The sequence below is a fragment of the Dermochelys coriacea genome, chromosome 19 (assembly GCF_009764565.3).
Source record: "Dermochelys coriacea isolate rDerCor1 chromosome 19, rDerCor1.pri.v4, whole genome shotgun sequence".
In the NCBI taxonomy this organism is placed as follows: Eukaryota; Metazoa; Chordata; order Testudines; family Dermochelyidae; genus Dermochelys; species Dermochelys coriacea.
In genome coordinates, this window is record NC_050086.2 from 12,073,630 (window position 1) to 12,140,313 (window position 66,684).

The window sequence follows — 66,684 nt, forward strand, 5'->3', positions numbered from 1 at the left end:
CTTAAGGTGAAAGCATGACCAAGAAAACATATTAAAACCAAGAGAAGTTCCTACACGCGCACCAGATGTCACCTGCCAGTCTTATGGGACCCCATTAGGCCCAAGTCCTTCCAACCTTTCCCAGGGAATATTTGGGCCCCCCTTGGACAGAAGGTCCTGTCTGGTTGCTGGATCAGAAAGAAGGCATTTATCCAGAAGTCCCTTCTTTGTGTATTGGTATCCGGAGAATCCAGTTTGAATCAGTACATGCAGCCTGTCCAGGTAGTGGTACCTCTCTGGAGCAGTTACAACTTGAGTGAGTGAATTTGCCTAATCCCCCTCCTTCTTAGTTCATGAGGGGCTGTGGTAACCCTCCCGCCATGGAATTATATACGACCCCTGACCCCCAATGGTAGATCAACTGAATAAAAGTGAGATCTCCCAAAGATATTGCAGGAAATTGCCCTGTCTGTCACAGCTGTGTCTACACTGAGGGTGTTGTTGGCACAGCTCTGTTGGTCAGGGATGTGCAAAATACACCTGGGATTCACTGATTTGGTGGCACAAGTGTGAGCTGCTTTGAAGGAAAGCGGTATCAAACCAAACCTTCTCTCCAAACCCAAACAGACAGACCTAAGGCATCCAGAGAAGCAGCCAGACATTTTTGGGCAAGTCCATGACCCGAGCTAAATGGCGTGTCTGTCTCTACTCACCAAACAACCCGTTTGGAATCAAAGCTGCCATGTAGAAATGGAGGGTCATGCAGCCAGGGCTGCCGTCTATCCAGCCCCCTTCCTGTAAGCCCCTTAACCCATCCTGAGCTGCGAGATTGAAAAGGCATCTCTGATGACATGCAGCGTAATGGTAGTTCTGCTGTGGCCATTCGTCCCATCTTCATCTCCCCATGTCCTTTCCATTCATGGGTATTTAAAAGTGCAGCGATCCAGCCAGGTTGGAGCGTGGAGACTCATAGCTTTGCATGATGCCTTCCAAAGATGAGCCCGCATGCAGGTTTTGGTGCCTGGAGCACTCTACGCCCCATCTGGTTACACGGCATTTGGATAGGACGTCTCTGAGGAAAGCACATGCTGAGCCAGAAGTGGCGTCAGCAATTCAGAAGTCGAAAGCCAGGAGTGGACAATGCCCCAGCCGGATGCTAGATGGCACGGTTCTGAGGAAGGTGACTGCAGCTCATGGTGCACAGAGACACGTCACAGCGTGGCCGACTTGTAACTGGGTACACTCGCCGCTGAGGCGCCTCCTTGCAGCTGGGTCTTGGGATTCGCTCTGTCTCGGTCTGGCAGCTGTTTTCCTGGGCACCTTCCCACCTCACTTCTCCCTCTCCTGGCTCATCTCTGGATTTACCAGCCTAAGCTTCCTCTGCTCCCAGGGGCTACTTCACCCATCTCAGCTTCTCACTAGTCTCTAGTCCAGGGCGAGATCCCAGGACTTACTTCCCCTAGAACCCCACCTTGTCCCTAGCCAACTCCCTGTGTCTCTAGGGAGTGTTGGGATAGCCCCTCCCTCTACCCTCCTCTTCCTCTTCCTCTCAATGTCCTGGCTTGATACAAATCCCAGCCTGCCCTTGCCCAGCTGGGCTTCATCATCAATTAGATTTAATCAGACCCTGGCTCTCCCCCAGGGGCAGCCTACCAGGTTAATTGGCCCTTTTTAACCTGCTCAGGCCGTGTGTGTGCGGGGCACATCCCATCATCCAGCTCTTGCAATTGTATTGCAAGTCTTGTGCTACTTGGAGTTTCTCTTAAAGACCCAGCTCCTGGAGTCACATGATTATGTGAGAATCCCAGCTTCCAGTCAAAAAACAGAGGCTTCTAGCTTTGTGTTTTCAAGCTTTTCTCTACCAACACGAAACCCCCCCAAGGCCAATAAATTATTACATTTATTAGTCTATGACACTCTCATGATTTCTAAGCCAAGCTCTTTTTTCTTTTTCTTTTGCAGCCTGACTCATTACTTTTGAATGCTTGGGGCCAGCAATCCTGGATTTACCCAACCATTTGGGGCAGGAGGCAAAGAAAACTGCCACCAATTGAAGTTTTAGCAGGAATTTTGGGTGGGCGGAAGATATGTTACTCAAAGGGGAAATTAGCACTGGGGTTAACAGTCTTACTATTGCAAAAGGCAGCAAGGGAGCTGGCTACCTGCGTGCAAGCCCACCCGAGAGCCTGGGCACTTCCTGGGATGCAAGTCCACGCTGCAGCTTGGACTGCCCCAGCATCACTGCTATTGGTACCCACGTCAGCTAGGTTCAAACTAGTTCGGGTTTGTCTGTGCCTGCAGCAATCACACCCCGGACTGCAGTGTAGACAGACCCTAAGACGCGAGGGTTCTGGCTGCACTAGCGCCCTCCAGGATCACTTTTAAAACTGAAACGTAGCCTCTGTCAACCGTGGTGGCCAAACCATTTTTAATTCCAGATGCCTATTGTCTGCCATGGGTCATCTCCCAGTGTAGACAGGGTTATCTGGATCCTTGGTGGCTTTGTGAACCCCCAGAGTCACATAACTAGTCTTGAGTCCTTTAACCTTTCATTTCTAATGTACAGGGCCAGATTCAGCTCTGAGTCACAGGGGTGTATGGCTGATTGCCCTGAAGCCAAGAGCAATCTCCACCCGATGGGGTGAGCCAGCTGCAAGGCTGGTTTGCACTGCAGGCATGCGAGCACGTGATGCTTCAGTGAGTAGTTTGTGGGGGAGGGCTCCTCCTGCTTTTCCTGGAGAGGGTTGGTTCTTTGACTCCAGTCTGGAGCTGCCAGTCGGGATTGTGCTGTTTGGCCATGTGCCCCATGAAGGTTCCCCTAGGACTGGCAGCTGGGAGGGAGCCAGAGCCCCTCCCCAGGCCTGAGGGGCAGGTGTCACCTCCCAGTGCCGAGCTAGTGGGAGGGATGGGCTCTGTGCCTGGGGAGCCGGGAGGACCTGGGTGGCCAGAGGATCACTGGTTCACACTCCTGCCAGGCAAGGGCAGCATCAGCCAGGCACCAGCCTGCCACAGCACCAAGGTCAGGATTTGGCCCACAGTGACCAGAGTGGGGTGGGGGGGATCCTAGGGAATCAGGCTCCTCAGCGGTTGCTAGTGGAATATGGAGCCACCTATGCACACTCAGCTCACGCTGGGGGAACAACTCTCTGCTGGCAGCTTGGTGGCCTTAGGATTCAATGAACTGGGCAGACTCCAGGCAGCATCTTTGGAGTAGACAGGTGTGAACGTTTAAAAAAAGAAAAAAACATGTGGCATTAATGGGCCCCCTGGTTAGTTACTTTAGCGTGCAGGGTGATCTAGTGGAGGGGGCAGTGGGCTGGGCACCCGGAGACCAAAGCTTTATTCCCAGCTCTGCCAGGGGCTTTGGGCAACTCATTTCCTGTCCCATGGAAGCTCTTTGGGGCAGGGGCTGGCTCTCACTGCGTGTCTGTGCAGCACCTCGGGCACTGGGGCCCTGATCTCTCGGCACCGCTGGAATAGAAATAATAATACAGAGAGGCCAGGGAGCAAAATGGGCCCCAGTGTGACAGTGCTCCTGTAACAATGATCCTTTTGAGGCACTTGGCAGGGCAGCCCGGAAGCAGCTTGCCCTGGCATTGCCCACGCTTATTGCAACGTGGCAGCTCCTCTTTGGAGACAGGCCCCAGCAGCATCTTCTCGGCACCCGCCCGGCAGCTTTTGGGTTCCTTTATCAGATTGGATCCCTGCACAGCTGGGGAGCAGAGCGCCTGTGAGCAAGCGCTGTCTGTCTCCTCAGGTTTCTCCACGCACAGAGCTGGGGGTTGGTGGTGATGCAATATGCTGCAATGCTGGAGGAGGGCTAGGAAGGGGCTGAGAGCCGAGAGCAGCTGAAATCACCAGGGTTATGCGATGGCGTCACAGCAGGGGAGAACACGGCCCTGCTCTTCACCAATGCCTTGTTCCAGCTGCAATAGCCGCACATGCCCTCTCGGTCCCAGAGAGTCATTGGGCACAGGTTGCCTTATGTGGTGATCTATGCACGGTGAACTGGCCCCGGCCTCATCTTCTAACCTCTCCCGACGGGGGGTAGCTGGGAACAAGGCTGGCCTGGGAGACCCTCGACACCAGGGCACGGCTGCAGCTTCCACTGCTCCTTGCCCCCCTGAGTGCTGGTGCCAGGCAGCCTGCAGCAGCAGTGTTTGCATTGGAGGAGAACCCGGCCACCTCTCCGTGGGCAGCCCCCCTCTGCCTGGGAAGGGGAGACAAAGGGAAATTCAGGCAGGAAGTGCATGGGGCGTGGGGCATGGCAGCACAGTTCTCCCTTTGCTCCATGCTGTAGGCAGGTGCCTTGCCCATCTCTCCTCTCGCAGGTGGGTAAGTTTTCCCATGGAAGCATGGCCTGCTGGTCAAACTGTAGGGCTGCCAATCAAGAGATCTGTGTCCTGCGTGTGACTCACCTTGCAATCCTGGGGGAGTCTTGTCACCACTCTGTGCCTCAGTTTCCCCATCTGGAGGTGACAGTTATCTGCCCCAGGTGGGTGCTGGGAGGATGACTGTGTTAGTGCCAGTGAAGCACAGGAGGGGAGGCCCACAAAGCCTCTTCTGTAGAGCATTTTGCTCTGCTACTATGGATCAAACCCTCCCCCACCACACAGCTGAGCTTTTTCTTTTTAAAATGTACCCTAATTAACCCTGTGCTGGTGGTAAGGGGCAGAGCTGACACTGGAGAGTGAGGGTCACTCCCGCCATAACAAGTGCGGCTCTGGGGAGAAGCTTCTCTCACCTGGACCCTATCACTGTGCCTCCCCGGGTGACCAGGAGGGGAGAAGCCAGTCTGTGTGATCCCTGTAGGGCTGGGTGGCCCCCCAAAGGGACGCCGTGCAAAAGGACCCCACATAGTCACCCCTCCACAAAAACGTAAGGAGGGGGAATGCTGCAAAAGAACTCGGATCAGGGAATTACTGGGGCAAAGAATGCAAAAAACAGGCCGGGACAGGGCTGCTGGAACAATTTGTACAGTGGGGGTGCTGAGAGCCATTGAACCAAAGTGTAAACCCTGGATATGATGGAAACCACTTCAAGCCAGGGGGTGCCGCACCCCTAGTTCCAGCACCTGTGAGGAGGGGAGGTCAGAGGAGAACAACGAGGGCACGAGGTGGGGACACTGAGCAGAATCCTGCCCTCTGGCCGCTGCTCCAAGACAGAATCCGGCAATCGGCGGCTGTGCTGCCCAAAGTGGGGGGCAGCGGGGCGTTCAGTCCCCCATTGCCCACACTCGTTCCTTGACCTCTATGCTAATGGCAGGGTGCCGATGAGCACCAATCGGCGGTGGAATTTGTGACGTGAACACCCATCCTCCAGCAACTGATTTGAGCCGCCACCAGCCTCCTCCCCGCCAGGTCCCCAGTCGGTCACAAGCCGGGGAAAAGCCCTGACAGGGCTGGAGTTGAACCTCAAGGAGAACAAACTCGGTGCTCAGTTAGGAATCCCCTTTGGTTCTGCCCTGCCCTGAATGCCAATTTAAAGGGGCAGCGTCACACACGGTCTTTGGCATGGGCGTCGACTGGCCAAGCCCCGCGTGGGAGGAAGGCCCTGGCCGCTTTGCTCAGACCACGAGCGCGCCAAGGTGGGCCTCCGAGTTCACGTCGGAATTGCACCGGCTTGAGAGCAGGTCGCACTGAAACAAGAAGCGCGTCAGGAAGGGGCGGGGGGGGTGCCGCTGTGCCGGCTCCACACAGGACGTGAGTGGGCGTCAGCGAGGCGCTGCCGCTAGCCCAGCGCTCGCCGGAGCCCCGGCAGCTGCTTTCCTGGTAACTGCGGCAGCTGTGAGAGGGCACGTGGGGGGCCGTGGCGCGCCGGGGAGGGGAAGGGCGTGCGTGGGCGGGAGGGGAGGGTGTGGGTCGCGGCTGGTCCAGCGGCAGGTGAGTGGGAGTGGAGGAACGGGGCTCAGAGGAGCAAACAGGACGCCGCAGAGATCAGATTACTCACCTCCAGCTGCAAAGCGCAGCAGCTAATAAAAGACTGAAGCTTCCTGTTGTTTCCTCATTAACACCCTCCCCCAACCCCCCCCCCCCCCAAGCCCCAATGTACAACGCCAGCTGCAGTGAGAGAGACATGAGCGACAGACACACAGCCCAGGGACAGCATGTGCTGAGAAAGGCCTGGCCTTGATGCCCACTTCCCCGAGCGGGGCCAAGGGGCATTGGCAGAGGACTCCGAGAGCCTGGCACTAGGAAGCAGGGGGTCTGGGGTGCTCAGACCAAGGGGTATGCCCGGGATTGGCCCAGAAGTGCCTGCTGCACGCTGGTCAAGCTGCGATGGGAGGGCTGCGACTCAGAAGGATCAAGCCACATTGGTAGAGATTGAGCCGCATCTGCCAGGCCTGGCCATTGCTATGGGTCTATCATCTTCCTCCAGGGCTTTAAACATAACTGCCCCCCCCGCACCCCGACAACCTCCAAAGGGATCAGAGTTCCTGTTGCAGACTCAGATTAAAGCAAGAGTTTAAACCGTGAAATTCTGGCTGCAGCACGAGCGGGAGCCCCAGGTCTCCCTGCAGACCCAACACCTGCCTCAACTTGCCTGGCCTGCGGCAGCTCCAGAGGTGCCTTCGATGGCTGGAATATGGTCACCGTGTCAAAGAGTCCCCCCCCCCCCCGCAGCATAGCCAGGCCTGACGTAGTGGGGGCCATTCCTGGGTCAGTTGGCCTTTGGGGGCGGCCAGGTGTGGGAAGAGAGGCCAGGCCAATGAGCCAGCCACAGCTGCCTTGCCATCCTAGAAGGCTACAATCAAACAATACAGCTATGGAGGGAGGATGGACAGACAGTTTTCAAAGGAGCTTCCTTGTAAGCCAGGATCAGACACTAGCTCCATCTCCACCTCCCATGCAGGCAAAATCCTCGTTGCCCTTCCATCTCAGCAGCTGGGCTGGGAGGGCCGGGTCCATCAGCTTCCTGAGGCTTTCCTGGGAGAGACACAACCACACCTTGAATCGAAGTGGATGAGGGGCCCCTCCAGACTTAGTTCCAATGCTGGCCTCATTGGACCCTCCCTCATTAATTTGGCAACAACCAGAGTTTCCAACCCATTGCTGTACAGACACATGCTCCCTCCCCCAAAGAGCTCACACGCCATCAACAAGACAGGCAGAGGGTGAAATAAGGTGTACATTTTAACAGTGTGGAGTAAGTCACCACTGGAACAACTGACTGCAGGTTGTGGTGATTTCTCCTTTCACAATCAAGATTGGAGGTTTAGCTGTGCTAGATATTATTTTGGGGTCATTCTCTGGCCTGTGTAAGGCTGGCTGGTCCCTTCTTGTCTTTGAATCTATTGACCCAACAGAGGGAGGAGGTGACGTTTTCCAAGGTCAGAGAACAGAACCCAGGCCTCCTGACTCTCAGGCCTGTACTCCTTCCACTAGGCTATACTGTCTCTCTAGGCAGCCACCCACTGCTAGCACCTCAGCTGTCCTCAGGGGAAAGTTTGGAGCCAGATCTGTGCAGCTCCTCCCTACACACAGTGAAACAGCCCAGGTGCTCTACCCACCCCTTGAGAGAGCTACATGCCAGCAGATCTTCCCATTGCTCCTCCTCGCCGCAGGCACTGACTCACCCTCCTCCCATCTCTCGTGCACCTGTCTCTCCCACACACACACTTCCTGTTGTGAATCACCTGGAGTTTCCAACCATCATGGGGTGTTTTAGCTTCTAACCTCAATTGACAGGCTGTTTTCCTGGGGCGGGCACGTGCTCTTTTCTTCTTTAATTTAAAGGACACCCGTCAGCAATTGTTCTGAACTGGTGGCTGGTGCAGAGACACAAGAGGAGAGAGACCCAAATGGGGCAAGGACAAATTCGGAAGCCAAAGCAACCATGGAGTCTTTTTTAAATGACCCTTTCCAGATTCTGAAGGGAATTGCCTGGTGCCAGACACCTGCCGCACTGACAGGGCAAATTGAGGATGGGCAACTGCGCCCGTGAGCCATAAAGCAAGTATAAGTGGGGGAATAGTCCCGCTGTTGTGGGGAACTTTCCTGGCTTCTGCACTACCCCGGTGAAGTGGGCTAGCGAAAGGATCTGAGTCCTTGCTCCCACTTCCTTTACCCAGTGGCCTCCCTGCCCTTGAGGGCTCCCCTTCCACTCTCCTGTCTGGCAGAGTCCTCATAACCCCAACAAGGCTGAGGCCAGGATTCCTGGGGGGCTTGACCCTGCTGTGGTCACTTAGGACAGGGGCTAGGGTGTCCCCACTCTGGGGTACTCTCTCTGCACTGGGCACTTCTCTGACCCACTGACCATTACATACAAGTTAAAGCAAATGCAAGTTATTTAATCAACAATTAATTTGAAAAAAAATAAGGGAAAATGGGAAAAGTTAAAGGAAACAAGTCAACCCGCTCTGTGGCAGGGAACTTCACAAACAGCCTCTCTGGAACGTCAGGGCAGTTCACAGTCTGTTCCTTGTAAGTCCCAGGCCTTCTTCTCAGGCTCTGGCTGGGCTGCAGGGATGCTGTGGGTTGGACACTTGCTCTGGTGGTGGCCACACGCTCTCAGGCTCTAAGTGGCAGGACCCTTCTGCCCAGTGTCGCCCCTGCCCTGTCGGGGTTACGATCCAAGCCTGGCCTGCAGAGCCTCCCCCACTTACACTTGCTTTATGGCTCACGGGCGCAGCTGCCCATCCTCAATGGGGAGTCACGAGCTGGCAGCCTCCACCCCAAACCCTGCTTCGTTCCAGCATTTATAATAGTGTTAAATATAAAAAAAAAGTATATTTAATTTATAAGCAGGGTCGCACTCAGAGGCTTGCTGTGTGAAAGGGGTCACTAGTACAAAAGTTTGAGACCCAGTGCACTAGTGAGACAGTCCCTAATCACAAAACCCTCTTTTCCATGGCCTCCCATCTCCCCAATACCCCAAATCGTACCAAACCCCCCAACCCCATTTTACAGGCCATCCGAACACCCAGCTGGGGGAGCGCGCCTGGCCCCCGTTACCCTACGCAGCTGAGCATCTCCAAGCCTTTACTGTCTTCATCACCCCAGCGTCCCCTCTGTAAGCTGGCTCCTAACTTCTAGTAAAAGCCACACGCAGGGAGGCTGTGGCCAAGCAGAGAATTGAACCCAGGCCTCCTGCGTTGTGCCCTAGCCACTGGGCCACCCTTATGTAAGGGGACTGTTGCCCCCTTACTAACATTCAGTGGGGGTGTTTTAGTTGCTAGCTCCCAGTACTAAAAACGGGGAAGGGTCGATGGGGAATCAGGACCCTGAGACTGACAGCCCCCAGGATCAATGGGGAGAGGCCAATGCTCCAGGCTAATTGGAGTCAGGAGGCCAGGGAGGTCCCGTCCTCCATGTGAGCTGGATTTGCTTGGGTCAGACAGACAGAGCGGGGCCCAAGCTGAGCTGGGGAGCAGTCCTCCACTTCCTTTGTGAGTGCTTTGAGATCCAGCCATAAGGGGCCGTCAGAAGGGGGCTAAGCCAGTGTGTGTGTGGGGGGAAGGGGGGGTGGCTGGGGAGGCCCAGCTGATTTACAAGGCCTGGCCCTGAGCAGGGAAATGAAGTGACGCTGCGATCAAGGCTGGGGCCTCACCGCCCAGCTAGCAAGCTTCAGAGCAAGAATTGGGCAACTGCAGGTGGGGATGAGGGAGGAAATCGAGAGCTGCCTTTGACTGCACTGATGGTAGGACTTCAGCACCCAAGGGTGACAGTCAGGCCGGGGCAGAGAGGGGAGTGGCAAGGGTGCTAGGGCAGAAAGAGCTGAATTCCAGCAAGTGCAGGGAAAGGCCCCAGCCCCACAGCAGTGTGAGCACCACGTCCTGCCTCCCGGGCTCAGGGACACTGTGGCACATGGGGCAGGTGCTGCCGGATGCAGCAGGAGGTTGGATGTCAGATGAGTCAATGGCCACCCATTCCCTGCTCCCTCGAGGACTGGAGGGGTGGGTCAGGCAGCAGCCATCCTTGGCGCAGCCAGCGCTCCCACCTGTTCCAAGAGGCAGGCAGTGGCCCCAAGGGAGCTGGCCGGGAGTCAAAACACAGGCTCGAATGGCACCGCGTTGGCATGTGCCGGACAGCTGGGTGGGGGGGTGGGCCTACCCCAAGGACATGAAAGCAGGGAGCAGGGGTCAGCCGGGCACAGAGAAGCCCACGCTGCTATGGACATGTAGGAGAAGCCTACATGCCAAGTTTACCCCTGCTGTAAGTTCGCTGACTTCAGTGGAGGTGGCATTTGGTTCACTGGTTAAATGCGACAATGGTCCTCATCAGACAATTAAACTAAAGTCCTGGGAAACATCCTCCTGGGGCTTTCCCATCTCTAAGGGCAATACTCTTCCCCCCTCTGCCCCATGGCTCCTCAGGCAGGAACAGAGTCTGGGATCTTTATCTCTGACAGCTTAAGCCTCTGGTGCTGGAGCTGAGGGAGAAATTCTACTAGCTGCTCACTGTAGTAGGCTCTTATCCTCTTAGGTGACTAGCCATTAGAGAGGGACATGAAGCACCTAGTAAGCCACACGCCAATCATATGATGGAAATTACAGGCCCCTGAGGCCCTGGTCTATGCCGGCATAGTTAGGTCAAGGTGGCATATTCGCCAGTGCTTTGGCCAATCCATTGTTCAGTGTCCCAAGCCACAGCATGGCTGCTGAGATGCTGCATCTTTGGTCCCACTCAGTCTGGACATTCAGCCCCAATGTCCCCTTTCTAAATCTCTTCTCTTTAGTGATACTTGGTCCCCGTCCTAAATTGAGCATCGAGCTGGGAGTCAGGACGCCTGGGTTCTAGTCGCCATCACATCGCTGCGTGACTCCAGGCAAGTCACAGTCTCTCTTTGTGCCTCAGTTCCCCCTCCCTGTAAAATGGGGATAATGATGGAAACCAATCAGAAATGGACAGCTCCCAATGCAATGTGTTACTATGGGAGCTATAGCCCCTCAGATACGGAGTTCAGCAGTATTGGTTCACATATATCTTTTCCCACACACAGTCTGCTTTGGATGGACACCCTGGAAATACTTAAGCTCAGATAGTCACGCAGGTAGGGTGGCGGGTGGGGATAGAGCAGGGCGTGTGGAAGGAGAAAGTAAAATCAACAGCCAAGATTATCTGTGGCAGTTTTTACTATACCTATTATTATGATAGAATATCAGGGTTGGAAGGGGCCTCAGGAGGTCATCTAGTCTAACCCCCTGCTCAAAGCAGGACTAATCCCCATTTTTTTCCCCAGGTCCCTAAATGGTCCTTTCAAGGATTGAACTCACAACCCTGGGTTTAGCAGGCCAATGCTCAAACCACTGAACTATCCCCCCCCCCTGTAATTATGTGTATTATGGTAGCAGTGAGAGACTGAGCTGAGGTCAGGGTCCCGCTGTGCTAGGTGGTGCACAGACACATAGTCAGAGACAGTCCCCACCCCAAAGAGCTAGCGTCTAAATCACCAAGGCAGACAACGAAGGTGGGAGGGGGAATTATTAGGCCCATTTTACAGATGGGGAACTGAGATGCAGAGGATGGCCAACCTAGTGACGTCCACGGGGACTAGTGCACACGGACCAGCAGAAGGCAAGTGCATGGCAGTCCTGCATGCAGGGCCGGCTCTAGGTTTTTTGCTGCCCCAAGCAAAACAAAAAACAAACAAAAAAAACCCTCCGAAAGCACAACTGCCGAAGCAAAAAAAACAAAAACAAAAAAAACCAACCACCCAGAATGCCGCCCCTGGAATTGTGCTGCCCTAAGTACATGCTTGGGTTGCTGGTGTCTAGAGCCGGTCCTGCCTGCACGGGATCCTCAGCCCTTGCCCTCGTCCCTGGTTGGCGGTGACAGAGCCAAAGAGAACATGAAGGTAAGTAGCCTGGACGATACTCAGCATAGTAGGGTCTATAGACTCTGATTGTGCCCCAGAGGGAAAGCAAAGATGCCATAGGAGGTGGTACAGGAGGCTGCATGGCCTAGTGCAGTGGCTCTCAACCAGGGGTCTGGCACCCCCTCGGGAGCCACGATCAGGTTTCAGGGGGGCCACCAAGCAGGGCCAGCGTTAGACTCGCTGGGGCCCAGGGTAGAAAGCTGAAGCCCTGCTGCATGGGGCTGTAGCCCGGCGCCCCGAGCCCCACCATCTGGGGCTGAAGCTGAAGCCTGAGCAATTTAGCTTTGTGGGGCCCAGACACTTGTCTGGCTTGCTACCCACTAATGCCAGCTCTGGCTTTGATATGCAGAAAACCAGTTATTGTGGCACAGGTGGGCAGTGGAGTTTTTATAGCAGGGGTATGTGCGTCAGAAACAAAAAGGTTGAGAACCCCTGGCTAGTGGATAAAGCGCTGGACTGGCACTCAGGAGACCTGGGTTCTGTTCCTAGCTCTGCTGCTGGCTAAGCTTAGGCAAGTCACTTCCCTCCCTGTGCCTCAGTTTCTCCATCTGCAAAGTACTTTGAGAGCCGCTCTAGATGAGCTAGGTATTGTCTTGTAGTGCAGCAGCTGCTAGAGCTAGGGAAAGCACACAGGCAAGTGTTGTGCAAGTTTCCGTCCTCCGGCAGAGCCAACACACCTCCCTGCTGCCCTGGTCCAACCCTGCCCTTGGTGCCCAGAGCCCTTGGGGAGCAGAAACACTCCATTGTGCAGGAGCCTCTCGAGAGGAGGACCGCTGGTGGTGGGAAGCCAGGCTGAAACCCACCCAACTCCCTGCATTGATGACCCACCCTGTGAGTCACAGCCACAGCTGTGACATGCACCAGCACTGATGCAAACCAGCCCACACACCCTGAGCGTCTACTCCACGGGGACTGCTGCACCTGCTGAAAGATAAATAACCTGATTAACCCTTTGGAGGCTACAGGGCCGGAGATACCTGTCCTCCCAGCCTACAAAATAGAAGCATTAAGAGCTCTTGGGGGCAGGGGGGGACCACGAGAGCTTTTAGAAACAGAGAGTAGTTGAGATTGTGCCCCGTATTAAAGTCAGTTGTAGATGGAAGAGGGAAACCCCTCCCTCCAGACACATGGCCGAACAATGTGAGTCAATATCATTTTTATGGCAGACATAAAACCTAGGCCTGGATTCTCGGGCCCGCTGCTCAAGGATTCCAGGGGCACCTTCCCAGTCAAAGCCAGGCACCCGGCAAGCTTTAATGCAGATGAGTTCTGAGCCAGTGGCTTCTGGGCCTATCTCCCACTCCCGCCCCAAATCAAAGCAAAACCCACTCCCATGCTTATCAGAATTCAGCTAAGAGGCCTCTATTAAAAGCCCCTGGCTCTTAGCCATTTTGTCACCTCCACAGCCTGATTCACGAGCAGGGAGAGATCTCTGAAAACATCCATGTTTTATTTTTAAAGCCCTTCAATAAATCCCATCGCCTACAAATGTTTAGGAGGGTCGGCTTATTCTAAGCGGGGAGTTGCGTGATTTGCTAGCCGTTGCTGCACTGAGCAGAGTGGCTAGTGTAACGGCACCACCTGCTGGCAGTGTGCCGACATCACCGCCATGGGGGACCCAACGCTGGAGCCCAAATGAAGGCGAATTCCAGGGCAATGAACGGTTCAATCAGTTGCCCTGATTCAAGAGGGACAGGCTTTATTTTAAAACCTGCTGTGGCCATATTCCTCCCTCTCCAACTAATCCATCCTCACCCCTACTTCTCTCCCCAAGCACTATCCCCATTAGCAACCTTTGCACATGAGACTGGAGCCATATGACACTCCTGTGCAGACATGACCTTGGGATTTCTGCTGCACGGTCACAGACGGGCGGACCTCAAGCAGAGGGGAAGATACTGGGGCAGGCAAAGAGGATGAGATCAACGCTGAGGTGCTGAGGAAAGAGGCTGGCCTCTGGAATAGTTTTGGGGGAGGGGGTTGGCCTATAAGTCCCCCATTCTCCTGGAGACTGGGCTCTAAGTCTAGTGGCAGCTGCACTGCAGTGGGGCTGGACGGCTGTAAATTACTAAGTGTCCTCCTGAGATGAAACGTAAGCCAAGGTGAGTCCCCTTTGCTGGGCCCCAGCCAAGGTAAATTCCACGGAGACTCAGGGCAGACAGGCTCCGCCAGACTTTCGAGGGAGCGTTGGTGGGTGGTCGGTCAGGTTTATGGCTCTTTTCCTCCTCCCACACACCAGTTCGGCCTCCCGGCCAAGAATCACAGCTCCTTGCTGCTGAAAGGAAGAGCCACACAGGAGCAGTCACTGTGCACGGACTGTACTGGGGAGTATTGCCCTCTGCTGGACAGAATCAGAACTTCCCCCGGGGCATCATAGATTCTATACTGCTAATGGGGATTCCCCTCTGGCTCTAGTGGCAGGAGTCCGTGCTCTCAGGGCAGGAGGAACTCTACTGGGAAATTGCTAGTGGCTAAGGGGTGCAGATATCAAGAGCTATCAAGGATTTGCTACATCTGAAGCCCAGTTAACTCCCCATTTCTCTACCCAAGCATGAAAGCCATGGACACTTTACACTCATGTGCTGAATGGGCAACGGCTTGTAACTGCAACACCAGGTACAGGAGCTGTGAGCAAGCCAGCGCCTATGGCTTCTGGCAGTTGCTATGCATTACCCCTTTTACCTGTTATCTTGTGCCTAGTTATCTTCCGGATGGTGGGTTTGGGCATGTGCAGGGGGCAGGGCAACATGTGATGGGAGCTCAGGGGCAGGGCAGCCTGTCAGAGAGTGCTGGCTCGGTTAGAAAGACCAGGGAGGACACAGGGCCAGGTAGAAATAGGGAAGATGACCTCCCGCGCAGCTAGAGGGTGGGACCGTGATAGAGACCACTGCAGTGAAGGGCAGGAGCAAACTCTTCAGAGGGCACCAGCAGGCCCTGAGGAAGCAATAGACATGTACATGGGTGGGGGAACGGCAGGTTCCTGGGGAACCATCGGTGAAATAAGTGGCTGGGAATCCCCAAGCAGGGGTAGGACCCCTAGGACCATACGAGTTAGTGCAGACCCAGCAGGGAGTGCGGGAACAGCCCTAGGCTAGCATCACTCCCCTTTGGCCAGCGGGGGCTTGGAGCAAGTGACTCCCCAGTGCCCCTGCCCTCAGCAGGTAGCGGGAGAGCAGAGAGTAAAGGACAGGGTGCCCTCTGCAGCCGAGCAAACAGCAGCCTACGAGAGGTGTCTCCTCCCCAGACGTGAGGGGTGAGGCTCCAGCTGGCAGCAGGGGAGGGCTGCAGCCTTCCCAACGTTGTCTAGTAAAGCCAGATGGAGAGAGCAGAGTGTTTGCTGGGCACCTCTGTCCAGACCCTCCCAAATCCAGCAGCAAAGGAAAACTCTTGGCCTTGCCTTGCGTTGTGGCACTGAGGTTGCCCCGTCCCCCGGCCAGTCCCGCTGGCCCATGTCTGACAGATGCCGCGGTGGTCATGGCAATGGAGCGAGGAAATTCTCCAGGTGGTTAGCAAGCAAGTTACCCCCTCTCCTATGCTCCAGCCTCCCAGTGAATCGAGGTGACCCCAGAGGATGCTCTGGAGGGAAGGGGGGCATAGGTGCAAGCAGATCAGGGCGAGGAGCCAGCAGCAGCTGGTGGTTGTGCAGGATCAGCTTCGGGAGGCTTCCTCTTCAATCAGGGCCAACGAGACCAGGGCTAGACCCCCCCGCCCCAGCCTGGAGGCAATGGCAAAGCGACCAGGACCGAGGCGTGATCTCTGAACCCTGGTGCCTTGCCGGGGATCAGACCCAGAGCAAACCCTTGGACATCCCCAGCGCTATGCTAACCTCCCAGAAACGCAGGGCAGGAAGGGAATCAAGGGGCAGTTGGCCCGGTGCAGAACCTGTCACATCTGGGAATCAGGCTGTCCAGCTGGGTCCAGAGGTGGCCGGGAAAAGAAAAGCCACCTGCGCTCCCAATGGTCGCTTAAAATGAGGTGCTAGGCTGCTTCCGTTCCCATGGCAACTGCTCGTGGGTGTTGATCGCCATGGCTGCCAGACATACTCCCTTCATGACTCTTCTGCTGCTGCGGGGCGGATGGGACAGGCCACGCCGGTCCCCTTTTGGCCGCAGTATCCCTTGGGGGTCTTGTGTAGGTACTGCTGGTGGTAATCCTCTGCGTAATAGAACTCCCCGGCCGCCTGGATTTCAGTGGTGATGGGCCCCAGCTGCCGTTTGGCCAGCTCCTAAGGAGAGGAGACAGGAGGAAAGGATGTCAAGCTTAGTGCTCCTGGAAAGGGAGCAAGCGGCATCACCAGCTGGAACCAAGCGTACAGGTTGACAGGCATTGGGGGGGGAAGCTTACACGCTTCCCCACGGGTCCAGTATGGGAGCTCGGGGCAGAGGCTGTGATGTGATCTGGGGAGAGGAACCACAGCAGGGACACCACCACCAAAAATCCAGGGGCAGCTAGCGGGAGAGAGAAATTAAAGCAGCTATTGCTTCCCCCGACACCAGAACCACTTCCCAGAGCAGGGGCAGAGGGCGTGGAGACTGGTGCTGGGCATACACAGCAGTAGGCAGGGAATCTGATTGGGGGGGAGGGGCAGTAAGCATCTTCTATTCACTTCCATTCAGGGACACTCTTGGCCAACAAGTCCCAAGAGCTCCAGCCACGGGCAGCAGTTAAACCCTGCAGTACCCCTGGGAGGCAGGCAGCAGGTGTGAACCCTGGTTTACATTGGTCTATGGCCTTGGATAAGTCAGTTGAAGGGCTGGGAATAGAATCCAGGAGTCCTGACTCCCAGGCCCCTGCTCTGACTGCTAGGCAAGTCCCCCAAAAGGAAGCCACCTTAAAAATAGGAGCAGGAACTTGAAGGAGTTGGTGAGGAACAGACCTGCCAGCAACTGCTAGTCTCACTGGGAGACAAGAGGTGTTTGTATCAAACTAGCTCTTTAGCCAACACAAACCCTACCCATCTAGAGCTCACACAGACCCTTCTCAGCACCGGCCCTGCCCACCCAGCCCAGACACCTCAACAATGGGGCCACCCTGAACATGTGTCAGAATAATAGAACCAGAGCTGATGAGCACCATCCAGGCTGCCAGAGAAGAAATTTGGGACTAGGGCTGCACCCCGCACCCTCTTTCCTTAGACAGCCACTGTCATCGCCGAGCTAACGGACAAGAACCGTGTTTTTGAGGGGATCCTCCAGCCTCTGCTAGGACCACCCTGGATACCAATAGGAACTGTGCAGGGGTTGCAGTACACCAGACTGGCCACAAGGGGGCTGTAAGATACCCATTTCCCTAACGGGTTCTAAGCCTGGCTTGGCGGCTACCCGGCTAACACCCCCAAATAGAGGCATTATGTGAGCAAAGCCCCTGGTGCAGATCCGTTGCTCCAGTGTGTGTGTGTGTGTGTGTGTGTGTGTGTGTGTGAGGGGGGAGGCTGGGCTCATGGGATCCCAGCAGGAAAGGAAAGAGAAGGGGAAGGGCAGGGCAGGCTGTGGGGTGAAAAGGGAGCAGTTCACCCCCACCACCAACCCCCTCTGCAGAGTCTAACCTCAGACTAAGCCAGGCCCCTCCATTCACGCTCTGCAAAACACAAGGTGCGCTGAGCAGAGAAAGCCACCTAGACAAGGCAAGAGAGGGGGTCACTGGGGCACCCCCTCCACCCTGCCGGGAACTAACCCCTCTGCGTCTCAGACAGCACCTCACCGAACGCCTGCTCCACCACATGAGCCAGGCCCCTGCTGGCAGGAGCAGCTCAGCCAACAGATGCACAGCTTGAAACGGACAGAAGCGAGGAGCGCACCAGGGCGGAAATGCCACTGCTGAAAAGGGGGAGGCTAAAAATGAATCTGCACCTGTCCGGGGAAGGACTAGTTCTCACACACCACAAACTAATTCTTACAGTGGCTCCAGGTTCCGAGGCACTAAGGCCCCTGGGATATGCCCCCTGAAATCCTAGCACTCTACACGGTCCGCTGGGCAAGCCGTAGGCGCGACTCTGTACATTCGGCTCTGTGTGAAAGCCAGGAGAGGGGTATAGCCTCAGAGTTGGATACGCTCATGGAGGCAGGTCCCTTACCGCGATTGCAGGGGTGAATGTGCACATCAGAACTGTCCCTCCACGTCACTGCCTGGGGACCCGGCTTCTCCTCCAGAGCCTGCCCTTTGGTGACCATGGGCAGGGGCTCCCAAGGCTGTGACTGGACCCTTGCTATACTTAATTTCTGCTCCTCCGCTTTCCATGCATGATGGTGGGTGACTGGGGATTTCACAGTTTACATGCAACACCACCAGTCTCTCGTAATCCACCGTACACTAATGTTGGACTCTGTCTCCCTCTAGTGGCTGGCCCACGTAAGATGTTTATGAGTCTATGATCGCAGCTGCCCTTCTGGCACAAGGGGCCTAGCCTTTAGTGAACGCAAGAACGACTCATGTTTTTAAATCCAGAGGTCTTTGGTTCAAGCCCTGCTCTAAGAACCCAAGTGCCCCCACACTCACTGGGAAGAGCTCAGTTCTCCAACAAAGGCTTATGTGGGGCAAGGGATGGAGGGGAAAAAAAGATCATGAGAACCACTATTCTTCCCTTAAGGGAGAAGCATGTCCTAGATCCATAGGGGAGTGTTTCCACATTAGATCCCCAATATTCCAGCTGGCTTCCATGGAACCAGTAACCGTGCAAGGGCCACCGTCCTGGCTGTTTTCAGAGTAGCAGCCGTGTTAGTCTGTATTCGCAAAAAGAAAAGCAGTACTTGTGGCACCTTAGAGACTAACAAATTTATTAGAGCATAAGCTTTCGTGAGCTACAGCTCAGAAGTGAGCTGTAGCTCACGAAAGCTTATGCTCTAATAAATTTGTTAGTCTCTAAGGTGCCACAAGTACTGCTTTTCTTTTTGCGTCCTGGCTGTGCAGGTCTTCATCATGAACAATTTGCTCTTTGAGCAACCAAAGACTTCATCCAAGGACTTCAAAGGCCTTTACTAAAAGGTCTTCCAAGCATTCTCTCTCTCTCTCTAGGCCACATCACAGCAACATCTGAGCCATCCCTGGGTGGGAGCTAAGGATTGTTAGTTTCATTTTACAGAGAGGGAAACTGACTTGCCCAAGGTCAGGCAGCGACAGAGTCAGGAATAGGACCCAGGAGTTCCAATCCTCAGCACCTGCGCTCTGGTCAAACTCCCTCGCTAGCGCTCAGAGGTCTTAGCTTTGCAGTCTGCTGCTGTAACCACTAGATCACAGAGCCTTCCTGCCAGAGTGCTGGGGAGTCTGTTCTACTGCAGCAAAGACATACAAGTTACAAAACCAGAAGAGAATTAGACAAATCAAAGCAGCATCATTGAGGAGGCAGGAGGGGCCAGGAGTCTAACCTGCGGACCTCTTAATTTGTACCAAATCCTCTTATAGAGCGTGGATACCTCTAGGGGCAGCTCTGCTCCCTCTGAACTTTCCTGTTGCTTGTCTCCATAGGATATATCTACACTGCACACGAAGCCTGGGTTCTCACTCACTTTGAGCCCAAGCCCCACTTCAATCCACACACAGATGTGTCTGACTTGGCTCAGCAAGCACTCAGGACCCAGGTTGTAGGATCCCGCTATGGGGTGGAGAAGAGCCCAAATCCCACTCTTGACTCGGGCCTCAGCCCTGTCATTTTGCAGTGTGGACACAGGGCAAGCCGCAGACCCAAGTCACAAGGTCTGCAAAGCGCAGTGCGGACGTGTTAGCATGACAGAGCACTGAGGTCGGCCATTGTAAACCCAGGTTTCCAATGCAGTGTGGACACTCCAGTGTGGGCCTGGAAACACCGAGTTTACAAGCCCTGGCTTACTGCGCATGTAGACATAGTCTTAGATTGCAAGCCCTTTGGGGCAGGGTCCGTATCGAACTATGTCCATACCGGACCTGGTACAATAGGGCACCCAGTCCTATTGGCTATTTGTGAAGGCTCCCTGGTACCATTATCCCCATTTGGCAGATGAGGGGAAACGGAGGCAGAGATGCCCCGGAGTCAGTTTATGGCAGAGACAGAATAGAACCCAGATCTCCAGCCGCCCAGCCCTGTGTTCTAGCCCCTGGACACAGCTATCTCTGAAAGGGCTGAACTGGCTGCTCCAAGAAAAGGAGAAACGCCACTTGTCAGGGCCGTTCTCAATCACTCACTGAGCCAAGCCGTGATGGGCGGAGGTGCTGAGAAGGGGTTTTTTTGTCAGGGCACAGGTATCTACTAGGAGGAGGATACTGGGGAAGGGGAGGGGCTCACTTAGAGGCGAGTGGGGTTTGTCTCCAGTTGGGGAAAAGCCTCTTGTGGCTCCCATCAGTGCTCGCCTGTCAGCCAGCTCTTTGATGTGGGGCGCATCATTAATTGCATTAAAGGAGTCGGTGGCTCTGGAGACTTTCCAGCGGATGGAGGAGATGGAAGGGGGAGACTTGCGTTTCTCCAGGGCCCAGAACAATGCAGCTTATCGGCGGGCAGAGTTAATTCACATGTTGGGGGGAGGTGGGGGGAGACGCCGGGTGCGGGAGCCGATAAGCAGGCCCAGTTAATTAACTGGAACCCAGCAGGGCCTGAAGTTGGGGGAGGAGCCGTGGTGGCAACCGAGCAAGCAGCAGCCCCAAGCTACAGGCCACTGCAAATGAAGGGAGGGGGATTCGAACCCCCTGCTGGTGACAGCCCATGCAGAGATGAGATGGGGGCCCTGAAGAACAGGGTCCCTCACCCCCATGCCTCAGCCCTGCCCTCTAGAGCAGCACATGGCCATGGGATCAGTGTCCCTTTCCTGCCCAGATCACGTCTGACCCCTGCTCCTCCCTGCCTGGTTAAGCTTCCCCCTGCCCAAGGGCAGAGGCCAGCACCTCTCTGCCTAGGGATTGATGGGGACTTTGGGGATTGTTGCAGAGGAAATGCAGGACAGGGAAGAGGGCTGAGTTTAGTGGCTGGCTAAGGGGCCAGGTAAGCTCTTATTTAGTGCTTTTCATCCACAGAGCTCAGAGGAGAATGACAGAGGTGGTCAGGGGCATTACCCCATTTTACAGATGGGGAAACTGAGGCACAGAGCAGATTTGACCCAGGTCACAGAGCCAGGAACAGAACCCAGGACTGGGGAAGGCCATCAGCAGCACACCTGTCCCCACGGCAGCTGAGGAAAATGCCACACAGCTGTCCAGGGAGAGACGGACAGCACTGCGCTGGGTGCTATTCTCATTCCAGTGGAGGTGGAAGCTGGGTGGGGAGAGGAGAGCGCACTATGGAGACAAGATCCCAGGAGGCGCTTGCCAACCACGCTGCTCGGCTCCCTCAGTCCCATTAATAAATGCAAAGTTGTTGCCGTCACTGAGTCCCAGCCCAGGCTGAGCCTCGGGAGTGGGGCGATGGAATATTTTCCCCCCCTGCCCGGGAATATCTTTGCATGGCTAATAGGCTGCGGGAAGCCGAGCTGTTGGCACAGAGCCTCGTTACATGTCACCGGGGATTCCCAAGACGTGGATGGATTCTGATCTCCGTCACGCTTCTGGAAATCCACCGTAACCCCCTGGAGATGGAGTGACTCTGGATCCGTGCCAGAACGGCAGCTCAGAGCTGGAACCACTGTCACCGTGGAAACGGCAGGATTCAGCCCATCACCACTCAGGAAGCCGGTAACTGTATGGGTTGGATTTTCATGAGCACTGATGCTACGCGGAGCAGCCACCCTGAGTTTCTGGCGCTCTGCACCTCTGAGAATCAGGTCCTACATGGATCTAATTTATGGCAAGTGTCTATGTGGCTTAGCCATTAAGGGACCGATGGACAATTCTCCAAGGAGATTCCCCCGTGTGTCCGTGCTATGGAGAAGAGCCAGGACTAGGCTGTACAATAAAACAGGGGATTCTTTCGTGGGGGCGCTGGCAGAACCTGCAGTTCCCTGACTAACACCAGCCGGAGTCAGCCCAAGTCCTGGCCTGGATGAAGCAGTCATAGACAGCTGATGGGGACAACACAAACAGAGTGCACTCGCTCTCAGAGGTGCAGGGAGATGGCACCCATGTTTGGTAGCACCTGCAAATGGGAAACACCAGATCACCTTTGCTTGGAAGGATGAGCCCTCCCCCGCCCCCCGCCCCAGGGAGATGTCATGTGCTAGAGCAGTGCTAAGGCTCACTCGGGCTGGGGAGGGGGTAAAATCCCTCGCCTTGCTCTTTCCATCAGTGGATCCTGACATATTTTAGAGATGGGGAAACTGAGGCACAAATATGCAGTGCCTTTGGCCTTGTCTATGCTTAGATTTTAGGCCCTCGTGTAGCTGCACCGGTGCAGGCCCCTAGTGTGGACAGGATTTACATAGGTACAGCACTATCTATACCAGTGTGGCTTTCCCCAGAATCAGTCCAAGGTGAGCTGCAGCCATGGCAATCGTGCCTGTAACTTTGTGCCAGTGGCTAAAATACTGGTCCAGACAAGGCCTGGCCCATGGTCCCCCAGGAGGTCCATGGCACCTCCAGGTCTAGAACTTGGCTCCCCTGGCTTCCAGCCCGGTGCCCTGTCACCACAGGATTTGCTCGACCCACAAGAGTCTGCGGCACAGCTGCGCTCAGCAGCGATCGCAGGGGCCGCTCTTGCAAACACAGCCCCTTGATCTTGCAACGGCCTAGCCCAAGGCTAGTGCAGCCCACCAGAGACTCGCTCCACCAGCCTTGTCCGCAACCCGTCATGATCCCCCGCACCCCACCCAGACACACACACACACACACACACGCCGTGTCTGCCCAGCACGTGCAGGATTTAAACAGGCCGTCTTTAATTGTCCCAGCAACGGTGGCTGGGGGCAAATAGCTTAAGGCCGTGAATCATTTTCAGGGGATGCTGCACCTGTCTCAGTCAATGGCCTTCACCCCCCGCAGCCCCCCCAGCCCCAGCTGCCAGTTGCCGTGGCGGCAGGTTGCCAAGGAAACTGGTATATCCCCCAGCCCCCTTCCTCATCAGAAAGGCACGAAGGGCCTTACCGGGGTAATTAACTAACTAGGCCTTGCCTCCCTTTTGTCTTCCCTCCCTCCCCACCACAGGACACAGCTCAGAGGGCAGAACCTAGCCGCAGCAGGGAGGGGGAGCAGCTGGGAATGCACCAACACAGCAGAAGCCAGGGTAACAGCTCCCCACCCTCTCCACCAAGGGAGGCTCCCCAGCATTTGTTGCACTCACAGAGCCAGGTCCAAGGCAGCCCTGGCGAAAGAAGCCTCCTTCGGCACTACAGCAATGGCCCCAGAAGCAGATGCCAGGGCAGGTGGTCAATACAGCCAGCAACGCCGCTCCAGATGGGTTCTGCAGAACGGGAGCTCCCAGGGCTTTAACCAATGACATTTCTAGGCCCAACAGCTGCAAACAAAGCTTTTCCAGCCCTTTGGCAGGCAGCCTGAAGCAGCCGCTCAGAGGTACAAACAGCTTCCTAGACACATGGTGTTAACTCTGGAGCCTACTGATGATGATATACATGGCAACATGGTTCACAATTTCACCGCCCATTTTAGCAGAAACATCTGGATACTCTGGGATGCTGAGCAGAGTTTGGGATCAAGGTCAGAGTTTGGATGAAACACCCCCCCCCCCCACACTGATTTCCCACTCTGGCCCCCTGCCTTACTGTGAGCTGTAGATCTTTGGGGACAGTAAGTCTGTGAGAAGAGCATCCCCTTACACCTGCAGGAGAGTGGAATGCAGGGAGCAGCTACCTGCCGTTGCTCACTGAGGGACGAGATAACACATAAGAGATGCTAAGCAGCCTGGTTCACCCCACAGGAACAGCCTCTGCTCCAAACCTGCCTGTTGATACATCGCCTTTGACTTCAGGACAGCATCCCTCTGCTGGGCTCCGAACGTGTGGATGACTGAGCGATACTGTGTGCCGACATCCTCCTCTTGCTGCATGCCTGAAAGACAGCAAGCCGCATGTTAGGAGACAAAGGGTGTCCTGTGTCCAGGCACACCGGGATCGCCAAAGAAAGGCACCCAAGCTTAATCTTCAGCCCCCAAAAGAGCATTCACACTGAACTCAAGGGCTAACCTCATCCCTGCTGGCACAGGCTGTCGGATTCATTTGGCTCAGGGCAGGCCGCTGATTTTCAATGGCAGCCTTCTGCTCCACCATTCAAACAAACCATGACCCTGTCTCAGCAGCCAGTGGGAGCTTCCGTTATTATGGCAGCGCCGAGATCAGGGACCCAACTGCGCTAGGCACTGTACAGATACATAATGAGACAGTCCCTGCCCCAAGAGCTTGCAACTAGACAAGACAAAAGAAGGATCATTATCCCCATTTTACAGATTGGCAACTGAGGTCCAGAGAGATTTGACTTGCCCACAGGAAGTCTGTGGCAGAACTAGGAATTAAACCCAGATCCCCTAAGTCCCAGTCTAGTACCTTAACCACTGCGCCTTGCGCGAACGCTCCTCCAGAGATACAGCAGCAGAGGTTAGCGTGACTAGAGCACTGTTGAGTGATGCTAGGTTGGCACCCCTGCCAGCTGCCTCCTATCCATAGAAAAGGGACATGGGCAGAGCCCCCATGAGCCCCCCCACCCCCACATCCTTAACCTGGAGGGGCCGGCCAAATAGACCAGCCATTGGTCTACCCTCATAGCATGTCCCAGCTCATCAACTGAAGAGCCAATCAGGAGACAGAATGGAGAGGTGGGCGGGGCACCGCTCAAGTGCTTAACTGATCACTGGGTAGGTCAGCATGGTCCTTGTGAGGGGGAGACTGAGGCACAGGGTGGGGAAGCGGCTTCCCTGAAGGTGTCGATAGATGAGGCAGGATTGTAAGCAGGGAGTTCCCAGCGCTCAGTCCCACTAGGGCCTGCCTCTCTGCAGGGGGAGGGGACACCCAAGCCAGTCTTGCCATGCTCTGAACCTCCCTTTCCCTCACCCCCACCCCAAATGGATGCATCCCTCACAATGCTAGCGAAAGGGGGATGGAGTCAGGCTAAACAGGACCCAGGGCCACCACGAGCATTTCCTCCCAACCCAGCCCCTAGCCTCTCTCTCCCCAAGATGGATTCTCCATCTCAGCCCTCCTCACCCTCTTCTTCCTCTCAGGTCCCAGCAGAGTATCAGCCATCAGCTCCGCTGCCCCAACCTCCAGTACTGGGAGGGGCCCCAGGTGTTCGGACGATCCTGCCATAACCCACTTCAGGGGAGGGGAAATAGCATTATCCTGGGGCAGAGCTTCACCGGAGTCGGTGGGGCCAGATGCCCAGCTGGCGAGAACCAGCAGAGCCCCACCAGAGTCGGTCCAGACAGACGCCCAGCCGGCGGGAACCTGGCCAGAGCTCCCCTGGACTCAGTGACCAGGAATTCCCAAAGGGAGCGATCAGACCAGGCCAGGAAGTCAATTTAGTGGCCTGGCTGCCCACGCCCCCCTGCCCCCCGACACAGCCGTTCCAATTACTATTTCCATCAAGGGATGGGCTGTTAATCACAGCTGTACACAAGTCTAAGGCACCCTCTGAGCTCCTTGTCAGCCCAGTGGCTGCTGCCGGTGATTAATCTGCATAAATTACGGTGCTCAGGTTTGCCTCTCACTGGGGATGGTGCTCAATGCAGTAATGGGATGCACTAGAGGGGGGCTGGAGTTATTGGGGCAGAGGAGGGATTGGAGGCCCCAGGGGCATCCTCTCAGCCAGATGCTCCAGAGGGGAGGGGCTGGACTGGCTGTAGGGGCCCTCAAGCTGCCTGGAGGGGCCTAGGGAAGGCAGTACCAGGCCATGCTCAGGCTCTGTTACCAGGCAGCATGGGGTGGAGGGAGATCTGAAAGTGGAGCTGTTCCTGCCCCTGCTAGTCCAGCTGCCCCAGAGAGAGACCAGAGCCCCCGAGTTGCACGGGGAAGGGAGTCAGAGTGGGGGGGTGAGCAGGAGGGGCTGACAGTCAGGCTGGTGGTAGCTGGAAGGCTCCTGGCATCACACACCAAGAGGGATGTTCTGAGCCACGTGTGGGTATTAAACTCTCCCAGTGCTGGCGTGTCAATATCCTGTCTCAATGGCGTGGCTGGGGGTTATCTGGTTAAACAAGGAAAGTCCAGTTCATCTAGGGGGAACCTTCCCTGCAGAGGGAGAGTGTGTCCGTCCCCCCCCCAGACACGGAAAGGGGGGTGTTTAGGAGCAGCCAGCCCAGGGCTGCCCGTCCCTCTTCACCTCTCTCTTTCTGGGAGGAATCAGCTTCCTTTGGACCCACGGTGGGTGCTCCTGGCACAGGCTGCAGGGAGGGGGCAGCGGAGGCAAGAGCCAGGGGTCATGGCACAGGGAGCACCTCAGACCCAGGTGTTGCTGGACAAATCTAGAAGCACCACAGGTCCAATCAGGTAGAGTTGGGAATTGTACCATGCATGTCCTTGGGCAAGAAACTGCACCCCTTTGTGCCTCAGTTTCCCCATCTATGAAACTGAGGCATGTGCACTTAGCACCATGGATGAGCCATGCTATAGCGAGTGGGGACACGGGCCAGGACAGGCTGCGTTAGGCTAGACATGTCACCCCACACATCCCTTCCCCTGCAGCCCTTTGAGGCCAATTGCATCTTGTCCAAGGGCTTGTAAATCCAGCCCGGGGCCCGAGTGTTCCTTCAGAGCGTTAACCAATCTCCTCTACCCCTCCACCCCAATGGCTTCAGGGCCCGACTCCACAGAGTCGGTGGCAGAATACAGGAGCTGGTCTGGGGGACAAGCGCTGAGCTGCGAGGTGCTATCCCAGGGGCAGCAGTCCACCCAGAGGGCACTGGGCCTGCAGCCAGCAGGGAGGGATGCTCATACAAAACCATATGGGAAACACCCTGAGCTAACCAAGGAGCCAGGCCAAGGGAGTGCAGAGGCCAAGGTAGCTGTTCGGGGCCAGAGGCCCATGGGAGCAACTGTTCAGCGCCTCCCAACTCTGGGGGAACATGGGGCCCTGTCTGGGTAACTTGGGCATCCAACGGGGATGTCTCAGCCCAGAGCTGGCTTGACAGGGGGAAAGCAACCTCAGCCCCTGGAGGCACCCAGACTGGGGGGGAAAGGCACGAGAGGGCATGGGACAGGCCTGATGAGAGTTCGGGAGGCTGGGGGGGCTATGGTCAGGAGCCAGCCAGGAGTTAGAGGGTCTTGTGGGGGGAGGCAAGAGGTAAAACGCACAACCCCCTCTCCCGCCCATGGACATAGATCAGGGACCTCCAGGGAGACCGCTTGGTCCAGAGCATAGGGCAGCGGACTGGGACTCCAGAGCCCTGGGATTTATTTCCAGCTCTGTCACTGACCTGCTGCGACACTGCGGGCAAGTCCCGTACGCCCGGGCCTCCATTTCCCCTCCCACCCTGTCGACTGCAAGCTCTGGACCAGGCCCTCTCAGAGCACAACCAACCAGCCTCCCTCCAGGAGGCTGCAGCCACCCCGCCCAGTGTAAACCCTGCTTTTTTTTTTTTTTTGGCACGGGGGGGGGGGGCAGAAAGCAGGGAGGGTCCCTCCAATGCTGCAGGTGGCACTGGCCGTGTCCCCTCCCCATTACTGTCCATGCGCGGTGCGGGCACCCATTGCCCGTTAAAACACAAACACGCAATTAGAAGCCGGCCAGCGACACGCAGAGACTGCTAATCTCCTCATTAAAATTACGCTTCGGTACAACAGGGCCCCAGCCTGGCCTCTCCCGCTCCCCTCCCCGCCGCTGACGTGATGCAGGTTTCAAACAGGCTTTCCTCCCTGCCCCCTCTTTATTTAATACCCCCACCTCTGCGCAGCTGAGCCCCTCCCCCCACCAGCTTCCGGAGGCCCCTCATCAGCTGTAGCATCCCCATCAGTGCCACAGAGCTATCCTGGGGCTGGAGGCATTTAAAGAGACAGAGAACCGGGGGGGGGGCCAGGGGGGAGCTGGAACTGCTGCAGACAGTGGAGTGAGACCATGTGATTTACAATAGAAAGATGTGGAAGGCCCGGTCAGAAGAGGGATTAATAGCAGCACTTGGTCCATACAACATCCCTCCTCTGTCTGCCCCCGGCCCCCCAAGACACAGTGACGTCTAGCGGTCAGATTAGATGGTTGTGATGATCCCTTCTGGCCTTAATATTGATCATAGAATATCAGGGTTGGAAGGGACCTCAGAAGGTCATCTAGTGCAACCCCCTGCTCAAAGCAGGATGAGTAGCTCTGGATCTCAAAGGGGGAGGGGACCATCCAGCATTGCCTGGGGACCCAGAGACAGACCCACCCAGCCCCAAGCAATGGCTGTGGGTCCCAGAAGATCCTTCACTTCCGACGCAGCCCATGGACGGAGAGCCAGCTCGCAAAAGTCAGGGCTTGTGGGTAAAATACTCAACTAGGACTCAGGAGATCTGGGTTCAGTTCCCAGCACTGACCCAGACTCCCCATATGAGATCTTGGGCAAGGCATTGAATTTTTCCGCGCCTCAGTTTCCCCATCTGCAAAATGGGGATAAAGATACTCTCTCACTAGGCATGTACGCAGCACTGGGCACAACGGGCTAGTTCTCCAGGCAGCACGTCACCGGCCAGGCCTGGTATAGGGCTGCCCTGACTGTGATTACACATGCCTCTGTCTTCCCTGCCCATGGAAGCAGGTGACACCCACCGTGAACAGAGAGTTGCTCTCGGCCCCAACGTGGACAAGAGTCACAGAGCCAGTGAGCTACATCATTCGGTGCGGATGGGCACCACAGCCCTTCATTCATGGCTTTGAGCTCCCGTCGCCCTCTGGGGCAGGATCAAAGCCCCAAGACCACTGCAGAGATCCAGGTCCGGCGGTTTGGGGGATGAAGACGGCTCACATTCCATCTCTCCTGACAATGGGAGAGGCCAGGGAGCGGCAGCCTGAGTCTACACCCGTGATTACAGCAGCTGCATCTGGCACCACTCGCTGACCCCATGGACACAGAGTCCCCTAGCCTTACCTTGGGTGGGGTCATGGTTCTCCCAGAAGGCTTTGAGGAGGGCCTCATAGCTGGTCTTCTGTGGGTCGTACACAACCCTGACCACTTCCGCGTGTCCGGTCAGACCTGGGGGGAGACGAAGGAGGTTAAACAGCCCCCTCTGCTCAGCAGCGGCTCTGCCCCCTTCCACAGGAATCCGTCTGCAGGAGGATGCTCGCCCGTGATCAGTTGGCCTGAGATGCTGAGCGACGGCCTGTTCTGTGGTCCCCAAGCTTTGGGTTTCAAAGTAACCTGGGTTCAATTTGAACTGCGATTCATAGGCTCCATGGCCAACAACCCCTGGGATCAGCTAGTCGGAGCTCCTGTACAATGCACACCAGAGAACGCCCCTAAAATAACCCCCAGAACAGATCTTTTAGACAAAACATCCCATCTTGAGTCTAAAATTGCCAGTGACGGAGAATCCAAATCCACCACAACCTTTGCGAAACCAGTGGTTAATTGCCGTCATGGCTGGAGACAGCTACCTTCTTTCCGGTCTGTGTCCGTCTGGCTTCAGTTCCAACCCAGCGCTCAAACTGCCCCCCCCCGCCCAAAAGGGGACACTGCTCGGCGGCGCTAAGGTGTGCCCTTCACACCCCATGCCAACTCTGGCTCAGGTGACAAGGAGTCCGGCCATTCTAGACCTAGAGCCCATCACACAACATGGTGTCGTCCATGCTCACCGCTCAGGAGGGGGCTAATGCTGGAGCAGAAGGTGGCCAAGAGGGGGGCCAGGCCTAGAATGGTGGGGGGAGGCCAGAGGGAGCTGTGTGGGTGGGAGACTGCTGGGCGCCAGGGCCTGACAGGCCTGCGAGGTGCAATCACAAGACAGGGCTAAAGGGAGGGGAGCACAGGGCCAGAGGGGATGTGAGGATGGTGGTATGGTGTGGGGGAGGGGACACACCCTCAAGTCTGCAGTCAACAGCACATGAGAGGAACCCCTGCCCTCCCCCCCAATTAACGGCACCACCGCCGGCTAGATCTCAGCGGCCCACATGTGCTGTGATTCCATGTCACCCTGCTATAGCACCTTTCCCCCCAGGAACGGGACCTGCCTCCCAGCACCCGAGGCAAGGAAGCATTTGTCCCATTTCACAGAAGGAGAAACTGAGGCCCCGAGCAGGGGAGTTATTCACCCAAAGTCGCACCACAAGTCAGCAGCGGAGCCAGAATCGCTGCAGATCACAGCGTCCCAACACCCAGTCTCCTCCTCTAACCACTAAACCACACTGTCCTGAGCAGTCCAGGAGTCCTGATTCCCAATCCCCCTACTCTACCAGAAAGAACAGCCCCCTCCCCCCCAGATAAGAATAGAAGCTTCCTCTCCTCCAACCACTGGGCCATGCTCCCTTCCCAAAACTGCCAAGGGGCCTGAATCTTGGTCTCTCCTCTTTCAACCACTAGACTGCACCCTCTCCTTTGTGTGGACTGTGCTCAGGACACTCAGCAGTTAAGGGTGGTGATAGTTAAAGATTGCTAATGCTGCATATGCTTCCCGCTCCTTAAGGGGCTGGGAGAGGACACTGGTCTCTTTAGGATCAGCCACCTCAAGGGGGGGGGCAGCATAGCCATTGGGGAAGGAAGGGGTGCGCGGGGAGCCCAGTGAGGCGATGACTGCTACACAAACAGCCAAGTGAGCTATGCCAGCTGCCGGGGTGGGGATGGGCAGCAGCCATGGCCAAGAGCTGGTTTTGTAGCAGCTCCGTGGGAAGGGCACAAGTGCTTGCCCAGGATGGGGTCTGCACGCGCGGTAGCAGCATCAGCAGATTGCAGCTCTCCCGGACGTCCCTGCTTTGGCAGCTGCTGCAGGGCCAGGCAAAGAGGCAGCAGCCAGAGGCAGAGCTCCCGCGGCTGCCATAACCTATTATCCGGCGCAAGCCCCCACCAAGGGCCACAGCTCGGGCTGTGCAAACCCCACCCTCCTGCAGCAGAGAGGCCGACCCTCTGCTGCACTCAGAAAAAGGGCTTCACTTTTTTCGCTTCTGTTGTGGCTAGCGAGTCTGCCCCAGGTAGCATGGAGGCAGCCCTGTCCAGGTGTGTGTCATAGGCTCCACAAGACGGAGAGTCTGCTTTAGATCAACTCATAGGGTCCAGATCCAAAGGGCAGGCAGTGTGGGGCTACAGCAGGGGTTCTCAACCTTTGTCTTTCGGAGGCCTTCCCGACATGCTAGAAAAACTCCACAGTTCGCCTGGGCCACAAGAGCTGTTTTTCTGCATATAAAAGCCAGGGCTGGCATTACGGGGTAGCAAGCAGGGCAGTTGCCCCAAACCCCATGCCACAGGGGGCCCCACAATTCTTGGGCTTTGGCTTCAGCCCCTGGTGGCAGGGCTCGGGCTTCAGCTTTCTGCCCTGGGCACCAGTGAGTCTAATCCTAGCCCTGCTCTCTGATTTATTTTGGTGGTGCCCCTGAAACCTACTTATGGCCCCCAGGCTCCCAGTTGAGAACCGCTGGTCTAGAGGGTGGGGCACTGAATTGGGACTCAGAAGCCCTGGGTTCTCCACCACTGACCCACTGCGTGACCACTGGCAAATCACCTCCATGTGTGCCACTGATTCCCCTTCTGCCTTTTAAATAGGTAAGACAGACAGATTGTACAGCACTTTGCCCAATGGGGCTAGTACAATACAAACCAGAGGGTCACATATTTTGTTGTATAATATACACAATACAAAACTAAACCCCTTAAAATGGAAACAAAATGCTTTGATTTTGTCCAAACACTTTTTTCTTCAACGTTTCTAGTTTTTGTTCTGATTCAGAACTAAGCCAAGGTCTCAAAATCTCTGTGAAATGGAACTTCCGGCCCCTGCACAGCCCCAGGTACTGACATGGTTATGCCGGATGGTGTTAATGGCTGCCATCAACCCGTTCTGTGAACTACCTACAATTACCGAGGCGGCTGAAGCTGATAGTTTTGCTCTCCAGGCAGCAACTCCCCCGTTTTGCTACACCAGAGGGGGAAAACCCAGGCTAAGTCAGTAGCCGAGATGCTGCGGCCAGCATGCGATGGCCATTTCCAGTGTTTCTGACACAGCCAGGCTGGCGCTAGCATTGGCAGTTAAAGCCGCAAGGAGCGCTCATCCATCTCTCAAGTTGTCTATTAACAGGATCTCCCCATTCCCACTGGCGCTCGCTTTCCCCCGCCAGCCAGAAGAGTCCACCTTCAGTAATAAACAACAGGCAGTGTTTACAGCTCTTTGAATCCTGGGATCTGAGTAGGCATCACGAAGCTGACTAACTTGTACTCCCGTACTGCAAATGGGGAAACTGAGGCACAGAAAGGTGGCATGACTTTGCTAAAGTGACTCGGCCAATCGGTGTCAGAGTCAGAAGCAGAAGTCAGGCCTCCTGACTTCAAGGTGCCCTGCATTTCACTACGGCTTTTTTGTTCCATAGCTCCCAGCTGCATGACTTGCCCGGTCCGTGGTGCAGTGGACAGTTATGCTAGCACTCCATGGAGGTCCTGAAGCCTGGTGAGCCACAGCCGTGTCCTTAGTGCCAGCTGCAGAAGCCAGGCAATGACCTCACCTCTGCAAATGGCTTTTAAAAGCAATGCAGCCCCTAGGCTGCCTTGCAGATACATTCCACCTGGCCCCACTTCACAAGGCTGAGCCCCTGACCCAGCTCAAGCAGCATTGGAAGAAAGGGGGAAGCCCGGGAGTTGGGCTATGCTGAGATGCCACTTTTGCCCAGCACAGAGATATACAGAGGGAGGCCAGCGCCATCTGGTAGCCTCAGCCAACCAGCTGGTGAGAGGAAAAGCATCTCCAGGGAGAGATGCACAGCAGAGCCATGCTGGTGAGCAGCAGAGGTTTCCAAGTGTTGCAAAGCCAGGGAGGTGTTTGGGCGGGGGGGGGGGCGCGGCGCGGGAAGGAAGAGAACATCAGTACTTCACTCCCCTCCTCCTGCCGGGCCAGCAAGGGCTGCTCTGCTCCGCAAAGGTCATTCTGAGCCTTGCATCTGACTAAAAAAGAAAAGCAGTACTTGTGGCACCTTAGAGACTAACAAATTTATTAGAGCATAAGCTTTCGTGAGCTACAGCTCACTTCATCGGATGCATCTGATGAAGTGAGCTGTAGCTCCCGAAAGCTTATGCTCTAATAAATTTGTTAGTCTCTAAGGTGCCACAAGTACTGCTTTTCTTTTTGCGAATACAGACTAACATGGCTGCTACTCTGAAACCTTGCATCTGACTGTACCTTCCTCAGAAAATCTCCAAACCACTGCTTCGGGATCAGCCACTAGCTCTCCCTACAGGGGCAGGGCGGATGCCTCTCCACCCAAGACCATTCTAATCCACCCCACTTAGCTATCTGATGACCCTGTGGGCTGGACTCCTGCCCACTCTACACCACTCCCCACACCAAAATAATCTTCCCTCATCTCTCCCCTACTTCCTCCCTCCCTGGGCCAGGGCCCAGCAGTCCCCACCCACTGGGCAGGAGAGATGGTCTGTTGCACTGCTCTGCTCCTCCAAGCCAGCAGCAGAGCCAGCCATGTTCCCGTTCTTCGGCAACGTTCGGATTCCGCTCCCTGCTCCAAGGATGGTGTGTGGGGGCGGGGGGGGGGGGGAAGAGGGCAATTGAATCACACAGCTGCAGCTAAGGAGAGCATCAAGATGACTCCTAATGACTCTAGTGGTTGTCCCACAGGCAGGTCGCTATGAGCCTCCTGCTACTCTTACACAGGGTCACAGGGACGTGCTGCCAGAGAGCGGCAGAAGTGGGGGGACACAGCACAAGGCAGAGAGCTGTGGTTACTGTAAGGCAAATGCCCCATGGGCAGGAGCGCTACACATCACTCCACCGCCTACCAGAGAGGGTCACGATCCGCTCGCAGTAGCGTCAGCTCTCTCTGCCGACTGTGACAGCACAACTGGCCCTCAGGCTAAGTGGGCCCAGCGAGGCTGGGGTTTCCTGGATGGGAGTCCCAACATCCAGCTGCGCAGTTAGCAGGTAAACAATGCATCTGGCCAGGGCCAGTTGCACAAGTTCACTGCCTTTAGCAGTGGGAGGCCTGGAGATCTTTGGCTAGAAAGTGTTAGAGAAGGGGAACAAATTAGGGGATTTGTCTTCCCCTTCCACAGCTATAGCTACCAGTACAGACAAAGCCTGAGCTTGGAAGCTGCCTGGAAATTACAGTCCATTTCCTTGTGGCCAGCTCATTGTAGACAGGGGCTAGGGTAGAGATGGCAGAGCATGAATGCCCCCACCAGATTTTACAAGATCGGAGACGCTGGCTTACATAAACCCTTATGGGGAAAGTCCTAACGGATTTTACAGGGATGAAGTCATTAGGATGCTGCAGAAATTACTCTTAAACTTACAGAGTTTAATGGAAGATGAGATCTTTCCCATAGGCTGTTTCTTTTTTTTAAATCCATCCTGCAGAATTCTAATGTTCTATTCACTTCGATGGGGGACTTTTCCCCGAAGGGAATAGTTCCTTGGCTGAAATTAACAAGCGGGTGAGTTGCAGGGCTGGGGAAAGGTGCGGACTGACAGCCTTGCAGACAGAGGTTCTCTTCCCCCACAAAGCAGACAGAGCAGGGATAGGGGGTTGTTCAAGCTTCCCTTGCAGCACCCCACCCTACTGTCCCCCAAGCTCCAGCACTGCCACCAAACCAGTCTGCCCTGCCACCACGCTTTAATGCTGGCCTGGATCATTTGACCTATCGAACCATCAACCTGCCAACAAGGTGTTCAGGGAGCCAATGGCACCCATTGCAGTGGTGGGTTTTGCAATCTCAGCATTCATCCCACTAGGAACTGGACTGAGACCCAGCAAACTCATTTCACACGTGCTAGCAAAGTGCACCAGGCAACAAAGATTTGCTGACTGTCACCAACCTGGCCTGGATGGCAGCAACAGCCTGCACATTCATTCACACAGCCCCATCAAACTCCTGCCAGCACCCCTGTGCAGTTACATGCACCCGGGGAAGCTGCCTCCGTTTCGGTCGCTCCTTACGTGCGGGGGGATAATACGCTCTCTCCCCCACTGCATTATGTTAATACCCAGAACCGAGACAACAGACGCGGATAATATTTCTTGCAGACAAGTAATCCTCCGCACCAGTGTGCGGAATGGTTTTGCAGATAAGACATGAAACCATCTGTTCAGATTTCTGATGAGTTTGGGGAGGCGAAGCTGGAGAGAGAAGGGGAAGCGTGTGTGGGGAGGCGGGGGCGGATTAGCTTTCCTAATCAATACATTAGCACACTGATGGAAGCCATGCCAGGCCACACTGCAGTACCTCTTGCTGTTCATTAACAAAATCCCCCTCAATTTCATGCTAACAGCTGCTCTGGACAGTGGCTCTAGAATCTAGTGGAGGTTCTGGATAATACGGGGCTAGGCAATCTATGGCTGGGGAAAGCCATAAGCAAATCAGAGACTGGGTCAGTATCATTCCCACTTTACATATGGGGAAACTAAGGAATGGAGAAAGGTCACACGGAGAGTCATGGCAGAGCCAGGAGTAGCACCCGGGTTTCATTAACTTCTTAACCCTGCTGCTGAGTGGGTGATGCTCAGGTGAGGGGAGAGAAGAGAAGTCACTGAGTTGAATGGCTAGATTCCAGTGATTTTGCAAAGGTGACCACCAGAAAGACACCTCCACCCTCTCCCCCCGTGCAAGGAGTTTAGATTCCATCTAGTCAGCTTGATTCAAAAGCCCAGTGTTGGGTACCTGCTTCCAGGGTATTGTACACAGCGATCTCTGGACCTCAGAGCAAGAGAGCCACAGAGAGGCATTTCCCCGAGCCTCCAACTCACTTAAACACTGGGGGCACACAGTCACCAAGGGGACATGCTAATCCCAAAGGGAGCAGCCCCGAGCCTGGGGCGTAGGTCTTACACTCGGCTTCCCAATCGCACGGTCCGGCCCATGGATGCTGACTGCTTGATGAGCTTCAGAAGGTGCTGTCTGGGAACAGGGCCTGTGGCTCAGAATCTGGCAGGCATCATGGGATTCAGATTGGGGGTAGAGATGTCTATTGTGCAGCTCCTTCAAGCCACGCCCTGGATCTGATCACCCTGGGGATTTAGGAAGCGCCATATCTGGACCCATCCCTATGGCTCAGCCCCATCTGGACTGGGCCCAGGGAGAGCCTGGCTCCATGGTTAGAGGGGGTTAACATTAGTCCTCAGTTGATGGTCTCATCAACTGGATAATCAAACCCTTATTAACACAAGCTGGGTGCTTGAGTGGCTGCCTCTCCCCAGGAGAAGCCAGCTCAGGCTGTGTCTCCATCCCAATGGGAAGCATCCTCTGACCTAACCCCCAAACTTCGGAGCAAGCCCCAGCAGCTCCAGACCCAAGTACCTCCTGTGTCCCAGGCCTTTCTATTTGGGTCACTCCATCAGATCGTCTTGGACACACACACACTCCCCCCTCACCTGGCTGGTCTGCATGGCTGGCTTAGCTGGGCATCAGGCCCAGCCTGGCTTCGTGTTTGTGTATTGCTTTACCACATCCCAGCTCCTGTTTCCAGAGGACACGACAACAGCCTGCTCTCCCAGCTGCCCCAATAAACATTTCATGGCTTCCTAAAAGGATACATCTCTCGCAAGAGGTAGCCCTCCACCTCTTAAAAAGACGGGACACTAAGGGCGAGCAAGGCTATTATCCCTCTGCACAGCAGATGAAGGCCAGCATTGTCCCAAACTGATGAGATAGCTGGGCCCTGAGAGGCTGCATTTCGAATTAGGGTTGGGTAAGCTGCTGGGGAGGGGAGCAAAAAGCCACAAACTGGCCCCGTTGGACTTCACTGAATTGAAGTCACACTTGGGGAAATGGGAGTTTGGATGGTCAGCGAGACTCTTGCACTGGGAGCCCAGAAGGGATGGCTGCTTCTCCTGCCACCTACACGCCATCCCTGCAGCATGGGCTCTGACAGCCTGGCATCACCACTTAAAACGCTACCCTTGTAGTTCTACCACTCCGGAGCCTCCTTCCCCATCAGTTCTCATATGCTCAGCCAGCTTGGAGCCGATCTGAACACGGATGGCAGATCTCCAAGGAAAAGCCAGGTGCTGCAGGAAGCAGGGCTGGCAATTCATTAGATGGCACTTCTCCTTCCAAATCTATGCCCTCACTCTAGGTGGCACTGCGCTGCCATCTTTTGGAGGAGACTTAAGGCAGAAATCCCAACATGCACCTTCCACTACTCACGCAATGATCATTCAAAATCCTACGACAGGGTATAAACTCCTATGTCCCAACCAAACCGAACAGGTGAATTCCATTCTAACTCTCTAAGTTCTCACTGCAATTTCAACTGAATACAGCACTTTACACTGCCTATCCTGAGCCATCCCATTGCTGCACACCATTAACAGAAGCCATGTTCTACCCCAGAAACAGCTGCAGTTCAGCGGTAGCTGAAGCAGTTACTGAACAATTGGTAAAGCACTGAGACAGATGGCATTGTATAGACACGTGCAGGATCATCAGTAAGTCTTGGAACACAAGGGAAGTTCCAGAAGACTGGAAGAAAGTTGATGTGGTGCCAATATTTAAAAAAGTTAAATGGGATGACCCAGGAATTATAGGCCGGTCAGTCAGACATTGATCCTGGGCCACATAATGGAGCGGCTGATATGGGACTCGATTAACACAGAATTAAAATTAAATTAAAATAATTAATGCCAATCAAAGTCAGTTTATGGAAAATAGGTCCTGTCAAACTAACCTGATATTTTTTTTATTGGGATTACAAATTTGGTTGATGCAAGTAATAGCGTTGATGTAATATACTTCAGACCTCTGTAAGGCATGTGATTTGGTACCACACAATGATTTGATTAAAAAATTAGAATGATATAAAATTAACCTGGCACACATTAAATGGATTAAAAGCTGGCTAACTGATAGATCTCAAATGTACCTGTAAATGGTTAATCACCATCAAGCGGATGTGTTTCTACTGGGGTCCCGCAGGGATCGGTTCTTGGCCCTATGCTACTTAACATTTTTACCAATGACCTGGAAGAAAACGTAAAATCCTCACGGATAAAGTTTGCAGATGACACAAAAATTGGGGAGTGATAAATAACAAAGAGGACAGGTCACTAATCCAGACCAATATGGATTGCTCGGTAAGCGAACAATATGTATTTGAATAAGTCTAAATGTAGACATACATCTGAACATGATGGAGGACTCTATCCTGGAAAGCAGTGACGCTGAAAAAGATTTGGGGAAGGGGACAGATAATCAGCTGAACATGAGCTACCAGTGCGACGCGGTGGTCCAAAGGGCTAATGCAATCTGTGGATGCATAAACAGGGGAATCTCAAGTAAGAGTAGAGAGGTTATTTTACACCTGTATTTGGCACTTGTGTGACTGCTGCAGGAATCCTGTGTCCTGTTCTAGTGCCCACAATTCAAGAAGAATGTTGATAAATTGGAGAGGGGTCAGAGAAGAGCCACGAGAAGGATTAGAGGATTAGAAAATATGCCATATAGCGATAGACTCAAGGAGCTCAATCTATTTAGGTAACAAAGAGAAGTTAAAGGGGTGATTTGATCACAGTCTATAAGAACCTACATGGGGAACAAATATTTGCTAATGGGCTTCTCAATCTAGCAGAGAAAGGTCTAACATGATCCAGTGGCTGGAGGTTGAAGCTAGACAAATTCAGACTGGAAATTTTTAAACGGTGAGAGTAATTAACTGCTGGAACAATTTGCCAAGGGTCGTGGGGGATTCTCCATTTCTGGCCATTTTAAAATCATGATGGGATGTTTTTGTAAAAGATCTGCTCTTGTTGAACAGGGAAGTCCTGCGGCCCATGTTATGGAGGAAGCCAGACTAGATGGTCACAGAGGTCCCTTCTAAGCTATGAATCTCCAAGCAATTAGAGTCCGGGCAATAGGAACTCTCATGGCAAAGTGAAGCTACAGTTCCCCAAGTAGAAGAGAAGCGAGGTGTTACCTGTACAAATTTCTTTGTAGGTGGGGTTTGGAGTGAAGCCTCCTGCATAGCCCACCTGGGTGGAGAAGACGCCCGGCAACTTCCAGAACATCCTCTCAGCTCCCCAAAAGCACCCCATGCCTGGAAAGAACAGGAGATCAAGAAGGTGAATTCAATGCAAAGAGCTTAATCTGAACCCAGGGAACGTCAGTTCGCCCTCAGCCCAACCCTGCCAGGACACAACCTGCTTTGTGTCAAACAGCCCCTTTCCTGCTCTCCAGCTCACTCATGCACAACTGCCATTGACTTCAATGAGCACTCCATGCCCAAGCCTCAGGGCCGAGGTTGGTCCCTAGTTCAGCATGTGGCTTTTAACACCGCAGACACCTGTGGGGTCTGGAGAGGAGGTGAGTGGATGCTGCGTGCGACCAGCAGGGTGCTATAGAGTCTCTGATCAGATCAAATTCTCCCACTGATCTGAAGGTGGGGGACCCACTTGGCCCTTAATAGCCTTCAGGACTGTGAATGGTGGAGCCTGCCGGGAAGGGGCTGTTGACAGTGGGTGGACGGGCTGACCAGAGGTGATGAATGAAACTGAGCAAAGGACAGTTGCCAGCAATAGCTTATCAGCAGTGAGATCTAGGCTGTGGAACAGCATCCCCAGGACAGAGGGGGCAGCCAGGGTACAGCCAGATTCTGAGCAGGATATTGAATATGGGGGCCCGATAGCTCTCCCTCTCCCCCTGCCATCTCCCATCTCAATGATTCATCCTCCATACGGCCAATTCTGGTCCCAATGGATGGCTGCAGTTCTGGCCCGAGTTCTAAAGGGAAGAAGGAGGGGGCAGCCCGCACTCTTACCCAACCAGTGCCCCACCGCCAACTTCGAGAAGGGAGAGGGAACAATCCACATACCGAAAATGGCCATCTGCATTCCCTCTGGGAACGGCGGGAGCATTGCATTCCCGCTGACGGCATGTTTGGCTGCAGGAGAAGAGACAGACATGGATAAGCCCCTTTGCCAAGTCTTCAATAGCTATAATCCCTAGTCCTTATACAGTGCGCTCCATCAGAAGATCTCAAAGTGCTTTACCAAAGGAGGTCAGTATCTTTGTCCACATTTTACAGATGGGGAAACTGAGGCACTGGGAGGTGAAGTGACTTGCCCAAGTCAATCTGCAGGCCAGGGGCAGAGCCAGCAATAGAACCCAGGTTTCCCCGAGTCCTAGTCCAGTGCCCTAGCCACATCAAATTACTGAAAGCTTGCCACCAAGCTTTAGCTGCCTGCCAGAGAGGGGCACCTGGAATCCCCATCCCCAGCTAGACCCCAGAGTCATGTCAATCTGGGACGCTGAGACCAGCAGTGGCTGATCCCAGACACTTTCATTTCATTTCACACTTTCATTGCCATTCATTGTGCTGCATCAGGGGTTCTCCAGCTTCTCCCAGAGATGGCCTTGCGGACTCCCTGCACCTTGATCCGCCCCCCACAGAGCTCTTAGTTATTAGGCACAAAGCGCATGCTCAGCCAGGTCAAAGAGATGTTTGAGGCCTGGCCCATCGCGATGAGCCCACCGACTAAACAGCCCCATTCCTTAGCTGTTTCCATACAGCTTCTGGTGCCCTTGTGCTGGGCATGTCTGGAGTGGCTGCCAGCTCTTCAGGGCAGGGGCCACGGCTCTATCATCTGCTCCAGCCCCGCTTGCTGGTGGTGTGGATCTGAGCAGTACACTGTCTGCACTCAGATTTGCTCCACCAGGAAATCTCAGCTCATTTCTTGCACCTGGTGTTCAGGGAGGCCCCCCCCCCACTCATTCCCTGCCTTCTCCCCACTTTCCCCAGTCTCCACAAGGTCAAGGAACTCTCCCTCCTCCAGGGTCACAGGCAGAGCAACAGCAGCTCAGCTGGCCTGAGAGCCCAGGAGTCGCCTTTGTGACAGTGACCGGACCACACACGCCGGGGCCGTGGGTACACAATGGAAACCCAGGAAATGCAGCACGGGGCCCTGCAGCAGCTTCTCTTTGCTTGTCGCCCAGGCTCCATTGCACACATGATCAGCCGCTCAGGCGGCATCAAACTCACCCTTCTAGCCCCGTGGGGAAGGCGTAAGTGGGACTCAAGATCTGGGCACCCCCCATGCTGGCACTTTGCTGCACAGGGGTGAATTTCACCTTCATAACTCAGCCAATTTCACCGTCATAACTCAGCCATTCCTATAAGGTCAGTGCCCTGGAACAATCCCAAGAGAGCACAGAAAAAATGGAGCCCTTCAGAGTCATCTAAACCCCTGAATCCCAGGGCCTAAAAAGCAGGCGGAACCATGGGAAGGGGAATCAGAAGCTGGAGGCTCCTAAGGCTAGTTAATTCCATCAAGGACTCAGGGGTCCAAGCCTTTAGTCCCTTCTACCTAGATGCCCCATTGAACAGAGTGTTTGGAGAGGGTGTAGTGTAGCCCACCATCCATTCCACAACTATGGATCCCTGGCCAAGACTTCCGGAGAGCCTGCGTGGGGATAGCATAGGCTGCCTTAGCCAAGAGCCAGAGAGAACCACAGGGTCTGTCTGGGTCCAGCAGCTTCCATAAGAAATCCTCTTTCCATTCATTACAGCAGAGCTCTGGCTACAGAAGCAAGCCCATCAGAAACATGATCTGCCGCGAAAGGGTCCGAGTTCACGGGCACCGGGGGTCGGAGAAGATCGTTGGAACCACAGGACCAGAAAGGACCTCCTGGGTCATAGATTCCAGTCCCCTGGTGTGGCAGGTCACCCCATCCACAAATCAAGCTCCTTCTATCTTAAAACTAGTTAGGTTGCTTGCCCAGATGCTGCCGCACAGCACATCAGCTGCATAGCACATCAGCCCCACAGCCCCAACTGCTTGCTAATCCCCACTCCAGGAGTTGACGTGTAATAGGGTTATTCAATGCCAGCTGGGGATTAGGCCTGGATGGCCCCGATCTGCTCCTTTGTCTCTTCCCCAGGTCTCTATTTTAAGCCTTTGTATCTTCCCAGGGCCTTGTGTTCACTCGAGAAGCGAGAAGCCGAGACAGCTTGTGCAGAGAGCACTCCCCCGCCCCCAACAGATGGGAGAATCTATGTTCCCCGACAGCCTGGGGGAGATCAGCTGAGCGTCACAGCCCGGGGTGAGGGAGGAGCCCAGACAGCCCTGGCAGATGAACGCAGCTCAGCTCATGCACTGTAAAAGGGATGAGGATGGCACATAAGCCAAAAGCTCCTCCTAGCATGCAGGAGATCACCATGCTTAATGGCCTCAAGTCTGCTGCTTCGGTTTTAACAGAGGGGCTGCTCCCAGAGGCAGGAGAGCGTCAGGTGTTCCATGGGGTAACGGGGAGAAGGGTGTCTATGGGGCTGCCCGGGGAGGCAGAACCGGCTCCTCTCCCCCCGGCTGCTGGGACGGGTCACTTCTCAGGAGCCGACTGAAGGATGCTCAGATGATTTATGGAGGTGCCTGTACAAGGCAGAGGATACAGCTGCCTGGCACTAGATGGTGCCCATGTGGGCAGACACCATACTGCCTTCCCACACACAACTCTGTGATGTGCCTCGATCCCGAACCACAGCCCACCCTGCTATTCCAGTCCTGGCTTCCTGCCCCACCCACCCCACATACAGAGTTCTGCCAGTGCCCCTGTTCCCAGCCTGCAGCACCTGGTTATTCCTGTCCTGTCCCCCCATGCCCCTCAAGCCCAATCCACAGCTCCCTTCTTTTCCAGTCCTGTCACCCCAGCTCTGCCAGTGCCCCTCAAGCCCAACCCACAGCTCCCCATCACCCTGCTAGTCCAGGCCCAGGCTCCTCACACTGGCAGCTCTGCAGCGATCTCTTTCCCCCAGGCCTTCCCACTTTCCCAGCAGCACATCTCCATAGAGGGTTTTCAGAGCTGCTTTAATTCCATAGGAATGATCTGGGGGCAGTTCTCTGGCCTGTGTTATACAGGGAGGTCAGATGAGATGATCACAGTGGTCTCTTCTGGCCTTGGAAGCTATGAATATCACACTGCCATTCTCGCAGCATGGATGCCCCTGAGTGGGTGATGCGGCAAAACACTGAGCACCATCAAAGCGGTTTCACTTGTGTCCTAGTGATCAAAAACCAGGTCTGCAGAGGCTAACGACTGGCGAGCATGAAGCCCAACAGGGCTAGCTGGGTGGAGTCTCCCTTCCCCCACCCCAGGCAAAGGATCAGCCACTGAGCTGCTGTGGTCACAAGGCAGAGCATCCTTCTCCTAGACCTAGGTTTTCTTTTTCTCTGGCAGTGTCGCTCACAGGGAGCCACAAGCCATTGCCCTGCTCCACATCCAAACCCACAGAATGCATCACGCCTTCATTAAGGGACGGCCCATCTCCCGCCAGAGACATGTGCCTCTTGGAGCCAGATCTTCAGGCAGCAGCATGCATGGTACAGGCATGATCCCTGCCAGCCCACCTGAGGTTAGAGCCGCGTGGGGACCAGCTGAGGTGGGACTCTTCCGAGGAATGGAAGAAAGGGATCTCCACTGGGAACAGGAAGCCTGGCCTGGTGCCTGCCTTGGTTTGGTCACTACAATCAATACCAGTCCCGCCCCAATCCCTCTCAGTCCAGAGCAACTTGCCTAGTCCTTGTCTCCCCAATCCCATCCTGCTTACAACCCCCTCCCTGACCCCACTCCAATACGCCTCCACCTTCTGCTCCAAGGCAACAGACTTCTCCCACCCCATCAGGGCTTAACACCATGCCTAGGTCAGGGTAACAAGAGGAATTTTGACTTCCCCACTCAATGACATGGGCTTTCCTCATCCCACCCCACTGTCCCTGCTTTGTCTCGGTGGTGGATAAGGTCTAGGAAGCAGACAGACGGTCTTACTGATCTGCAAAGTGCCTGCCACTCTGCTGGCACACTACGTAGGGAAAGATTGGAGCCTGGGGGCTGCTAGCTTTATACCAGCTGAGGATCTGCCCCCAAGTCCTACAGAGAGCTGGTGTGCACAAGAGGGCAGAGAGTGAAAACTACCAGGTGAAGAGATGTTCAATACACAGCCAAGCAATCAGTGATCCATCAACTGCAGGCAGGTGAAGATGGATGAATGGAATCCTGCCACACCAGTGAAAAGGGCATGCATGTTAGCATGGCACAGGAGGGCCATATTTCTGGAGAGGATGTGTCTGGACCTCCCTATATGAAAGGGGCCCCTTTTACTATGCGAGTCCACATTTGATTTCACAGAGGGATAATATGTAAGACGCAGGTTGCTCATGTAGCATTCACACAGCATGTAGTTTGTCCTACATGGGCCCAAAGTGGGGACAAATTAGATGGAGAAACTGAGGTACAGAGTGTTTCAGACCAATACTTTCAAAGGTGTCCCACTAGTTTTGGGCGCCTGCCATAAGATAAATGGGCCGGATTTTTCATCATGTGCTGAAAAACTGATGGAAGCGGCATGTGCTCAGAAATCAGGCCCAAGGGTTCTCATGTTGGGCACCCAAAATTATGAGGCCCAAGGGTTCTCATGTTGGGCACCCAAAATTATGAGACCCTTTTGGATAGAAAGTGGCTTAAGCGACTTGCCCCCCGTTAGACAGCGAGTCAGTGTCAGAGCTGGGAGCACAACCCGGAGATCCCTGCCTCCCGATGCAGCGCGTTCCCCTCAGGACCGGCCTTCCTTCCTTCCATCCAGTAAAGGGCTGGAAGAAAAGATTTTTGCCTTAAATGGCTCCTCCTCCCCAGAGCTCATCGTTCTCAGGTTTACACACCCACACGCAGAGCTCCAAGCAACCTAGCAGCTACGCAAGCAATTCTGCAAGACGGGGAGACGGCTGCCAGCATTCACTTAGCACAAGATCCCGGCTTATATTGTATCCACCTCAGCCTCACATGCTCTCCTAACAGGCCTTCCGCCAGAACCTGGGAGCCGAGTGGGTCTAGGGACCCTCCCCACTAGGGAATCATCACTAAGGGAGCCCTGATGCCCACGTCCCGTCCCCCCAATCAGCTCCCCGCTTCTGTGCGGTGGCGCTGCAGGGTCATAAGAGCCAGCACCGGCACAAAGTCCCACCCCAAGGGAATAACCCAATCACAGCCCCATCCCTCCACCGCCACTGCCCTCCTGGGGCCGTGCTCACCAGCTTGCTCCGCAGCCCCCAAGAGCGATCCCGAACAGCCAGCCGGGTGCAGCAGTGAGAGAGGAACGGCTCGGTGGGGCCATACAGGACCATCTCTACACAGAGGGGGCCCTACAGAAGGCTGGCAGGCTCAGACGTTGAGCTCTCAATTGACCTGAAAGATCCCCTATGCCGACCGCTCCAAGATGGGTTTATCAGATTCTTCCATCCCATCCCTGCTAATCATGGAGCCTCCTCCTCCCGCACCCCACAAGGCTATTCTGATGAGCCCAGTGTCTGCATATTCCCTCAGCTGTCCACCCAGGTGGAACAATGACTCTCCATGGTCCTCATCCCAACCTTAGCAGACATAACGTTTCCCAGCTCTAGCCCCGGCCTCCCGCGCCATGCCCCCCCCCCCCAGCAACACTGCCAGGATACAGCCAGGGCAGGTCCTAGACCTCGGAGCCCACTTGATTCCAGGGCAAGGGCCACAACGGCGACTCCAGGGGCCTTAAGATCAGGCCGAGTGATCACCACTCATTGCACGAGGGAGCACCCTCCAAATGTAAGAAAGATCCTGACTTCACGCAACCCAGCCCCCTACAAGGAGGCCCAAGCCCCGTCCCCCACCCTGAGCCCCAGCTCCCCCGATCACATACCCGGACTGGAGCCATTTTATTCTGCTTCCAAAACACATAGCTGCAACGGAGGTGGGGATCTTGTCCTGATTTTCCTAGCTGCCCTTGGCTACCTGCTAAGGACGCCAAAGGTTTAGTAGCCAAATGTGAATAGACTGGAGAGAGTTGGGGGCCGGGGAGGGGAATAGACACAAAAGCCCAGAGTTGGGCTCGGGTCTGCAAGGCGTTTCGCTGGCAGCGCAGCTGGGCAGCTTGGCAGCTCGCAGACGATTCCTTCCCTGGCTCTCTCCCCTCTTCCGAGGAGGACAGGCAGGCTACATAATTTCCTTGGCCCGGATTCAATTCAATCAGCGCAGGAGCGGGCTGCACTCCCCAAACACCACTCCCGGCTCCACGGAAAAAAAAAAAAAAAAAAATCACACACAGCCATCGACTACCACCAATATGTGGGAAGGCGAGATTTGTTTGTATTATCTTCCAAAAAAAAAAAAAAAACGCAAAGGCTTTGAGCCCCCCCCACCCGCCCAACATCCCCCCACGTCCTACCCTCGACCTCTCCTCCCGTTGTATTCCCCCACTCCCTGCACACCGCACCATCAGCCCCGAGCCACCCCAGCCTTCCCTGGCATTGCTGCCAAGCAGCCTTGGCAGCCCTCCAGCCTGTGCCAGCTTTATTCTCTCTCCCTCTGTCTCACGCCTTCCTTGCCAACCTCCATCCCAACTCCTAGTGTCTCTCTGTCCCACAACCCCCCCCCTTCTCCCCTCCCCTGTCTGTTTCCCCTGCTTTGCAGATCCAGGGAGTAAGCCAACAAAGTAGAAAGAATCAAAAATTTACAGCAACTAGTTTACTTTAAAAAAAAAAAAAAAAAGAGGAGAGAGAGAGAGAAAGAAAAGCAGCAGTTTACCAACCTCTCAGCGCGGGCCTCCTCCCTACCGCACGGGCCGGTGCCAGTCTGACCCCTCCGAGATGCCCGCCTTGTGCCCACCGCCTCCGGGAGCTTCCGAACGTCGGGAAGGGGGCAAAGAGAGGGGGTGGGGCAGGAAGAAAGAAGGCGACAGAAGACCAGGCAAGGAGGAGGCTGACAGGAGCTGGAGATCTCGCATCTGAATGGTGCCAGGCTCTTCCCCCCCTCCTGCCATCGTGAGAACATCCGCGGGCAGCAAAAGCAGCCACTCTTTTATATGGCACCAGCCTGCTGAGGTGCAGAGCATCATGGGACAGGGAGAGGGGGGAAAAAAGAGGGGGTGGGGGGAGAGGGAGAGCGAGAGACAGAGAGACAGAGAAGGAATGAAAAATGACATGCAAGTTTCACCTCTGAGAAAGGCCACTTGGTGACTTCTGAGAACAGGGCTCAGACTCACCCATGGGATTTAAAGAGAAGAGAAGCCAAGGTGCTGCCGGCCCTTCCTGGGTGAAAGGAGACCAAGATAGGAGCCCGTGCTCGCCACAAGACACTAGAGCTCACTTCCCAGCAGCCTCCTGCCGCAGCCCCACTCGCCCCCTAATTTGGAACTGGTGCTGACGGATTCCGGAGTCTCCCATGAAGACGACTGCAGAGATGGAAGCCATAGGTCCCAGACACCAAACTCTTCGCTCTCCCTGCAGCTCATCTCTGAGCATCAAGCCACGCACCTCTGAACGACTGTAGCCCCCTCCACAGGCAGGAACAAAAGGCCCCATTTGACACACACATACCTTCAGGGGAAGGTACAAACTTTTTGGAAGAGGAAAACAGCAGCCAGTCTAACTCACCTGCGATTCATCTTAGGAGGGACACTGTTTGTGAAAGCATCTGTACTGCTATCTAGTTACTATCCTGCTGGCCTTATTAACAGCATTGTCTGTTATTAAATAAAAAAGGATTGTAGCCAAAAACCCAAACAAACAGGGCCTGCTTTTTCAGCTCTGCCATCTGCTTGTATTTCAGGAAGCTTAGAACTAGCCTGGTCAGCTTCACCCTGGTGGCTAGTTAGTATCACTTGCCCCAGCACAAGGCAGTTCCAGAAGCCCATTTTCCCCCAAAAGTGAAAATCCATGAAAGCTTTTGCATTCATTGTGGGGATGCGAGTTCAGGGCTAATACTTTGGCCTTGCAGAACTTGGCAGAGTCCTTTCATCCCCAGCCTTCCTGTATTCTCACCTGTTGGCCACGTTATCCAGCCCCTCTTACCTTCCCATCTCTAACCAGCTTTTGGTTACTGTGTTGACAACACTCATGATTTTATCACGAGTCTTTGCAACACATTTGGTGTTTCTTCTTAAACCCACAGCTCCTGCAGTCCTGGGATGATGTGAGACTCTCTGCTCTCGCTAAAAAAGCAGTGTCTAGCCCTCATAGGTGTGGAGAAAAGATTAAACCTGTGACACAAACTGCCCCCCTCCCACGCTCCAGTGCCGGAATGCAAATAAAGACACCTCCTCCATTTATTAGGTTTTTAATATCTATGATTTTTGAAGCCTAGCTCGTGATTCTGGAGGGGTCTGGCGCATCGTTCTTCAATGCTTTGAGTTGGTAATGCTGCGGCTGTGTGCAAGACGGGGTTGGCAGAAGGCAGGAGTGAAGACTTGGAAAGCCAACTGACAAGAGAGACAAAAATGGACATTTATGTGGATTACTAATAATGATCGCTCTGAATATTTTTATGAGGATAAAATTTGGGGAAGGGATATTAAACCTCAGGGCTCAAGCTGCTCTCCAATTACTAGGGATTAGGATGAGACCTAATGTAGGGGGCAGATTGTCCCATATCTGCCCGTTGTGGGGTGCTTATACCTTCTTCCAAGGCATCTGGTGCTGGCCACCATTGCAGATAGGACCCTGGGCTAGGCAGACCTCAGCTTTGATCCAGCCTGGCTGTTCCTATGTTCCTGGAAACGCACAGGGTTACAGGACAGAGCGACAATGACAAACAGCCTGAGTTGGGGGAAGGGGGGAAAGCAACCCCGCATTGCCAGGGATACAGTAATCAGGGCACAGAGCATCATCGGAACATTCCCCGGCAACCAGTCCAGAGCCCAAACAAGACAAGAGGCAGATACAGACCACGGCAGATTCAGCCTCGCAGAGACACAGCCAGAAGCGTAACGCCGTCACTGCCCCTTCTGGCCAGCAACGGCGGGGTTAGGGCATCAGCCTGAAGGGCGCCCGCAGTGCCGGAGGCCCATCAGCCAGGCATCGCCACGCCCACCCTCATCTATCTTCTCCCTGGCTGAGGAGATTCCCTGGCACACCAGGAAGCAGGAATAGGGGAGTGGTCTTGGCCTGGTGGTTCTCCGACGTGGGCGAACATCTGCGAGGCAGAGGGGCTCTGTTCCAACGCGAGTCCCACACGAAGCCCCTCCAGCCTCACATCAGCGTCGGAGCAGGAGCCAGCCCCAGGGAGGGAGTGGGGGGGCCACCAACCGCGTTTCCCCTTGTGATCCCAAGAGGATGGGAACAGGAGGTCTCCAGGGATGGAAGGCCAGCGCCCAGCCCGCCCCTCCCTCCGCACCCTCAGCTCCATTCACTCGAGTGTGATCGAGGGGCAAGCCAGCTGCTCTGGGCTAGTCCCCGGCCGCGATGCACTGAATGGGCCTGCCAGCCCACCACTCGGATGCGATTAGCCACTGGGGCAGCAGGCCACACGGACCATCCCACACTGAACAGAACCCACTGGAAAGGACTCCGGGCCGCTCTCGGGTCTCATCACTCATGGAAGGGAGCAGCTGGGTGGAGACACTTCCTGGGTTTGCCTTATCCTGCCCCTCACCCTCCATTCACTTCCAGCCCACGGCAGCAGCCATAACTCATCTGACCAGAGGGTCGGGTCGGGTCAATTCCCGCCCCCCCGCCCCAGACACCTGGCCCACAGTTCTCTGCTGAGAGGCCATCCCTTCCTCACCCCCATTCCCCACTCGCATCATCAGTTCCCGGCCAGAAGCATCAACTAGGAGGCTCCAGAGCTTAACAGGCCCCCTGCACTGGGAGGTACAGATCATTTACTCCCCTACCTAAGTTGAGACCTTCCCAAATCCCAACGGTACCTATTATCCTATTACAGTAGCCCCAGCAAGAAAAACCAAGGTTCTGTTATGTTAGGTGCTGGCCATACACACTAGAGTTAATCTGACTCCCCGTGGTGCGCCCTACTCTGGTGGCGGGCACAGGGGGATCAGTCTACTCCCCTTTCTTCTGATTTAACAAAAGAGGGGAAGAGTAGAAAGAGCATCATGGGGAAGAGGGTGATGCTGGGGGACTCGCTGTGGGGACCAGTTTATACGGGGATTGGAGAAACTGCTGATGGATTCCTAGAAGAGTGAGCCAGGCTGGCGCTAGCCCAGCCCCTACCCTGCTGCCCTCTCCTCATTTGCTAGGGAGAGGGGAGGGGACTGGATAAGGACCCCGCCCCAGAACCAGCGGCTCCGGCTGGGTAGAGGTCCTCCCACTCCAGGGAGCAGGGCTGCAGATGCCACAATGTTCCCCCAGCCACTGCCAGAGACAGAGGGCAAAGCTCGAGCGAGGATCTACCAGCTGCCATCTCTGGTACTGTACCACCCGCACATCTGTCTGTCCCACGTTAGCCCCTGCTGCCAGCTGGGAGAAGGAAACCCTCTTATACCCCACTAGAGACTACACAGGAAGAGGGCCTGGCTTTTCCACTTCCACTCAAAACCTGCTGCTTAGCTTCACGACACACTTGCCTGACTCTGCCCAGCCCAGGCATGCCCAGGTGGGGCCTTTTGTGTCTACACACAGCTAGGTGGGAAGGGCTTTGACACATGCTGGGGTGGAGCTCTTGGCTGGGGATCTTCAGCATAGTTAAGTCATTATCTGCATTTTACTGGTGGGGAAACTGAGGCACCAAGGCAGGGGATGTGACTTGCCCAAAGTCATCCAGCAGGCCAGTGGCAGAGCTGGGATCAGAACCCAGGTCTCCTGAGATCCAATCTAGTGCTCCTTTCACCAGGCCACACTGCCCCTCTAATTATAACATATGTATTATTAATAAGCTCACCAGCGACTTAAAATCACATTATACACAAGCCAGGTTAAGCCTTGCCTACCTCCTGGGATGCGGGAGGAAGTTCACAGTCAGTGTTTGCAGATGGGCAAACTCCTCGGGCACAGAAAGCGACAGGGCAACATAGCCAACAACCCCCAGCAAAACAGTGGCAGAGAGGCCAGTAGTCCTGACTCTCAGACCCCTGCTCTAACCACTGAGCAGCACACACTCATGTCTGTCTTGACCAGGATTGGAGGGAGGGTGTCAACAGAACATGTTAGCGAGTATCCTACATCTTAATGCCTAGAGTAGCAGCCCCGACGTGAAGCTTCACCTTGTCCGGCTCTGCACACATCAGAGTCGATGCTGGTTCCCTGTTTGCCAGCATGGGCCGATGCCCCTTTATGCCCTAGTCGCGCCAGGCCCTGACACCAGTTCCTACAGGCTTCTTTCCTTGTGCCCTCTGCCTGTCTGCACCTGCCATCTCATCTCACGCGTATATCATAAGCTCTTTTGGTTCTGCATTTGTGCGGCCCTAATACAACGGCTTCCTGGTCCAGGACTGGAGCTGCGAGGCACATGGGTGAGACACCTAATAAACAGCATGCAGCGCCCAGCACACCGAGGCCCAGGTCCACGACTGGCCTTTCTAGCACTACTGCAATACAAACGGATAGTAATAATCTGAATAGCCTACTGGGGTAGGAGGCCAAGCACTCTCACACCTGGGACAGAGACACGGTCCTAGGGCACGCCACCAACATCTCAAGTGAAAAAAAATCAAAAGCTGCCTCGCTTGCAAGGGGACAGAGATCACCCGGGGCCTGGGAGATGCGCCCAGACACGTGGGAGAGGGGCAGTTTTAGAACCGCCCCCTGATGCTTTAGGAATGGCCTCTGGGAATCGTTAACCTGCAACCCCCCCACCCTGTCCCTCGGAGGCGCAGCCAAGCTCCAGTGTCCTATTGACCCCCACACGTAGCACCCATTTCATGCACCGCACGGAGCCAGATGCCACATTGGCACAGGGGCCCGTTCCCCCAGAAAACCACAACGATAGGGCTCCACGGGCACCGGAGGGCAGCACCCCTGGTGGCTCTCTTGTACACCCTCCCCACCCCTCTTGTGCTCCCACCATCCCTCAGCCTGGTGGGGGGCAGCCCATCGGCTGAGCTTGCCAAGTCTGCTGAATAGTCTTGTTCTACAGACACTTGGGGAGCGCTGGGGAGGAGATGGCGGAGGGGGCAGGGAGGAAGGCTTGTGGGCATCCCTCTCATCCTTTCATTCCTCTGCTGTATCCTAGCAACACCATCTGTTGCCATGGCGAGCACGGCCCACCCTCCTCTCCCCCCATCAGCGTGATGGGAGCCCTGTTGGCGGCGGGGCCTCATTCCACAGCCCAGCCCCCGGCACAAGCCCAGAATACAAACAGGGGGTGACTGAGCGCCAAGGGGTGGGGGGAGGACACAGGAAGCACCCTCTCTTGCATGGATGCTCAGGGTGAGCGAACAGTACGAGGCACATTGGACAGGCCCCGCTGCACAGGGGCGCTTCAGTGTGGGACACACCCCAGGGATCAGCGCAGCTGGGGGCATCCTGCCGGGTTCCTTCCCTCCAGACATGCTGCCTTGACAATCCACTGCGGAGCTGGTCACTGGGCTCCCAGACCCCCAGAGCCTTTGGGAGGGTACAAACATGGGGGAGAGCCCCCTCTCCCCAACCTATTAGGGAGGGGATTGCATATAGGGCCAAAGAACCACTTCTGGCCACGGCCTTGCTTTCTCCCCCCCTCTCCGCCCCAGCCATGCCTCCCCATGGGGCTGACTGGCTCTGCTCCTGCCCCACGCAGCCAGCGCTCGCCCCCTATGGGTAAGCCACAGGCCGCTTGTGGGTGGGAATTCAGGATCCTTCCCTCACAGCGAGGGAGGGGGGCAGCGGATGGCCCGGTGGGGCTGCTAATGGGATAGGGAGCTGGTCGGATGGATTGTGGTGCTGGCCCCAGACAGATCACCAGCTGTGGACAGAGCCCAAGGCAGAGAAGTCCCTGGCACAGAAGGAATGTAAGGCTGCCGTAAGAGGGCCTGCACTTGTGGGGGGGAGAGGGGAGCAGGGCATGTCTGTAGCACTTCAGGCTGCAGAGCCGTCCCCAGGGAAGCTACTGGAAGCCAAAGGAGGCCCAGGGATGCTCTCACTTCCATCAGGGTCCCACCAGTGCCCCCCTGCACGGGCAGCAGCTGGGCACACAGCCACCTTTGCCCTCCCCTCCCGCTGGGCTCCCCCACACCACACCTGGCTCCCAACCCCCAGCTCATTAGCAGCCCAGGGTGGCTACCAGCCAATGGGGCGGATACGTGAAATGAGTTTCGGTGGGTCTCAGCCGGGTCCCAGCAGCCAACCACTCACCACGCAGAACCTTCTTCCCTAATGGGACCCCCGGGAAGGCGCCAGGGAAACAACCAGATTCAGCGCTGCTCTCTCATCTCCAGCTCCGGGCGGGGGCCCAGGAATGAACACTGGCACTGGCCACATGGGATCCTGGCCCATGTCACCCAGATCAGCCTTTGCTAATTACAATAGCAAAGGCTGATCTGTAATTTCCTGGGGGCGGTAGCCAGCGGCGGGACTTTTCCTCTCCAATCAGGCCTTTCATTGTTAGATTCCTGGCTGCCCTGGACCCTGCCAGGTCTGATGCAGGGAAGGCAGCAGGCAATGGAACGGGTGCAAGGGTAGACTCCTAGCTACGGCCCTGCCCTGGAGAGGAGCATTGTTCTGGGGGGCACCCGAGTGCCAGAAGCATTGGTTTTCCAAGCAGATCCTAGTGCTAGAAAAGGGAGCTCTTTGCTTTGGGAATAAGCCAGAGCCGAGTGACTCAGCAAGGCCTGGACTCCTGACCTGCCTGCCAGCTTTCTTGCCTAGCCTCCAAGAGAGCCGGGAAAGGGCAATAAAAGGAGACTGGGGGCAGCATTCATCCTACCAGGCACACGATACGAACAAGATTCGTCGCTCTCCCGTTGTTGTCAAAAGCCTCAGCAGGGCCCTGTGGCTCGCCCGCTCCAGCCCAGGGATGAGGAGCTCACGCTGCGTCTTTCCTCTATGGCTCTGGTATAGAAACAGCTCTAGGCATCCCTGACTGCACACGGCAGTTTAGGACGGGAAGTGAAGAATGGCGCAGTCAAGCCACACAACAACAGGAGGGCATTTTGGGAGCCAGGATGCCGAGCCAGCCCACTGACAATAAGTGCTCACGAATCTCCCCGGCAATGTATATAGAAGGTGGACACTGGACTGGCAGTCAGGAGATCTGGGTTTAACTCCCAGCTCTGCCAGTCTCATTGTGTGACTGTGGGCAAGTCATTGAATCATGCTGGGTCAATTCCCCCTTCCTTCCTCCCACCCTTTGTCTGCCTTGTCTATTTCAACCGTCGTCTCTTTGGGGGGCAGAGATGCTCTCTCAATCTGTACGTACAGCACCTAGCGCAACAGGGCCCACCTCAGCTGCGACCTCTAGCTGCTACTGGCACATACCGAACTGATCCTGTCAGGATCACAAGGCCGCCCCAAGGCTTCTGTGGAGGAGGCGTCAGTGAGATGACTCTATCGAGTCCACGCCAAAGGCAACCGCCTCATTTTATGTAAGCTGGGCACGTTTCAAATCTTGATGTCTCTCCCTGCCCCAGCCGCTAAATCAGAGCCCCGCTGCTTGATCCTTTCAGCCCTAGGATCTGTTTGAGTTCCCAGCGTGCATCAGGAGAAAAATGGCTAGCAGCTGGGTCATGGGGTGCCAGGGTGAATGAAGGAATCAGAGGAGCGTTAGGGGTTGGAGGCCCTGAGCCAAAGCAATTGGGGGCCCCTGACCCACTCCTTCCACCTGCAGTCATATCGTCGTCCCCCGCGTTCCTGCCGGGGCTTGCCCTGCCCCACCTGGTAAGCCCCCGTCCCTGGCAGGAACACCAGGTGGGCAGAGTGGGGCAAGCCCCCAAACGCTGACCCCGCTCCCCGGCAGGAGCGCTGAGCAGGTCGGCGTGCGGGGCCACCCATTTTTCCAGGAGCCCCACAATTGGCCAGGGTCCCTGGACACGGGCCCTGTTGGCCCATTGGCTAATCTGCCACTGGAAGGTAACTGGGAACCCCTTCCCCCCGACAATTCTTTGCATGGCAATCTTATGGGCCAGCAGCTCACAAAGCCCAGTCCCCGGGAGCATTTCTTAAAGGGGCCCTGCAGAGAAAATTACACGGTCTTGTGCCCCTGTTTTGCTTCTTTATGTTGGAAGCAGTTTGAATTGTTCTTTTAAAAAAAACTGGGTTGTTTTTTTTTCCCCCTCTTTCCTGCTTGCTTTCTACCCTAGAAATATGAGGAATGGCAAATCTGGTCTTCTCTGGAGGACTCATTTAATGGCATAGAGCTAGAATTGGTGAGCTCTCTCTGATAGAAAAAGTGTGAGAAATTCATCATCCCTAAGGCATTTGAGTTAAACAAAATATTTTTACAAGAATCAAAAGAAAAGGCTCACATCCCCTCTCTTGCATGACACACCAGATCTCCAGTCATCCATAGAGTCTTCCAGGAGTAGATAAGATCTGAACTTTTAGTGTTAAAAAAAAAAAAAAAAAAACACACACACACACACCCACAAAAAAACAGAACAAAATCTCCTCTGCAGGCCTTCTTTGTACATCATCAGGAGAAGAGCGGTGGGGAGCGGGGGTGCGTGTGGCCGGACTGTCTGAGCTGGCACACAGCTGATCCAGAGTTAGGTCACAACAGGAACATTGATGATTACTGTACAACCTTCCTGCAGTAGAGACTCCCCCATGAGGGGTTATGCACTGGATTGCAGGCTCCTTGTGGGCAGGAATCATCTTTTTCTTCTGTTTATACAACGCTACTGACGTACCTGATTTGCTGACTGCACTCGCAGTTCAATAATAAAAATGTTCATGAGACCAAATAACCAACATAGCCAATTTGCTGCCCGACAAACCAGCACGAGACAGAAAAGGGGACATGCAGCATGTTCCAGAAGCAATTCTGACCTTGCAGCATGTTCACCTCACACAGTAGGTTTGCTTCGAAGATCCACCCTTTATAACCGGGTTGCTTACAAAGCTAAAAGCACTTTATACTGCCCCCAAGATCCAACCCACTGGTTCCTACCAATTCCTTCTCTCTTGTTTACCACACTCCAAAGCAGCTGGGCACAGAGGTACTTCCCAGCCAGGGCCATTCACGACTCTTGTCTTTTGACACATTTCCTATTTCTAATGCCAAAGTTGACTTCAGCTTTGCAAAGTGTAGTGGGATACCTGACGTGGGTGAACAGAATTGTGGGACAAGCACATGACATGCAGTGAACAACTTCCCAACATCTATATATGTACACAGCGGGGTGGCCAAACTTACTGACCCACCGAGTCGTATATGACAATCTTCAGAAGTTTGAGAGCCGGGGCACACCTGCCGGGAGTCGGGCCTTCAGCCCCTCAGGATATGTCTGCTGGGGCTCAGGGTTTCAGCCCTGCTCCTGCTGAAGCCCTGACAGGCACGTCTTGTGGGGCTGAAGCTCTGAGACTCCCACATCCCTGCTGGAGAGAAGCCCCTACCCCACCACCCTGCTGCAAGGTAGAGCTCCCAACTTCCCTCCCACAGTGGGAGCCACAGTTGGGCCACCCCTACATTAGAGTAATACCAATAATAAGCCATCATTATAAAAAAAAGGGAGGGACACCTACAGTGCATCTACACAGCAAAACACCCAAACCAACCCCAAACCATGGCAGTGAATCTCCGAACCAGAATCAACTGACCCAGAGCTAAAAGCTGCAGTGTAGCACCTGGGCTCCAAGACCCTCTCCCGTCACTGGGTTTCTGAGGCCAGGCTCCAGCCTGAGCCCAAATGCCAACCCTACTATTTTTGGCCTGGCTGCAGGAGCCTGAGTCAGTTGAGCCGGGTTCTGAGACTCCTGTAGGTTTGCCTTGGGTTTCACTATTTAAGGCTACCCCAAACAGTAAAGGGACTTAACGCAAGGCTAGGCCTGGAATCTGGTCTGTGTGGGCAGAGACTGCAAAGCCAGTGGGCTCTGCCTGAGTTCACAGGTCCAGTACAACAGGGCCCTAGTTATTTTCAAGTCACCTTTAAACCAGACCAGAGAATATGAGACACAGTGCTAAGACACTGTTTGGCCCATATCTTTGGAAGCGGAGGGGGCTCTGAAATCCCACCTCTTAGCAGGAGAGCAGTGATGTCTCCCTCCAACCCCAACAAACATTACCTGGCCTATCAGCTGAGGCCCTGCAACTCAGTGCACCCATTTGCTTACAAAGATGAAACGAGTTGCACACAGTCATACCTAACCCCCTCCCCTCCTGGAGCCCACTCCTCAAAGACAAAGGGAAGTCTTGCTTGTAAGTATAAATATGTGCACTCAAGCACCACAACCCTGCAATCAATGGAAGGGAGACTGTGTGTGTGTGTGTGTGTGTGTTGGGGGGGGCACTTGTTGGGGAAGGGCAATGTATCTTTAAAAGAAGATCACAAACACCCTCCCACACACCTCCTTCCACACAGGACTGGACTGAGTGAATCAGTCTGGAGGGAGGGGGGCATGGAAGGAAGCCCCTGCTCCCCAAGATCCACTTCCCAGCCACAGAGCCTGAACTTAAGACAACAAGGCCCTTAACACATAGCCACACCCACCAGCCATGCCTTGGACTTTACACTCCCCTTGCACCCCCAGCCTGCCTCCCTGAGCCCACATCCACCCCTGGGCCCCCAAGTCACAGCTTGCACCTCCTTATTACCCCCTGGAGGAGCCAGCCTTGCAAGACAGGAGGAGGAGACTTTCCTTTCCCTCTCCCTGCTCCCATATGCAACTGGTCCCCAATACTGACACCCCTCCCCGCACAGCAGCCCACGTGGAAGGTACCTGACACGGTGAGGCTCTGCGCTCTGCCTGGAAGCGCTTCCTCCCGGCTGGGGAGCAGGGGTTTGCCCGGCATGGCTGCAGCCAGGCAAAGCTGCGCGCAGGTGACCGGGCTGCCCCTTGTCCTGCCTCCGCGTGCAACTAACTAGCCAGCAACTTCCTAACGCGGTGGGCGTGGCCAGGGGGAGGAGCTAGTACAGGGGGCGGGGTTAGGGGACCCCATGGAAAACTCTGAGGAGGGAGCGTGGATTTTCACAATGAATCTAGCTGATGCACGTCTCCCCGTAAGGTGTGTCACTGGGGGAGATGCAATGCAACCGAGCATCTCTGCTGCTTAAGATGTGCAGAAATTGGGGGGAAGAAGGGAAGCTCATGAAGTCCATACAAAGATCCTAGGGGGCCCATGCAGCATAGGGCTCCGATCCTGGCCCTGGATCCATGTGGGTGGATCTGAGGGCAGGATCAGAGTCTAGGGTGCAGGGTATCACCCTGACTTGGGGCGATTTGTTGAGTCATCCCTAGAACTGGGTCAGAAGCGGAGACTTTCATGATATAGAAAAATGCTCCTGATTTGAGACAAAAAGTAAAAATCTTGGGAAATTGTCACCAACGGAAAATCTGAAGAAATACATTGGTTTGGGTCAATCAAAATGTTTTGTTTTGATCCTTTTGAAATGTTTCGATTTTGACCAATTTTTTAAAAAAATTTACTGTAATTCACTTTGATTTTGAACTGAAAAGTCGCTTCAAGCTGGACAAGTAGGAGTTTTTTCATTTAGAAACAAAACCTTTCAGCAATTTCAAAAAAATTTGTATTTCCCCCCAAAATGTCAAGAAAAAAAACACTTCATCGAACGCCATTCTTTCCTGTAAACAGTTTTGGTTTTGATGCATCGGCATTTTCAGATGAAAAAACCTGATCAGCTCGGGTCACACCACCTCCTCCAGAAGGGTGAGGAATTTCCAGGCCCATAAGGCTATGGGCTCAGATGAGATTTTCAAAAATGACTAGTAATATTTGCAGCCTCATGGTTTGGATGGCTAACTTGAGACACCTTAGTGGAGCCTGATTTTCAGAGGTGGATGTCCAATGCTGTTTGACAATCCCTTTCAAGAGTCTCAAGTTGCCCTCTCCACCCCCCCCCCCCCAAATCACTGGTCACTTATGAGCATCTCAGCCTGAAGAGCCTTAGATTTGAATATATTCTGTTTTTCATTGAGCTTGTGACTGGGGTGGGGAGCCAGCTGTGGTCACTCAATTAGGATGAACTGAAAAGAATGGGGTAGACAATCCCCAAAAAGCTGGTGGATATTCCAATACTTAGATTTACCCAGACAGCATCAAACAGCTTCTTTATTACCTTACTGGTTACTCAGAAGTCCAAACAACATAGTTCTCTTAAAGTGATCCAGCCTCACACCTCCATCCAGATACCTGAGTCAAATGTGATGATTTCTGAAAACCTTATTTCATCATATAAAAGAAAAGGTTCTACCAATCTTAAAGGATCAGACACATTACCTCCCAGGTTATTGAATATTCCAGATCTTACCCAAATACACACTACAGACAATTTTTATTAACTACATTAAAATTTATTAAAAAACAAAAGAGAATATGGTTAAAAAAATCAATATACATACAGACATGAGTTTAATTCATTGAGGTTCAGATTCATAGCAGAGATGATAAGCTTTGTAGTTGCAAAGAGTTCTTTCAGAAATATTTCATAAGTTATAGTCCAATGTCCAAATATCATATTCAGGGCATACCAGCATAACTGGGACCTCAGTCTTGTGACTCAAACTTCCCCTGATGAAGCCTAAGCAGATCTGAGATGACAGAATCAGGACCCAAGGATCTTTTATACAATTTCATGTCTTTTGACAAGTTGGAGTTCAAAAGGTTATTAGCATGATTTTGAAGGAGGTCCATCACCGGTATTAAGCTATAGAATTAACATAGGGCAATTTGCTTGTTCCTCCACCATTCACAGATTATTTGCTATACATTTCAAAGAGAGATGAATCCTGAGATATCATGCGTTTACAATTCATTTAAATGATGGATGTTCTTTTGACCTCTGAATTATCAGAATACAGCATAGGCAGGGACTGTTGTCGACCCTACTCATACACATGTAAATATACAAAAACACAAACATTCTCTCCCCACATGTCTTTTGAGGGTTGTTTATTTTGCAGGATGTTTAACCCTTTCTAGCCATGTGTCACAGAGCTATTCTTCAATTTCAGGCACAGTGCTGGAGGATTATTAGTAGCATCTAAGAATGATAGTGTGATGATGGCTGCCCTGTTGGCCAACTCACTGGGGACCTCCAAAGCTAAAAGCATGAACTACTACAGCATGAACTAAAGAGCCAAAGCTGCGTAGCTAAGGACTGAAAAAAATCTCATATCCTCTGAGGATTAGCCCAGAGGGGGTCTCATATCACACACTCACCAGAGAGTTACAATAGCATCTACACAGAGCGTCATGTGTTCGTGGGAGGGTAATGAGCATTACGTAATTATTCCTCACAGTGCAGACAGGCAGGATCACCGTTCCCATTTCACAGATGGTGCAACTGAGGCATAGAGAAAGAAAGGGATCTGCCCGAGCTCACACAGCGAGTCAGTGTCAAAGCCAGGATGGGAACTCAGCCATCATTTTTGCCTCTTCACCATAAATCTGTGCCTCTTCCTGACATCTGTATGCTATAGCACCATATCAGGGTATTTACTCATATATTCTGCATGCAATTTAGCACTCTCTTGGGGACTGGATGTAGTAATGTTAGATTGTATAGGAAGGCATGACATAAGCCTGCTTCCTGTTATTTGTATGCATGCTCGGAGACTGGCTGATTGGTATAAATCCACACGCTGGTCCTAACCCAGGAGAAGGGCTTATGGCTCAAATGTCCAATTTTAAATGAGCCTGTCTGCTCCGGTGGCTTACTGAAGTAATCATAAACCTGTGTTGGTGACATAATCATCTCCATGGCAACCAACGGTGATGTCACCAGCAGAGGATTATGATGTGAGGTGGAGGAAGAAGCAGCAGAAGGAGCTGCAGATAGACTCTGAAGGAACAAAGAGCCTGCTTGACATGCACATATCCCTGCTGGGAAGATGCAGGGAAGGGAAGGTGCAGAAGATAGACACACTGCTTAGCACTTTCAAAAGCAGTTTACTGGCGAGTTGGTCTAACTAATGAAACCTGCTCTAGCAACTGAACAGAGAAGCGGTGTTACCTAATGGTTAGAGCAAGGAGCCAGGACTGGTGTGTTCTGTCCCCCTCCTCTTCCTCTGTCTTTCTGCTTGGCGTTGGGCAAGTCATTTCTCTCTGGGCCTCAGCTCCTCCCACGTAAAATGGGGACAACATACCCACGTCCAGTGATCTATGGGTAGATTAGAACTAATCTATATTCTTTGCAAGGGATTAGATCAGCTACCTATCTCCCTGGGTAGTGTGAGTTTAATTCATCTTTGTGAAGTACTTTGGGTCCTCTGCATGGAAGGCACTTAAAATTAATAATTTCCCCTCATTAGGCATCAGCTTCTCTTTAAAATCAGCCTCTGGCATGTCAGACTAAACGTGGCCTTAATTTAATTCCTAGCCCATGTATCAAATACCAGATGAGGTCCAGTCAAAATAAACAGAGATTCATTTGTGTTTTGGTGGAAAAGAAACTGCTCTGTTTTAACACCCATTCCCAACAGGTGAGGAACCAGGGACTTCTGGAGCTATAAAAAACCAACAATTGGTGGATCCTGGCAGAATTTCAGTGCACCGGGATTATCCCAAAATAATTTACTCTAATGATGCTGTATTTAGCCAAGTAATGGTTAGGATTCTGTTTCTGTGTCCTGCATCTTTAAACCACTAAGAACTCTCTCTGCTGGCTGCAGAGTCTGGCAGCAGTGTTGCATTCATTTCAGAGCAGTTACAGAAGGGAAGCCCACACTGTGCTTTCTCATTCATGGAGACTTTACATTCGTTCTTTCTTGTGATGTTCTTTTAATCTAAGTAAAAGCCATTAAGACTGAAAGCATCTGTTTGCTCTAACGCAAACCTACCAAGATTATTCCTAGATCCTTGATTCTTTAGAAGCAGATAAATAAACAAACTAAAATAAAAATACATTGGTGCCACTGAGGTTTTTTTAATGTAAATTTTGCAGCTCAAATTCCCCCCCCCACATCAAATAATTTAAATGTGAAATTTCCCTAAAAAACAATACCCTCTCAAATACTGGCAACTCATTCCCAGTGGGTCTGGCTGGCTCAGATGCACCAATCTAGCCCAGAAAAGTAGTGAGCAAAAATCACACCCATCTGATGCCTGCTTGGTGACTGATGTGAAACAAGTTGGGTGGGTCTCAGTTGAGTTTTTGCTAGCCAAGTGTCCACACCACAAAGTGACAATGGTTTTAAGGACTTGATCCTGTAGGATGCTGGGCACCTTTAGTCCCCAGTGGGTCCTGCTTTGACCTGAGAACCAGGCCTGGCCCGAAGTGCCGCTTTCATGTCTGCGGGATCTCAGCACCTTGTGTGATCAAGTCCTAACTGGCATCCCTTGGTGGCTGTTTCAGGACCTCGTGCCAAGGACTGACTGTTCCCTGCAGGCTGAGCTTGGCAATGCTCTGTCCAGGACCCACTGTGGGGAAGAAGCATCATCTCACCGACCCCGTGACCAGTCAGGAGCAGGATTTGGGGGGAGGCAGGGGGATTCTGGGGAGGATTTAGTGCTTTATCCCATAGGGGGAAGGTTTGATTCCCACCTAGGCCTCCCACCAATGATCACTATCAGGAGTGCACCAGCAGCTGTTCAACTTCACTCTCCAGTAAGCAAAAACATAGAGCCCTGGAGACTCAGTAACCATCCCCGGGCACTTTTCAATCATCAACGAGGCCGTGATCTGAAGGGGTAGGGCTGAGCTCCCCAATGCTCTTACCCAGCAGCTCAGCCAGACAAAGGTTACCCTTGGACTTTAGTGTCAGCGGTTTTGTTTCCTTCTCCGGATTTCGTAACCCATTAATTCCCAGTCCGGTTCAAACTACCTCTCAGCCTCTAGTCCTTGTCCCTCCCTCTTGGCCTCCTGCCCTGTCGCCTCCCCAATCCAGGCTTTGCTTTTGGCTTCCTTATCTTACCATTAAATCCCTACAGAGCTGCCCCCACAACCACGCACGACTTATTTTCTACTAGCCATCACTGGTACCAAGAACAATTTTAATCTAACACCAGCTCCCCCCACAACCATATCCTGACAATACCAGCAAGTGCTCCAGCAGTGGGAGCTTCCTCCCAGTGGTGCCCTGGTGTGGCACACTTCCTCCCAGCAGTGCCATGCCAGTGACTGACCTAAGCAATGGAAGCTTTGCCACAGCAAACTTCCTCCCAGCAATGCCCTGATGGGGGAGCTTCCTCCCAGCATGACTGTGCTCATGCCATCCCTGCCTCACTTTCCCCTCCCGTGTTTCAACTCCAGGGCACAGTGTTGCTCAGACAACAGCCATTGAACCCAGGCTGTTGTATAAACCTGCTCTCTTTTTTTCTCTCCTCTCTGTCGAATTTCCCCACAACAATTGCGCTTGGTGGCCCAGGCTGGGTTGTCACCTGAATGAATGAGTGTAAACTTGTCCTATAATTTCCTACTTGATGTCGAAAGGCGATTAATAAGGGTTCTTTGTGAGTGCTTAATAACACTCTGCTGATGGATAGAGAGAGACCCCAGCGCAGCTCCTCTCTTTCTTCCCCATGTGCTCTATTAATTGCACGTGTAACGCCTTTGTTTCCATTTAATTCTTTTTTTAGAAATTAAATGAAATCTTGGAGAAGAAGCCCAAAGCCTTGAAAAGACAAGTCCCAGCTGGTGCATGGGGAGAGTGGGCCAAACACAGCCCTGGTGTAAGTGGGAGCAATCGCTTAGGTTGCCACGAGCTACCCATGTGGTGCTGCAGGGCGATGGCCCAACATTCCTGCTCAGCAATTCAGTGGCAAAACATAGAATGGGGAGAACTGACATCAGCGCTCCCCTCCAGCCATCTCTCTGGACTCTGGGCACGCCCCCCCCAGCCAGCCCCATGGAGAGATGGGGGCTCCGCTCACCACACCCCAGCCGGCCCCACGGAGAGCTGGGATCTCCGCTCACCACACCCCAGCCAGCCCCACAGAGAGACGGGGGCTCCACTCACCACACCCCAGCCAGCCCCATGGAGAGACGGGGGCTCCGCTCACCACACCCCAGCTGGCCCCACGGAGAGACGGGGGCTCCGCTCACCACAACCCAGCCGGCCCCACGGACAGATGGGATCGCCGCTCACCACACCCCAGCCGGCCAAACGGAGAGCTGGGATCTCTGCTCACCACAGCCCAGCTAGCCATATGGAGGGCTGGAGGCTGGCGAGGGAATGAAATTGAGACACTCGCTATTAACACACACAGACACACACCCTTGGAGACAGAAACACTCTCGTGTTGTGCACACAACACATGCAGTCACACGCAGACACATGCAAACCCTCCAATATGGTCAAAGAAACACACACACACACCCCCTACAGCTCCACACAGCCAGCCCCAGCCATTCCCTCCCCCGCAAGACATACACACACGCAATGCCACACACACCAACCCAGCTACGAAGATGGACACTCTCCCCTCTGCACACCCAGTGGGCCGGCTTTCGACTTAGGGCCTGACCCAAAGCCACTGAGTTTTCACTGACTCCAGTAGGCTTTGGATCAGCCCCCAAAGGGAGCGTGCCTGCCATTAGTGGAGTGTCAGCCCGGGTATAAGAGGATGTAGAGGGCATTAAAAATGTATTTGCTGACTGCAGGGTTTGGTTGCAATGCCCAGGGGAGAAGAGCAGGAGAAGGGAGGAGAAGATGGACAGCTGAAAGGGCTGAGCTATTTATACCAGCGTTTGGTCTTTAGCCTGCACTATGGCTGGGCCTCAAAACCCAGGGTGCAAAACAGAAGCAGCACGAGCCATCGCTATACATTATTGTGGGAATCAGCCCAGGGAGTCCAGAGTGATCTAGTCCTTTCTTATTAGAAATACATGGTTGCGGAGTGGAGGAGGCTGATCCTGATGTAAATCCAGAGCGTCTGCATTGAGTTTACTCTGGATTTTGACCAGGGCTGAGAGCAGAACCCAGCTCAACCCCCATTGCAGCAGAAACTTTCGGTGCAGGATTGATCTCAGAGGACTCAGATTCCTATCTTCCTTTGCAAATGCTTCCTCCTTCCTTCACTCCCACCCCACCCCCCAACCAAGGACAAAGAAAGAAATGAGGAAAAGAAGCAGATAAATAAAATCGGGGTGCAGAGAGAGGTACCGATAAATCAATTTAAAATAAAAGGAAGGAAAGACAAAGCGGTTGAGGGGGAAGGGGATGAAGGAAACGGAGGAGTGCCCCACACAATGGAAACTAAGCCAGACAGCTCCAAGTTCATTAGATTCTCCAATAATATTGAAATGACATGAAAAGCATAAAGGCCGCTCGGCGGGGGGGGGTCTGGGGGAAAGCTGCGTAGCGGGAGAAACTATGTCATTAAAGGAGCCATCAATGGGAAATTGCATTGTGGATTAAATTGCAGGGTAAAAGTGTGTGTTAGGTGGTGGGGGGGGGAGGAGGAAGAATCTTAAATTCAAGTGATTATTGCAGCTGAGAATGAATTAAAATCCCAGTGCAAGCAATTTAGGTCACAAACAATGTGCTCAGAAAGTAACACAGGAGGAGCAAACGCGTGTTGGGCTCAGAGGAGCTTATATATTCCTGGGCTGGGCACTGTACAGCAATTTAGAGCCTTTATCAAGCTGCCATCTTGCATCTCTGACTCTCTTCCATTCCCTCTCCGTTCTTCTCTTTTCACTCTCCTTTTTTAATTCCTTTCCATTCCCCTTCTGCCTTCTCCTGAGACCCAGCCACTCCCAGTGTCCTCCGGAAGGTCGGGGGTGAGGAGAAGGAGCAAATCCCGATTGAGGTGGGATGCATTTCGATCTGGTTCTACGTTTTCTCCAGAAGCAGGATTTTGTGATCTAGGGCTTTCCTTCGGCCTTCTTGAGAGAGCAGTGCCCAAGCTGGGATCAGGTTGCAGATACAACTAAACAGGAGGGGAGTCTGATTCAGCTCCCTCTTTCACTAAAGCTAAGAACAGACCAGGAACTTACTGGGAAACCTGAACCAAACCCTGCTCAGGATCCATCAAATCAAAATTTTTCTACTGGCTTGTTTGGTTCACTCTGAGGCCAAAAGCAGAGGAGATCAGGAGAGGGGCCTTAGCCTGTATTCCTGGCCTAGCTAGGTGCAGAGGTCACATCTCCAGCTGCAGGAGCATTCTCAAAAATTCACACAGGCCTCCCAACTCCAAGGCATTCACCCCCAAGCAAACCGCTGAACCTTGTGATAAGAGCCCCTCTCCAAGTCTCTGGACAGGGGAGCCATGGAAGTGGGTACAGAACTGGCTTCCTCCTTCATTCAGAGCTCTGGGGCTCAAACAGCAGACAGGGAGCTTGCCCTGGGCTAGCCCAGGGCTGAGCTTCTAAGACTGGAGCTGTGCTAAGGGGCTGATCCCAGTAAAGGTCCATGGAAAGACTCTGGTTGATTTCAGTGGGCTCTGGATCAGTGCCTAAGCAAGGACAGCACAACAGGTCCTTGCTGTTGGTTTAGCTTGAGACAATGGATGGAGCCACCTGGGCATGTCCAGAACTCAGGGGCCACAGCAGTGCCTTCTGGGACACCCATCTTATTGCATCCAGATGGTCACAAGGAGTAGGGGCTCTTGGGTAATTTCCAAGCATAGGAGACTGCCTGGTGGGATGGAGTTGAGAGGATCTGCTGCGTCTCTGATTTATACCAGCCCACTGAATCTAGACAAACAAACTCTCACAGGTGCCCGACCCAAGAAGACCCACTGGGATCAATGGAAAGATGTTGAGACACTTTATAGATCAGGCCCAGGATGATCGAGTCCACCTCCCTGCCAGTGTGGTATTGTTCCCTCCTGGATAGGATGGAGATCTCTCTCCCCAACCCCCATCCTTTTGAGGGTTGACATGATCCAGAGCACATCACTGAGCACCAGGAGACCCATGTTCTAGTCCTAGCTGTGCCCCTGACTGCTGGTGTGACCTTGGGTGAGTCACTGCACCGCTCAGCATCTGTTTCCCCTCCCACCCTTTGGCTATCTAGACTGTATGTTCTTCAGGGCAAAGACTGTCTCACTCCATGTTTGTACAGCACCTAGCGCAATGGGGCACAGATCTGTGGCCTGTAGGTGATGATAATAACGTCACCTATTTCTCGCAGGGGCAAGCTCATTAAAAACTTAGTCCCCTGATAAACAGGGATATACCCCAAACGCTTATCCAGACAGAGAGAATATACTATCCCATGGTG

The 66,684-nt window shown here is 54.0% G+C and overlaps 1 protein-coding gene across 3 annotated transcripts; it reads right to left on the reverse strand.

Annotated features, from left to right (window-relative positions):
• Positions 1-14,504: 14,504 nt before the first annotated feature.
• On the reverse strand, positions 14,505-57,463 carry LOC119845556 (mitochondrial peptide methionine sulfoxide reductase-like). Of its 3 annotated transcripts, XM_038377993.2 has the most exons (6): positions 57,277-57,463; positions 39,546-39,614; positions 38,652-38,771; positions 28,688-28,792; positions 23,585-23,691; positions 14,505-16,021 (listed from the first exon to the last, which is right to left on the reverse strand). In XM_038377993.2, exons 1-6 carry the CDS (start codon positions 57,347-57,349, stop codon positions 15,845-15,847), a joined length of 651 nt encoding a protein of 216 aa, XP_038233921.1. In that variant the 5' UTR covers positions 57,350-57,463; the 3' UTR covers positions 14,505-15,844. The 3 variants fall into 3 exon arrangements, with proteins under 3 accessions (XP_038233921.1, XP_038233924.1, XP_043362081.1); XM_038377996.2 differs by lacking the exon at positions 28,688-28,792 and having other exon boundaries at positions 57,277-57,435; XM_043506146.1 differs by lacking the exons at positions 14,505-16,021; positions 23,585-23,691 and adding an exon at positions 24,052-27,320 and having other exon boundaries at positions 57,277-57,445.
• Positions 57,464-66,684: the final 9,221 nt, after the last annotated feature.

Excerpts from the sequence above, each read along its gene's own strand:
- LOC119845556 (XM_043506146.1), bottom strand. The coding sequence starts at position 57,349 with ATGCCGGGCAAACCCCTGCTCCCCAGCCGGGAGGAAGCGCTTCCAGGC. Across the intron at positions 28,793-38,651 it reads CTACAAAGAAATTTGTACAG|GTCTGACCGGACACGCGGAA; the intron begins GTAACACCTCGC and ends GTCTCCCCCCAG. Across the intron at positions 27,321-28,687 it reads GAACCATGACCCCACCCAAG|GCAATGGGTGCCCGCACCGC; the intron begins GTAAGGCTAGGG and ends GTGTTTTAACGG.